The sequence below is a fragment of the Arachis hypogaea genome, chromosome 15 (genome assembly GCF_003086295.3).
Source record: "Arachis hypogaea cultivar Tifrunner chromosome 15, arahy.Tifrunner.gnm2.J5K5, whole genome shotgun sequence".
Lineage (NCBI taxonomy): Eukaryota > Viridiplantae > Streptophyta > Magnoliopsida > Fabales > Fabaceae > Arachis > Arachis hypogaea.
Genome location: NC_092050.1, coordinates 115,219,989 through 115,292,077, shown reverse-complemented (window position 1 = coordinate 115,292,077; position 72,089 = coordinate 115,219,989). Strand labels below are relative to the sequence as shown.

At 36.5% G+C, this 72,089-nt stretch overlaps 1 protein-coding gene across 2 annotated transcripts; it reads left to right on the top strand.

Annotated features, from left to right (window-relative positions):
- Positions 1 to 18,885: 18,885 nt before the first annotated feature.
- LOC112750499 (uncharacterized) lies at positions 18,886 to 53,278 on the top strand. Of its 2 annotated transcripts, none has more exons than XM_025799249.2 (33): positions 18,886 to 19,164; positions 23,040 to 23,101; positions 23,394 to 23,486; positions 23,702 to 23,873; positions 24,266 to 24,381; positions 25,757 to 25,843; positions 25,940 to 26,056; positions 26,146 to 26,209; positions 26,292 to 26,434; positions 27,425 to 27,472; positions 27,577 to 27,645; positions 28,889 to 28,964; positions 39,769 to 39,899; positions 40,442 to 40,501; positions 40,624 to 40,693; positions 40,798 to 40,862; positions 40,939 to 41,000; positions 41,068 to 41,191; positions 41,271 to 41,328; positions 41,504 to 41,616; positions 48,236 to 48,313; positions 48,419 to 48,481; positions 48,607 to 48,702; positions 48,811 to 48,920; positions 49,507 to 49,696; positions 50,035 to 50,149; positions 50,582 to 50,694; positions 50,785 to 50,862; positions 51,791 to 51,856; positions 52,304 to 52,435; positions 52,530 to 52,586; positions 52,677 to 52,757; positions 52,852 to 53,278. In XM_025799249.2, the coding sequence occupies exons 1-33, from the start codon at positions 19,041 to 19,043 to the stop codon at positions 52,900 to 52,902; spliced, it is 3,084 nt and encodes a 1,027-aa protein (XP_025655034.1). In that variant the 5' UTR covers positions 18,886 to 19,040; the 3' UTR covers positions 52,903 to 53,278. The 2 variants fall into 2 exon arrangements, with proteins under 2 accessions (XP_025655034.1, XP_072072721.1); XM_072216620.1 differs by having other exon boundaries at positions 18,908 to 19,222.
- The last annotated feature ends 18,811 nt before the right edge of the window (positions 53,279 to 72,089 follow it).

Genomic DNA, 72,089 nt, shown 5'->3' with positions numbered 1-72,089 from the left:
ACACACTCAAGTCCGATACCAAGTCCAGCCTTATCAAATCATTCACTCCAAACTTAATCCAAAGTTTGAACGGCTGAACCATGAAAAAAAAAGAAAAACACATTGGCCTAATATCCATAACAAGCTCAATGAGTGGTCCAACATCCAAATTCATTCACCTCATTATCTTGGCATCATCACATGAAATTCATTTCAATTGAATTCTTTCTCACATCCACCGAACCAGCAATCCTCTCTTCTCTTTCTTCTCTTTAACATCACATCATCTCTGAAGCAAGAAGAAAGAAAAGAAAATTTCTGGAGCTAGGGCACGGTCAAGAATAAAAAGGTTGTTTCCATTCTCAAGCAAGAAAAGAAAAAAAAAGGGCTAAAATAAGGGGGAAGATCTCAACTAAACAGAGAATCACAAAAAGGAGATTTCTCCATTTGTGCTTCATTAAAAAACGTTGAAGAAAATAATTGAGCTACAAGCACCAAACTAAAAACTATGAAGAAATTGAAATCAATGGTGCTCTGCTGTGAATCTACAGTCAAAAAACAAACTTAGGGCCAAAGCAAAAATCAATGGCTTAGAGTCAAGAAGCTTGAAGAAAAAGGATGAAAGAGAAAGGTAAGCTTGCATATATCTGCTTTGGCTTTTTCCTACCTCTAAGAATGCCGCTGCAATTTTGATTGTTGGAGAAGAAGACAAACCATGTGTTGAAGATGCCTCAAGCTGTGGAAGCTTCATTCCTCTATAATAGGTGTGAATGGTCAAGGATTAAAGCAAGAGAGAAAGAGCACTGGTTTCAGTTCTCATAGCTCCCTGAACTGTTCTTGTTCTTCTCCTTCATGGTTTTCATTTTGTAGTTCTTTTTCTCAGTTTAGTTTGTCTGAGCCCCATTAGAAAAAGACAAACATGGTGAGGTTTGTAAGAAAAAGCCTATGAGTGGAAAAAGGTAGAGAGCTAGACTTGGAGAAAAAGCCTAAGTTATTTTAGAAATCCTTTGATAGTATTTCTATTTTGTGACATGATCCTGAGGAGATTCCCTTGCAAGTTGGGTTAGCACTTTGTAGTTGAAAGCTAAGGTAAGTCCTAGTCAAGTTCAGATTAGGTTAGAATCTGGACTTGTTCCAAATAGGATTGGGTAGATAATAAGGAGAATTAGTATTTGTAATCTATTGAAAAGATAGTGAAATTCTATCATTATTGTGATGGAGACTGGATGTAAGCTACATTGCACTGAGTAGCTGAACCAGGATACTTTTATGTGTCACTCTCTACTCTCTTCTCTGTTACTGATTCTGCTACATTGGAGACAAAAATAAAGTATATCCTGGTTTCTCTACTCAACAATGTTTTACTATTACTATTCTCTCAAGAAACTCTATTCTGGCTCCTACCGTGTCAGGAGACAAAATCAAAGTATCTCCTGTATTCCCTTAACAGAAAGCAAAATTACAAGAAAAGTTAAAAGGAGGCCAAGATTCAACTCCCTCTTCTCTTAACCACTGATTACCATCAATTGGTATCAGAGCTTGGTCTCACAGAGATCAAGTTTTGTAACTTGGAAAAAAGATCCTGATGGCTAGCAACGGTGGTTCAAACCTAGCAACAGACCTTCATTCTTCAATAAAAAAAACTAGAACTACTGAAAAGAAAGAATGAAGAACTTTGTTCAGTTAGTGGACTACAACCTGTGAAAGATAATCATGAATGGTCCCCAAATTTCCACCAAAAATGGCACTGATGGAGTTGTCTCTCCCAAAACCGAAGCCGAATGGAATGAAGATGACAAGAAGAAGGTGGAACTCAATATCAAGGTTGTCAACATGCTAAACTGTGCGATGAGCTTCGAGGAATACTGAAAAGTTTTAAGATGCAAAATAGCAAAGGAGATCTGGGATAACCTCCAAGTCACACACAAAGAAACCATTCAAGTCAAGCAAACCAAGATCGACATGTTGTGTAAAGAATACGAGATGTTTTCTATGAAGGAAGAAGAATCCATTGATGACGTGTTTGAAATATTCTCCATCATCATCAATGGCTTAGATGCTCTGGGAATTACATACTTATGTGCTAGTGAGAAAGGTCCTAAGAAGTCTAACAAAAGAGTGAGAAATTAAGGCGATTGTCATATATGAGAGCAGTACCATTAGTCAAATGATTTATGATGAGCTGAGAGAAAAACTACTTGCTTATGAAATCACTCACTTAAAAAATGACACAAAAAAGAAAGGAGTTGCTCTCAAATCATGTGCTAAGTCATTGGATGATGAATCCAGTGATAGTTTTTCAGATGACGAGTTTGTGTTTTTTGCTAGAAAACTCAAAAAAATGATGAAACTAAGAGGAAGAAGTAAGGGAAGCAGCACAAATGGACCAAAGAAGCACTTAAGAAAGGTCATTTGTCATAACTGTAAGGAAGCGGGACACTACAAGTACGACTGTCCAAAGTGGAAGAAAGAAGACAAGTCCCGAAAAGACAAAAAGAAAGGACTTATGGCCTCTTGGAAAGATCTGGAGAATGATTCAGATGAAGATGAAAATTTAGACAACGGCTCTCATGCCTACCTTATGGCCGACCACAGCCAACCTGATGAGTTTTACCTAGCATCCAAGAAGAAGGATGACATCTGATACTTGGACAGTGGATGCTCTAGGCATATGACCAAAAAGAGAACTATGATTAAGGAAGTGAAATTTGAACTTCAACCAAATGAGTATCCGAAAATCCAGTTTCAAATTCAGAAGCGAGGGTGGCAATTTCTGTGCAATCTGCACACTGAAGTGGATCAATTGATGATTCAGGAATTTTATGTCAACCTTTGGGTCACCTACAAGGATATCACTGGAGTCAATGAGAAGAACCACCAAAGCTTTGTGAGAGGAGGTAGAGGTAGAGGGCATCATTACACAGCAAATCTATAGCATTGCCTCCAACCCATCTTCACATGCTAGGCTAAGTTTTCCACATCTCATCTACCGCCTCTATAAAGCTGCTAGGGTGAAGGTGGATAATGATTTCTTTATTCCATTTGAGAGGCCTATCACTAAGAAGACTATGAAATATGTTAGGAAATACCAGAGGATCCACAGAGGAGATAAAGTTGAAGAGGAGGCTTAGTAGGAGCCTCCCTTGCCTCAAGGACACTATTTCCCACTTCAGGAGTACTGGCAGCAGCTCACATCCTCTCTTGAGTAGATGAGGATGACACAAGATAGTTGTTGGGAGCAGCTTGCTTCCACCCTCGATCAGATGAGGGCAGTACAGGACAGTCAGAGCACTCTTCTCCATCAGTCCGATCCATGAACACCCCTAATTTTGGTGAGCTCTTTGTCAATATGGCTTGTGTTTGAATTCATCCCTGAATTTTCACCAATGTTTGGACTATCAATTGATAGAATTTCCAATCAAGTGTACCAAACCTTGATGAAGTTCCATACAAGTCAGGAGCTCCAAAAATTGATCCTCGTCTTGTAATCCGGGATCCCAAACTTTGTTTTCACACCCATCTTCTGGTTGATTCTTGTGATTCCACTCGGGTGAGCTCACTTCAGAATTCTCATATAGACACTAAAGTACCCTCCTAGACCCAATCAATTGAGCACTACGCCAACGTTTGCACGTAAACCTTGAAGTTTCAACCTTAATAAGCCTAGAATTATGTTTTCAACCACTACACAACTCTCTCTTACTCTTTAATCCACAAAGGGTCCGAAGTTGACCATCTGTCTCTAACAAACCATATTCAAGTGGGATAATAGAGTTTAGGGACAAGAGTTTTACCCACTCAAATGTTAAGATGGATGATGGTAACTTAGGAAGAGAGGTCTCTAATAACTTTAATAATGTGATCTTCACTCTCTTTTGTTCCTCTTGAATAACCTCCATCTCTTGACAAACTTCCTTAATTTTCACTTGTTTGTCAAATTCTTCCAACTCTTCCTCATTGCTTAAGTCATGTCTTGCAAGTTATGCACGGTCCTCCTCGGCATCAATATCAAACCAAATGGTAGAAGGCTCAACAAGATCACCAACGTCACTAGTTGGTGCGGAATCATCCTCAATGATGGGGCTTGCTTCTTTTTCAACTTCTCCAATTCTTCAACCACTTCTTTAATTTCAATGCATTCAACCTTCTCCACTTGTTGCAACTCATGCTTCAACTCATCTTCTTTCTCTTGAGGCTCCAAGCTTTCCTCCATACCACGTTGTTCACTTGAAGTGGATTCTTCGCATTTCATTTATGGAAGTTCTTGAATTGTTGCAAGAGCTTATGGAGGTCAAGTGGTTTAAAGCATCAGCTAGGGTAGCCATGATGGTTTCTTACCTCTTTTGAGATTTCTCTTGCTTTTTGAGAAGCATGATTGTGGTGAGCCGGTCCATCGCTTCTTTGAGACGATCCCTTGGCTCTTATCCCTCATAACTAACATAATTAGGATCGTTTTGCTCTTGGATCGATGGGTGTGGATATTCTTCCATGAAGGGTTTTGGTGTAAAAGATGGTTGATAGTGTTGGGGGTAGCCATCATATATGAGAGGTGGTTCATTTTGGTAAAAATATTAAGGTGGTGTATATGAAGGTAATGGTTCAAGAGGGTTGTAGGAGTAATGATGTTGGAGTGGTGGAGGTTCAATGAGTGCTCGTTCATAATGGTCACAAGGGTATTCGTAAGGAGGATATGGATTTGGATTCTAAGAAAGTGTTTAGTGGTGGTGGAGTGTGGATTGAGAGTATGGTGGTTAAGAAAATTGTTGAGGATGGAGGTCTTGGGGATATAGTGGTTGAGGTTTATAATCATAGCAAGGACCACTATATCTATTGGATGGGTATGCACCATAAGGAGGATTATGATCATAGTGGGGGGAGGAGAGATGAGGAGTCTAACACCCTCACTATCAGACGTTTCCGACTGCGCCACTCTAATAACTCGGACATTACGACGATGCTTAACATATTTAATACTAAGATAGGAGCCTGGCTAAAACTTAAAACCGCATAACCTTTCAAAAACACTTTTTCATGAAAACATATATATATATAGAGAGAGAGAGAGAGACCAAATACAATACTTTAGAATTATATATATACATAACAATAACTTACAAATATACATATCACAAATCCCTATCCCTCTTACAAGATTGTTAAAGAATAAGGCGAGGAAAAAATATAATATCTAAAACAATACAATACACCATATAAATAGAAACGAAATAAACTCTTCGTGACTTCCTAGAAGGTCAGCAACTTTTGTGTTTTCTGACCAGCACTTAACCATCAAAAGAAAAATGAGTGATTTCTCACCATTGGATGTAATCTCACACCATTAAAAATATCATTGATGGCCAGTTGATGGTTATAAAATACCAAAATTGCTGACCCCCTAACATTCCTCTTACATAATTGCTATAATAAGATATGTAAAATAAAACTATTTTCAGAGTAAGTGATTGTTGTTTGCCTTATGTATCTTTTCAAAAACCAAAGGTTTACATTCAAAAATCCAAAATCCAATTTAAAAAAATCCGTTTATTCTTCAAAATCCAAAACCTTTTGTATTAAATATTTAAAAACCAAAAATAGAAACCAATCACGGCTCTCGGCCCATCACATAAAAGCTCCCCCTGAACGAAATCCTTAAGTCCAACTAAAAATATAAGCCCTTTTCATATGTAAAATCGATATTAGAACACAATACCTTTCTTCAGTGATTTAAAATTCGGAAAGTAATTCTTTTCAAAATAAATCAAACTCAAGACATATGGTTTTCTTAAATAAATTAAACTCAAAAACATAACTATTTTATTAATAAATTAAATAATACAATTTGCCAAATGCAAACCTTTTTAAATAACTTTTCAAATAAAGTCTCACATTTTTATAGAAATTTCGACAGCACCTCCCCTAAAACTTGGACTTTGCCACCCTTTTCGGGTCCCAACCAAACCATTGCACAATCCTTTTCAACGGTCCAAAACCAAAATCAGTTCAGAAGCAAACTAAATCCAACCATTCATTACATTTTCATGTCTCAAGGAAACCGTTCCAAGATCAAATCATTATCAACTGATCAAACTCATTTCCAAAACTTTAAAGAAGCAATTTAGCAACAGTCCATTTATCAAAACCAAACAATAATCCAAATCAAACATATAATCATATCCATCCAAAACAGCCAGACAATATATAAGACTTATACAATCACTAAAAAGTGTATTTCTCATATCGATATCTATTTATAACAATTCTAATTATAAAATTGAGTTTTTAGAAAAAACCCCTACCTCGACTCGTCAAAACCATAACCCAAACGCGACAACGGAACTTTTTTTCTGAGTCTGAAATCACTGGCAGCTTCAACCGCAGCTTCGCTCACTTCCGCAGCAGCAGGAACAACCCTTACTCACAACATGCGGCCCCGATAACTTAATCCTAAAAACATTAACGTCCAGAAAACCTTAATAATACATAACTGAATACTAACGCGAGAGATCCGAGACAGAGATACTTACTGTAATAAGAAAACGAAACAGCGACGGTCTCTGAACCGGCTTGGCGGCAGCCCCGGCAGCCAACCAAGCGACAGCGGCGACCAGAACTTCGACGACAAGGGCTGTAACAATGCGCAATGACAATAAAGTTCCAAGAAACTCAAAAGAACATAAACAAAACTCAAAACCCTTACAGGCGGTGGACTTCAGCGGTGGTCGTGGCGTTCCCGACAGCAGAGGCTCGGCCAGAAGCTTCGACAGTGGCGGATCTGGCGGCGGTTCGGATGAAGGCAATGCCGGTGACAGATCTGGCAGTGTGAAACGAAGGCACGAACGGCGGCGATGGTGGCTGGGTTTGACGGCGACGACCCTTCCCACGGCGGCTTTGGGCAAAACGGCGCGTCTTCCCTCTGTTCGTGAACCTCCATAGACGGCGACAATGAAGACCTCGACGCTGACGACGACAACGTGGGCTCCACAAGACGGCGACGCCTCCTTCTCCTCGCGTTGCTCTGTCTCCCTCGGTTCTGGCCTTCCTCGTGATGGCGACGAGTGGCGCGGTGGTGGCATAAGCCAGACGATGGCAGCACCGGCTAAACGGTGGCGGCGCGGGCTGGACGGTGGTGGCGCAGACAAGCCCCCCTCTTCTCTTCTCCCTCACTCCCTCGGCACTCCCTCTCTTCTCCCTTTCCCTGATTCTGTTTCCCCCTTCTTTCTTCTTTCTTCCTTCTTCTTTCTTCTTTCTTTTTTCTTTTTTCTTGCAGCAGCTGCTGCTGTGTGAGTGTGCCATGTGTGTGTGGGTTGTGTGTGTTGTATGTGTTGGTTGAGGTAGCTAGAATTAGGATTAGGTCAAAAAAATTAGGGTTTTGATTTGGAGATTTTGGGTTTAATTAAAGTAAGGTAATTTTAATAAAATTAGGGTATAGTAGGGTATAAATTTAAAATTTAATTAAATACTTAAAATTACTTTAAAAATATTATTTGTTGTATCAAAATACTAATTAATTTAAAATCAAATACTTTAATTGAAATTATAAGATAATAAGATTAATTTCCTTTATTTCTAAAATTTAAAGTATTGAATTATAAAAATATCAACTATTTAAATTTAATCATATAAAATACTTATTATTTTATAACTACTAACGTTATAATTTAAATATAAAAAATAACTCAATAATTATAAAATTGAATAAGGATATTAATTTATTTCAAGTTCAATTAATCAAACCATGCTTTAATTATCTTTAATAAAGAAAATTTTGAAATTAAAGCTACATAAATAATTGAATTTGAAATTAGTTTATAATAAACTTTTTCAAAAGTTCTTAGTCTTACAAGGAGACTGCCATAAAGATTGTCTATATGCATGTGGCTCCTCTCTCAAGTGATAATTCCTTCTTTGGTGAAAATCGTCATTGAAATTATCATTTTCTACAACATTTCCACAACCATACACAAAGCCAATAGGATGAGAATTCATAAGGAAGAGAGAAATCAAAACAAAGAATATCAAAAAGCAAAAAAAAAAAATCCTAACTACTAGCAAAAACTAAGAAATAACTAAAAAGGAAGTTATTCACAATATTCACAATAGCCAATAATATAACACCATTGCAATTCTCTAGTAACAGTACCAAAAACTTGACGAAGAGCTAGATGTCGGTTTAGAATTTTCACAAAAGAATTGCATTGCAAGTATAGTCCATACTAACAAATAACTCTCAATCAAAGTTTAAAAGGTTGTCATTATACAAATAAAAATAATCGGAAGTAGAATATTGGGTCATTCTCCTAAAAAATTGCACAATCAAGTGCTTAATTATTGGCTATGAGAAAAATTGGAGGGTTTGGATTGTAATTAACAAGAATTTAAATGACAAAAAATTAGAGAATCAAGTAATAACTAAATATCGAAACAATTAAACTAAGACATTTAAGAAAATTAGCTAAGAAAGATCTTGGCAAGGGTTGATGGTTAAGGATCACTATCCTTGTCATTAACCACAACATGATAATTATAAAGAGCAATCCTACTTCGTCATCCCCAACATCGAAGGAAAGTCAAATGGGCTTAATTAATCCTAATTCATAAGTCATAATCAAGTTACTAATTAAATTAGTAAAAGATTAGCGTCAATGGAAACAAGATTAATTAAAATATCCAAATTATCAATCAACTTAGACATTAGTGACTCAAGGTTACCCAAGTTATTAACCCAAGCCAAGAATCCAAAAAACTACTCTAAAACTAATCTAAATATTTTATCAAACACCTAAAGTGTATAAACATAAAGTATCATAAATTGCAAGAATTAATAAAATTTGTGGTTACCAAATGCAAGAAACTAATAATAATAACTCAAACAAGTATGAAGAAAAGATAAGACATCAAATTGCATTAAAAGGATATTGAATTTAACAAGAGTGTTCATAAACTAAAAGTAGTAAAAACGAGAAATTAACAAGAGTAGGAAAATTAAGACACCAGAATAAAAAATATAAAGAAAACTACACTAGAACAAGATCAAAATCTAAAATTAAAGAGAAAACTAAGTTAAGAACCCAAATTCTAGAGAGAAGTTAAAACAACACTACTTGGCCTAAAATAAAATGTAAAATTAAAACAACACTACTTGGTTCATTCTCCTCCAATTCGTGGTTCAATAGCATTAGAAATGAATTAGATTGGGCCCAATCGCGAGTCACATACTTCTCTAATGAAGTACGTTTTTTGTGTCCCGCGTACGCGGACGGCTTAACTCAACGTCTACTATAGACATATGCATATCATTTTGAAACCCTGGATGTTAACTTTCTAATGTCACTGGAACTGCCTCATTCGGAACTCTTTTGCTCAAGTTATGATCACTTTAGTATAAAGAGGTCAAGATTGACAACTTTACAAATCCTTCACTCCTTTATGAATTCTCCACTTTTGCATGTTTTTTTTTTCATCCTTCCAAACCATCCTTGCCTTCTAAAATTTAAATAATTTAAACAAACGTATCAAGGTATCAAATGGAATAAAGATGGATTAAATTTGACAATTTAAAAGCATAAAAAGTGTGTTTTTCACAATCAAGCACAATTAAGAGAAATTCACAAAAGTATACTATTTCAATGAATAAATGTAAGATAAGTTGATAAATTCCACTTTTTCCAACCAAAATTTATTATAAAATATGGGTTTATCACTATGCCATCACACTATTAACAAAAAATGAGTCAGACCTAAACGTAATGTACTTTCAACAAACATGTAATTGGTGCCATTGAAATTTCAATAACGATTTTGGTGGATAAAGTGGCTTAACTTTAAGGAACTGATTCATTTGTGAAAATATTTTTTATTTTTGTTTTCTATTTTTAATTTTTAAAAATAATTTTTATTTTTAACATTTCACATATAAGGAAACACGATTAGATGGTTCATTTTTAAAAGTTAAAAATAATAAAAATATATTTGGTTGATTTATTTTTAAAATGTACTTTTCAATGTTTTAGAGGATAAAATTATATTTTTATTAAATATACGATTTTAGTTATTTAATTTTTTATTAATTTAACAATTTATTTTTATACAATATCAAATATTAAATAAATTACTATCTTAAAATAATGTGTAAAGTATCATTTTTATCCCCAACGTTTGGGATAAGTCCTATGTGTGTCCCTAACGTTTAAATCATTCTATTTGTATCTTTAACGTTTGTAAAAGTGGTTCAATGTTATCCTGTCGTCAATTACACATCATGAGCTTTAGTTGGAGTTCTGAAAAATCTCTTCTTGAAGTTAGAATACAAATGTCTGGGACAGAATCAATGATCCACTCCGAATAATAGCTCATCAAAAATTGAAACTAATCCCTACAACATTACATAATTCAACTTTTTATGGATATAATTGAACTTGAACACAAATAGTGGGTATAATATTAAAATCGAACATATTCAAATGAGACATAATTCAGAATGAATACATTCAAGTGAGAAAAATTAAAAAATACAATCTGATTTGTTAGTATAATTGATGGTAGAATAACATTAAATTATTTTTATAAATATTAGAGATACAAATAGGACGATTTAAATGTTAAGTATATAAATAGGATTTACCCCAAACGTTAAAAAAAATGACACTTTAATCTAAAATAATTAATTGCATTCTCTCTCTCTCTCATATATACTATTAAAATTAAGACTAACAAAAAACTAGTAGTTAATCTGTTATTTACTGTAATTCTTTTGATTCAATTAGTACGTATTCAGTACTAAACAAAAGAATTTAATAAATACACTTAGTCAATCATAAATTTTAGAACTAATTAAATTGATCATATTTGTATTTGTTTTTTCTTTATAGTTCCTAACACTATTAGCTGTATTTTGTTGTAAAACAACTAAATAAATAAATAAGGAAGATATAATATAAAATAAAGAAGTGTTGATAGAAGACTCTAGCATTAATATAATTAGCTCAATAAAGATTATTCATATATTTATATGTAGTAACGAAAAGAGAGAGAGAGAAACTATGTATAAAGAGAGAATGATATTTTATTGCTTTTGTGTATGTGCGTAATATACTTGAGATTGCTCCTCTATTTATAAGCGTATGAAATTTGCTTTTCAACTTCATTCAGTATTGGAAATAAAAACAACCGCCCATATTAATGGGCATCTTTGATCTTATCACAATACTCCCCCTTAGATGCCCATTTAGGATTATGCCTCATTAAAATCTTACTAAAGAAAAATTCAATGGGAAAAAAACTTTAGTGAAGGAAAAAGAGTACAATATCCTCTAATGGGGACTGCCTCATTAAAAATCTTGTCAAGAAAAATCCAATGGGAAAAAAACCTGACAAAGGAAAAAAGAGTACAGCCTCCCCCTCTTGTCGACATCATTTAATGTCTTGAAATCGGCGCATCCCAATCTCATGTACCAATTTTTCAAAGGAGGATTTTGGAAGTGACTTTGTAAATAAATCTGTCAGATTGTCACTTGAGCGGATCTGTTGGATATCAATTGTTTCTTGATTTTGAAGATCATGAGTGAAGAAGAATTTGGGAGAAATATGCTTTGTTCTATCACCTTTGATGTATCCGCCTTTAAGTTGAGCAATGCATGTTGTATTATCTTCAAACAGGACAATTGGAGCTATCTTATGATCAATCAGTCCACATGATGACAGAATATATTGGATCAAACTCCGGAGCCAAAAACACTCGCGTAAACAGGTATCCTATTTGAGATCTCCCTTTATGTGGATCAGGCAAGTAGCCAGCATCTGCATAGCCAACTAGTTGTGACTTGGATTCATAGGAATAAAACAATCCCATATCAACCGTTCCATGAAGATATCGAAAGATTTGCTTGATTCCGCTCCAATGTCTTCTGGTTGGAGAGGAACTATATCTTGCTAGTAAGTTCACAGCAAATGATATATCAGGTCGTGTATTATTAGCAAGATACATTAGCGCTCCAATGGCACTAAGATATGGTACTTCTGGACCAAGGATATCTTCATTTTCTTCTTTAGGACGGAATTGATCCTTCTCCACATCCAAAGATCTTACGATAATTGGGGTACTCAAGGGATGTGACTTGTCCATATAAAATCTTTTCAAGATCTTTTCTGTGTATGTTGTTTGATGAATAAAGATCCCATTTTTTTATATGCTCGATCTGCAAGCCGAGACAAAATTTAGTCTTTCCAAGATCTTTCATCTCAAACTCTTCTTTTAGAGTTTTTATAATTGTTGGAATCTCTTCAGGAGTTTCAATGATATTTAAATCATCAACATACACAGCAATTATAATGAATCCAGATACAATTTTCTTTATGAAAACACATGGGCAGATATCATCATTCTTGAATCCGATTTTTGTCAGATACTCAATAAGACGATTATACCACATTCGTCCAGATTGTTTCAGACCATATAAAGATCTTTGTAATTTGACTGAGTATAACTCTTGCGCATATTCATTGGATGGTTTAGATATCTTTAGTCCTTCAGGGACTTTCATATAGATATCTCGATCTAATGAGCTGTATAAATAGGCTGTTACCACATCCATTAAATGCATATGCAGTTTATGATATACAGATAAACTGACCAAATAACACAATGTTATCGCATCCACTACTGGGGAATACGTTTCTTCATAATCTATACCGAGCCTTTGTGAAAAACCTTGTGCCACAAGTCGGGCTTTGTAGCGCACAACTTCATTTTTCTCATTTCGTTTTCTCACAAATACCCATCGGTATCCAACAGGTTTTACATCTTCAGGTGTACAGACTACAGGTCCAAAGACTTCACGTTTTGCAAGTGAGTCTAATTCAGCCTTCATGGCTTCTTTCCATTTTGGCCAATCATTCCTTTGTCGACATTCTTCGACTGATCTTGGCTCAAGATCCTTACTTTTATGCATGATATTTAATACCACATTATATGCAAATATTTCATTGACAATTGTCTTATTTCGGTCCCATTTCTTTCCTGTAAAGACATAATTTATCGAGATCTCGTTATTTTCACAATTTTCAAGTACCTGAACGTCTTCTGGCGTTAAAATTATATCAGAATTTTGGACAACTGTAGGTGTCTTTACAATGTCTTTTTCAACAGGAATCGTATTTACCTCTTTTCTCTTTCGAGGATTTTTATCTTTGGAACCGACAGGCCTGCCACGCTTTTGGCGTGTATTTGCTTCAGTGGCTATTTGTCCTACTGGGACATCAATTCGAATTGGGGTATTTTCCGCCCTACCACGCTTCTGGCGTGAATTTGCTTCAGTGGCTACTTGTCCTACTGGGACATCAATTCGAATTGGGGCATTTTTTGCTGGTATATAAGATTTGGTTATCCTCTTTGTATCGGAAAATGCATCAGGCAATTCATTTGCTATTCTTTGCAAATGTATAATCTTTTAAACTTCTAGTTCGCATTGCCCTGATCGAGGATCTAAATGCATCAACGATGATGCATTCCAATTAAGTTCCTTTTCAGGAAGCTTATTCTCTCCCCCTAATGTTGAAAATTTTGATTCATCAAAATGACAGTCCGCAAACCGGGCTTTAAATACATCTCCCGTTTGTATCTCAAGATACCTCACTATAGAGGGAGAATCATATCCAACATATATTTCCAATTTTCTTTGGGGTCCCATTTTGGTGCGATTAGGTGGTGCAATGGAAACATATATCGCACACCCAAATATTCTTAAATGGGAGACATTTGGCTGCTGGCCAAAAGCTAATTGCATAGGAGATAACTAATGGTAACTCGTTGGCCTCAAACGAATAAGTGATGTGCCATGTAAAATAGCATGCCCCCTAACCGAGGTTGGGAGATTTGTTCTCATAAACAAGGGTCTAGCAATCAATTGGAGGCGTTTAATAAGTGATTCTGCTAACCCATTTTGTGTGTGAACATAAGCTACTGGATGTTCAACACTTATTCCATTAGCCATACAATAAGCATCAAAAGCTTGGGAAGTAAATTCACCAGCATTATCAAGGTAAATTGCATTGATTTGATTTTCTGGAAATTGTGCTTTTAATCGAATAATTTGAGCCAGTAATCTCGCAAACGCCAGGTTGCGAGAAGACAATAAGCACACATGTGACCATCTCGAAGATGCGTCTATTAGGACCATAAAATATCTAAAAGATCCACATGGTGGATGAATAGGTCCACTTATATCACCTTGAATCCTTTCTAGGAATTCAGGGGACTCAAATCCAATCTTTACTGGTGATGGCCTTAAAATTAACTTCCCTTGAGAACATGCAGCACAACAAAATTCACTAGTTTTAAGAATCTTCTGGTTCTTTAGTGAATGTCCATGGGAGTTTTCAATAATTCTCCTCACCATGGTTGTTCCCGGATGACCCAATCTATCATGCCAAGTTATGAATTCATTTGAGCTAGTAAACTTCTGGTTTACAATGGCATGTGATTCAATTGCACTAATCTTGGTATAATACAACTCAGATGGAAGTGAGGGTAATTTTTCTAATATAACTTTCTTATTTGAATCATGAGTTGTGATAAATAAGTACTCATGATTTCCCTCATTCATAGTCTCAATATGATATCCATTTCGGCGAATATCTTTAAAACTCAACAAGTTTCTTCGAGACTTGGTAGACAATAGTGCATTATTTATTATGAATTTTGTTCCTCCAGAAAACAAAATTATAGCTCTTCCAGAGCCTTCTATTACATTGCCCGAGCCAATAATAGTATTAACATATTCTTCTTTTGGCACAAGATGGGTAAAATATATATCACTTTTAAGAATAGTGTGCGAACTTGCACTATCCGCAAGGCAAATATCTTCAGAATATGTCCTTGCAATTTTTCTTCAAAAACAAATAATAATAATAATAAAATGAGTAAAAGTATATGCACGGTAAAATTATTTACATGAATACTTAACAAACACACATATTAAATTATTCCATCATTGATCAAATAGCCAATATCTCCTTTAGAATCCTTAAAAAAATTAGATACATCATAATGAGTGGTGGAATTTTCATAATTTGAAACAAAATTTGTTTCCTTTTCTTTGTCATCCTTTTTCAAGAATGCTTGATAAAGATCAACTAGGTGCCTTGGGGTACGACAGGTACGTGACTAATGGTCCTTTTCACCACAACGGAAGCATTTATCCTCAATTGATATACTTTGCCCATTGTTTCTTTCTTTATCCCACTTCTGGTGAGATCTTTTCTTGTGAGCATAATTTTTTTTCCTTCCATAATTTTTCTTATTATCAAAATCTTGCCATTTACCTCTTCTAGGGTTATAATTTGCCGCATTTGCTTCAGGAAATGGGGCGGCGCCATCTGGGCGCGCTTCATGATTTCTTAAGAGCAACTCATTGTTGCGTTTAGCAACAAGAAAGCAAGAAATTAACTCAAAATATTTTTAAATCATTTTTCTCGATACTGCTGCTGCAGGAGCACTTTCGAAACATGGAATGTCGAGAAAATTTCCTCTAACATATCAGGTTTGAGGAAGTATCACCGTCTTTTGATGATTGTACCTTTCTTCAAGGCCTTTCCACAGATCTGCAGGATCTTTTAATGTGGGATATTCATTTTTCAGTCATACGTCAACATAACGACGAAGAAAAATCATGGCTTTGGCTTTATCCTTTTGGGATGCATTATTTTCAGCCTTAATGGTATCTTCAAGATCCATTAAATCAAGATGGATTTTAACATCATGATAAATAATTATTTCTAGATATATCAAGAGCATTAAATTCACATAATAAAAATTTGTTACCTGGAGTCTTCCTAAAATTTCGTTAGAGTTTCGTGCTGATAACGTGTTGTAAAACAACTAAATAAATAAATAAGGAAGATATAATATAAAATAAAGAAGTGTTGATAGAAGACTCTAGCATTAATATAATTAGCTCAATAAAGATGATTCATATATTTATATGTAGTAACGAAGAGAGAGAGAGAGAAACTATGTATAAAGAGAGAATGATATTTTATTGCTTCTGTGTATGTGTGTAATATACTTGAGATTACTCCTATTTATAAGTGTATGAAATTTGCTTTTCAACTTCATTCAGTATTGGAAATAAAATCCAACTGCCCATATTAATGGACATCTAATTTGATCTTATCACAATATATTTGGCTATTTTAGTTGAACTTAGAAGATCCCATCTTATTTTATACCTATATTAGAAAATTATGTTATTTTTTATTGAAATTAATTAATAAAATTTGATTTAAAAAATTGACCATATTAAAAATGTTATCTTCACATTTTTAAAAGGATATTTATGTAAGTTGGTTAAAAAGTAAAAGACCTAACAACAATATTTGATGACAAAGAACGGAAGAATTGGCATACCAAAAAATTAATGATAGACAAAGAAGGAAAAAAACAGAATCAGCGGATGAAATTAATAATAAAAAGAGAAGGAAAAAAAAATCAATGCATAAACAAAAAATCAAAGAAATTCAAATGTTAAACTTAAAACTAAAAATTCTGTATTTTAAAATAAAAATATTTTTAAAGATAATAACTAAAAATTCCAAAAATAAAAAACATATTTTCAACTTTGTTTTACTTTTTTAAAAAATATTTTTAATTAAAATATTTTTAAAATACTCAAGTAATTATGTGTACACTAAAATCAGTCACCAAAGTCAATCATCAATATAAAATATATGTTGAAATATAAATACACAGTGACAGATCCAGAAAATTTTGATAGTGGGGCGAAATATATATAACATGATAATAATTTTTATAATAAAAATATTATGTTTACATAAAAAATTAACTATCAAATTATTTACTATAAATTTGTGTATAAATACATATATTATTTAACTTATTTTTAATGTATATTTTGTATTTTAAAATTTACATTTTAAAATTTATTCTATATAAATGATTATTTTATATATACATAGCATAATTGTTGTTATAATTATTTTTTATTATTGTAAAATATGATTAAGTGTCAAAATATCTAATTACAAATTAAAATACTAAAATAATAATTTAAATAATAACATATAATTTTAAATTTAATTTTTTATATTTTATACTTTGAAACCTTGACAATATAATCAAAATGTCTTTTTTTTTGTATATGTGGTTAAAAAATTATTTAAAATTCAACTTTCATACAATTAGCTTTTGATGATATTCATAGTTGAAAAAGTTCATTCAATTAGTATAGTTATTATGAAAAAAAACTAAAGTTAATTTCAAAAGAAGAAACACAAATGGATAGATAATATTCTTTCGAGTCGATTTTTAAAAAAGAACACCAATCTTATTTAAAGTTGAAAATTGATCATTATGATGGACATTTAATATGAAGTTCTCAAATTGACTATTAAGTATCGAAAGTTGAATAAAAAATTATTGTGGGGTCAAATTTAATAATTTAGTGGGGGCAAATAAATATTATTATTATATATTACTCAATAAAATTTTAAAGAGAAAGTATGGGGAGACAATGATATTAGTGTACAATGTGTACAATAGGGATAAAAAAAAATGTAATTCAAATAATAATTAAGTTAATTAATTTTTAATCATTTTCAATTTTAAATTCAAAAAAATAAAGATTTGCAACTGCGGCAGTTGCATATACTGCAAATTCCCTCTCCGCATATGACGTGATTTCTTCAGGTACTTTCTTCTCCTCCCGTCTCTTCCTTTCTCACCGGTAAAAGCTCCGCTAGCAACATCAACCACCGCCGCCTAGAGGACTGACCGACATCGCACTGCGTCCCGCAAACGTACGACTCGCGCACTGTGCGTCATTCGCAGAGCCTCCCAACATGTAGGTGTGCGGCCTTCTCCCGCAAATCCATCCGCAGCCACACCCATAATTTCCAAACAAGGAAAATCAGCGTAGAATCCAAATCCTCGTTGGTATTATGTAGTGTCAAGTGTTAAAACTATATCAAGAGTAAACTTAAAACTTCATCATTCATGGTCAATTAACTAATTCATCTGCAAATTTTAACCCAAGTTCAACAAAAAATTATTCACTATTCTTTTTTCCTTTTCTACTTCCTTTCCTTAGTTGTTTCGTGCCTTGATTTCACTCTACTTCTTCTCAAGTTTTCACCACCCCAACAATAATTTTGACATTTTAATTCTAAAAAATGTCAAATATGTTGGATGGTCAATTTACTGTATATGCAGATGATTATTTTATTCGATTCGGTTTAAATATATACAATTAACAAATAATGGATGATCATTTCATTAGGTAGTCGGATAATTATTTTAATAACTATGTAGATAGGTGTTTGATGGCCGGTGAGAGAGCTTCTAACACGTGGGATGATTGATGAGAGTGGAGGTTGCAGACGGTTGGGGGAGGGTTTCTTTTGGTAAATTAGCGTGAGATAGTTAACTTTTTGAAATAATTGTGTTGGGTTTCTTTTTTCCTTGTATTGAACCAAATTTAAAGTCTATTGTACATATGGTCAAGATTTCTCATTATCTCCCTAGCGAAATTCAATTTCAAATTGTAATGGGGCACTTGCGCCCCCACACCCCCACCCATAGCCATAGGAATAGATCCGTCCCGCAAATATATATTAAAAATAAATTAAACCACACATGTATTATATACAAATACATGAATAACTGATTTTAGTGTACAAATAACATTTTTCTTATTTTTAATATAAAAATACTTAAACCAATCTACATACACCTAATTTGTCAATGAGTTATCGCTGAAATATTATAGTCTTCCTATATTTATCTAAGAGATCACGGGTTAAAGTCTCCTAGTTTTGGTAAACAAAAAAAAATCCACACCTGATTTTGTGTCTGTCCCGTTGTGGCGTTGTCCCATGCTTATAAACAAATAAAGGCTTAAACCTCCATTCACCATTTGAACGCCGCACTCAAGACTACCTTCTAACTTGGAAGTTCTAGTTCTTACTCCTCTCGAACAAGAGTGACAAAAAGCAAGAAAAAAAATAGGTCACGCAGCAGTGAAAGAAGGAACTCTCTTTCTGTTTGGTGAATGGCTAACGTTGTGGATCACGATCAGCAGTGGCTGCTCAACTGCTTGTCCGCCACACTCGACCCCAACCACGAGGTCCGCACTTTTGCCGAAGCTTCCCTCAATCAAGCCTCTCTCCAGCCAGGTTTTCCTCTCTTTCCTCTGCGCATTCAACTTGTTCATCTGAAAAGCTATCTTTAAAGGTGCGTAAATTGTGTTCAACTCTGGTGCATACTGCACATTGCCAGAAAGATTTCACCTCTTTCCTGCTCCCAAAACCAAAAAACCTAGTCAATAGAACAATGCAAGGGCAAATGTAAGACTGTTTCTGAGCTTTCCCTACACATCACACCCATGTCATTGGACATAGCTTTATGTGGTTATTGAACCTGCAAGTTATCATTAGCGTTAATTCTTTTAAGCCCCAAGTATCTAAGTAAAGGATTTGACTTTAGAGGGAGCTTCCAACTTCTGGATGGGTTTATCCAGGTAGAAAGAGGTTGTGTATAAGGAGTGAGTTAGAATCTGGAAATAAAGTCTACAACTAAACATGCCAATATCTCAATTCTGAAGTGACTATAAACTTTTATTAGGGGTAGAAGACAGAGGATATTCATAATTAAGCAGACCTGAAGGAGTGACTAACTCAGAGGATCGTGAGTTTATTGTTTGAATTTACCAAAGTTTCTACTCACTATGTTCAAAAGTTTTTGGACACATGTAGAAGAAGCAAAGATTGTGTGGCTGTTCACAGTTTTTGCAGTGCTATGGTGTATTTGGTTGGAAATACTATGTTTAGGGTTTTTGGTTTATTATTATTATTATGATGATGACGATGCTTGCTTTCTTTTGGTGCTCAGTACATGGTCTGTTAGTTAATGGTGATCTGAGTGTTGAGTACAAGTGGGGTTGGCAAAATGCCTCTAGTACTGGAATCATCAGGCATGTTAACAACAATAAGATTTATATTAGTGAAAGAGTGAAAAAATTTGAGAGAGAAGCAAACATGATCTATTTCACTTGTGTTCACTACCCAGGCACCAGAACTTTTTCTTGTTAATTGAGAGGGATACAGCAAGGAGAGAACCTTGTGTGGTTTTTAGATTTTTGAGCTTGATGGAGTGGAGATCTGATTGATTGTTGGATTGGTTGGGTGGACTGTTGTAGGAGTGACATCAGTGCATTCCTTTAGTCATTGGTTAGGCTACAATATAGACTCTCACTGTCTTTAACACTAGCATTGGGTGAGTCGTTGGATTCATCATTCTCGTTAGTGAACATTGTTGATAGTCCTAGTCTCTGTCTTTTGCACGTGGAGGAAGGCCATGTTTCTTGTAACATGTGTCTACTATGTGCCCCGTTCTTCTACAACAGGAACAATGTTTGGTGCTATGGTCTCGTACTTGGCCTCTACCTCTACCTACCATGTCCCATCTTCCCCTGCTTCTGCCCCTAATGCTATTTGTTCCTTGAGTTGCGACATATAAAATCTTGGGTCTATCAGTTAAGGGATTGATTTGGCGTTCTTGCTGGGTGAGTATAGCAAATATTGTATCAATTTCAGGGAGGGGTTTTAGTCACCAAATTGATCATTGAGGCCTTGAAGGAATCTTGTTGTATAGTCTTCATTTCTATAGGTTCTCATCAATCCTAATCCACAATTGCATATGTTGGAGCAACTAGTTCACAGGCAATTGGTCTGAAATTATGAATTTCTTCCCAAAGTCCCTTCACCTTTGTGAAATAGGATGTTATACTGAGGTCACCCTGTCTTGCATTGTACAACTTTTCATACAATTCTGAAACATGATAAAGATCTCCCTGATAATAGTATAATACCTCCTCAAATCACTCCATAAATTTGATGCATCATTCCTTGAAATTACCCTTTGTGATGTCTTAAGAAAGGGACAAGTTAATCCATAACATATATTTTGCAGCGATCCCAGGCATTAAACAGTGGGTCGGATATGTCAGGTTTGGGGAGGGAGCCATCAATGAAAGGAATATTGTTTTTAGACTTCAAGACTAACCAAATTGAATCAGGCCAGGTGGTATAATTATGAGAATTGAAACAAAACAATATCAGAGGATTACCGGGACTTTTGACTAAATGTAGAAAATAGGAACTATTTGGTTCAGTAGTGGGATGCACTGTGATTTGATTCCGTTGAGTTTGGAGATGAGGAAATTGAAGAAGCAATTGAGAGAGAGTGTTGAGATCCACATTTTGAGTACCAATGTTACCAAAATCAGTTTGCTGCACATCCATTGAAGATCAGAATAGAGCACAAACCTCAATTGAGATAGGAATCAAGAATCATGAGCTAAATCTTGAAAGGTTGGATCAATGAATCTTAGGATAGAGTAGATTAAGAACTTCTTTAGAATTCGCTGATTGGAACTGTTACCCGAACCAGATTTGAAATTCTGTAGGATAAAGTAGTTCTCATCAGACTCTTTTGTGTGAGTTTAAGAGAAGAGGAAGAAGCAGGAGATGAGGGGAAGGGACGCCATTGCAATTGGTCATGAATCAAACCTAGCGATGATACCATGTGAAGAGTGGAAGAGAGGAGATATGAGGTGAGAGGAAAAGGGAGAGAGCTTGCAACTAATGGAGAAAGAGAAAGAAGTGAATTGGTGTAAATGGCAAGAAAACTGAATCTATTAGCAAACCTGCTATTTATGGCAAACTATTACAGAATATCTTAACCAACTAACGATCAGCTAAAAATATCTTAACCACTAACTGTCCACCATCTATACATAAACTAACCACTAACTATCTATTTACTTTACACCTCAATTTAGAAGGAAGTAGACTAGAAGATTCAGGTAAGAGTTCGTATTTGGCGGAGACTTTTTGTTGCGAGAGCATCTTCCACCGACAGAAAATGAGTTGGATGCACAGCTGTTTGGTAAACAAGGTTGTAGAGCCTGTTGCTCTTGATGGTGGCGAGTTCTTGATGGCACCGGAGGAGGAAGTTTCGGTCGTGTTGCCTCAAGGACAGTGTAGGTAGCATTCTCGGTGGCGCTTCAGAGATAGGAAGTGGCAGAGCTGATTGCTCCGAGTAGGAATGCATCAGAGTTTCCGTTGAAGTTATGCAATGGAAGCCCTTGATACCATAACAGAAGCTGGAAAGAAGAGAGAATAGAGAGAAAAGGGAGAGAAGATATTTTCTGAATTTGTTGCTTTGAGTTACTAAATTTCAGTTAGCTTATATAGTATTGTAGAGGAGGCTTGTTGAACAAGCTCATCAAGGGTATATTAGGTATTTAACCTGTAAGTTAGATATCCTAATCTACCTAGGAGTTCTGGCTGGTAGAGTCAGTTTCTTAAGTCCTGTCTCTTCTAATGTAATTCGAGAGTTTTCTAGCTTACTCTATTATGTGAGGATGTCTAACCTTGTTGTGCACATTGTCTTATCTTTCAATAAATTTCTTTTCTATTAAAAGAACATGATGCTGGGGATAGATATTAGATTATTAGTAAGGTTTCTGTCTTAATAAGTGGGAATGGATAATAAATTTGGGCGAATACTCTTTTATACATTGAGGACCTGTGGTCCACTGTGCTGTTTGTACCTTGATCATAATATTTCTTCTTTAATTAAATTGAATTACTGTGTTATCTCTTAATTGGGTTGGAAGAATATGGATCAATATTGTATGTAAAATGAGGGAGCTTTATAAATGAGGAATGGTTTATTTTCTGCTCAAAGTCATTTATTCTCTTTTAACTGCTAGTGATGTTTTTCTTATAATTCATATAACTTTTGGCATGTTTTCAAGTTCTTCATGGGCTGATAGTGATAGGAGCAATGCCCGTGGTCATACTAACTTTCATGCTAAGTGCACATAATTTTCTCATTAGTTTTAGGGCAATGAGAATTGGTTCAGTTCTTCTTATATTTCAACTTCTAGCTTGGATATTGCTGTATTTTAATGGTAAATTGCTATGTTGTCTCAATATGGTGTGTGTTGCATTAATTGAAATTGTCAATCTGAATGGCCTTGTAGGATTTGGCAGTGCATTAACAAAAGTTGCTGCAAATAAGGAATTTGCCGTGGGATTGCGTCAGATATCCTTCTTCCTAGTTATCCCGTAATTTTTATTTTCAATTTTCATTTGGAGTTGAAATATTTTCCTGAATCTTTTCTTGTTTTGTGATAAGTTTTTATATCAACTGCTGAAAGTAACATTCATTATGCTACTTTTCATCATTGGTGGCCGTTTTCCTTGTTTTGAAAATTTGAATCTTTCCAATGATTTAAGTAATCAGGACATTCTTTCCTCATGTCAGTTAAATAGTCAACTGTTTCAAAAGAAAGGAAAACAATCTTATGAAATTTGATTACTTAACATTCCTATACTTAGCTGCAGTCCTTCTTAAGCAGTTTGTTAAAAAGCATTGGTATGAGGGTGAGGACTCTTTTGAACCTCCTGTTGTTCCTGACGATGAGAAGGTAAATATATTCTCATTTCCAAAATTATTAAGCTTACTATAAATGGTTGTATGTACTGATATTGTTTCCACTTAGTGGAAAAGACTTGGTTGTTGTTTTCTAAAGATTTTTTGGAATTAAGATTTAGGGTTTATTCATCTGTTGAAGGCCATTTAATGAAATTTTCTACAACTATGCTTGCTTCTCATGCTAGCTACATCATGTTTCATCATCAGGAAATTGTACGCAGAATACTTCTGTTAGCATTGGATGACGGTCATAGGAAAATCTGCACAGCTATTGGTATGGCTGTGGCATCCATTGCAGTGTATGACTGGCCAGAATCATGGCCAGACTTGTTACCAGTTCTGTTAAATTTGATTAACAATCAAACCAACTTAAATGGAGGTATGCATTTTTGTATAACTTGGTGATTGTGGCATTTTATGTGTGTGAACAACTTTTGCGTCAGATGAAACGGGCTCTATTTTCTTGTAGAGACAACATTGGATTAAAAGATCACTTTTTTGTTTTGCCCTTTGGTTTTCTTAGCATGTTGTTACTATGCTTGGATCATTGGCCACCCAGTTCATATACCAATGAAATATGGCATGATGCAGCTTACTAGTTGATTTTCTTTCAATTTCACTTTTTTCTTGTACTGTAAATAAATTTGTGATACCTGTTTGTTTTTTCTTTTGTTATTTTGGGGGGTTTGTTGTTGATTTTGGTGTTACTATGTTTGTGGAATCACTATGTTAATACACTTGCTTTTATCTCCTCACGTAATTTTACTTTAGTGCATGGAGCTATGAGATGCTTGGCTCTTCTTTGTGCGGACTTGGATGATAAAATGGTTCCAACACTAATACCTGCCATGTTCCCAAGTTTGATGACAGTTGTCTCCTCTCCCCAGGTGATTTTCTTAAGTTGCTCTTTGGTGGATTGTTCATTTCAAAATTGATACATGTGACTAATGTTTTGTGCCATACTCTTAAGATGATACTGGGTACGATGGAAATTTCAAACTGAAAATAATAGAGGATGTGGCATCAAAATAATAGAGGATGTCTTTTTTTTTTTTCTTTGCATGGTGTATAGTGTTGATCAATGTCTATCCTCAAGAGAGCAAGAATTGAACCTAAGGATTGAAGCCACATATACTTGTTTCACCTTCACTTCTAATTTATTATTATTTTTCCACCAATTCAATATGATATCAAATGGAACTATCCTCCATGATGTTTACCAACTCATTGCTATTTTCTTTAGGGAAAAAAGGAATTCCTTGTTGAGTATGCTTTGAAAAATTTTCATGCCATCAAAGATCACGAGCTTTACACGAAATAGAGGTCTAATTTCTAATCCTATCCCATAAAACTTGCTTATTTGAAAATCTTTCAGTGAGGGTGGGTAACCTTCAACCAAATACTCCAACTGCTGACATGGATTCCACTAAATCTTTCCTACACCTACAACTAGTAAACCTAATCAAGTTGAAATTGACATAAGTTTGTAGGGCAGATCAAACACTCACCAAAGATGACAAATAAAGTATTACATAAAGAGTCAGCCATAAGCCACTGCAAGGAAAATTTATTCTAAGTTTTCCCTGCACATAACACACACAAAAGAAAATAGCTTTTTGTGGCCTTGCAAAATTTCATTGATATTATTTTGTTGTGCATAGTTGTTCGAATAAGGGATCTGGTCATGGCAGATATTGCTTCTAATGCTGTCTTTCATGAGAGGACTAAACATATTGGTGTATATGATCTATATACTCAAGCTTGATGGGGAGTGTTGAAAGTCAGCATGTAGTTGGTTGTTAGTAGCTTAGCATTTATTAATGTAGTTGGTTGATAGTAGTTTAGCATTTGTGATAGTAGTGATAGATATCTTTATATATACATCTCTTTGGACGAAATGAAAATGCAATGAGTTCTTTCTTCTATTTTCTCTACATTAACAGTAACTTCTAATCTAGGAAAAGAGGGGAGCATATTGGAATGAAATTGACAGGTCTGGTTATAGATAATGGTCCTTTCTGCCTACTGGTATCTTGCATTATTGCATATTAGCTTTGTCAGCTGTAAAAAAATTCATTTTTATTTTATTAGTGCGATTTCCTTTAACCAATGTTGAAATATTTTTACTAATCTAATCTTGTTGATAATTCATTTTCATACTTACCCATGATCAATGAATTCTTGACAAAATAAAATAATATAGAATGGAAATGAGCATTTTTCTGTACGCTGAGCATATTGTATATCTGATTTTGCATTTAGATATATGACATGTACATAAGAAGCAAGGCTCTTTCAATTGTGTATTCTTGCACCTCCGTGTTGGGGACAATGGCTGGTGTATATAAGGTATTTCTTTCAGCTAAGTGACTGAATGATTCTTGTGCATTGTTGGATTAGTGTATTTTTCTTTTAATTATTAATATATCAAGATGTTCTGCTCAGACAGAAACAAGTTCTCTGATTCTTCCTATGATTAAACCATGGATGCAACAATTCTCTTCTATTCTAGAAATTCCAGTCCAACCTGAAAATCCAGACGATTGGAGTGTCAGAATGGAGGTTTGTCTGGTTCTTTCAAAAGTCCTGTTCGTAATTTTTCTTTTTAGTTTTGTAATTAATAATGTGATAAGGAATTTCCCTTGTTCAAGGTTGTGAAATGCTTGAATCAGTTTGTCCAATATTTTTCGAGCCTCATCAAAAGCGAATTTGAGGGTATGTTCTTCTGCTTATTAGTATGCCGAGCCTTTTATTGGTGGTCCTGTAATATTTGTTCTACATCATGCTGGTCTTGTAGTTGTACTGGGACCGTTGTGGAATACATTTATCTCCACTTTGAGAGTATATGAGCAGGCATCGATTGAAGGAGCAGAAGATTCATATGACGGAAGATATGATTCTGACGGCTCAGAGAAAAGCCTTGATTCTTTTGTTATCCAGGTGATAATAAAACAGATAGTTGTTATGTTTATTGTATGATTTTATGATATCAGAATGGACATTCCACTATTGGAGATATTTTTCATGTCAGTCAACTAACTAATTGATTTCCCCTATTATAGGTGGTTTCTTCAATTTCCTTTCCAGTTACTTTATTTTTATGTGTGTCTCTTATTATTGAGTAAATGGGGAACTAGAACCCTATTAAAGATATCCTTGGTTAATCAATCCAAATTTCAGATATCTATTGGTCAGCACCATTTTTGAATTTCTTAATGGCGAAACAATGTGTTTGGATATTTTCTAAAGAGAATTTCAAAATTCAAGGGATTTTATCGAGGGGTTTTGGCTATTAAAAATGAGGAATTTTAATTCCCCCAAAAGAGGAGTTTCTCTCTCTACCTCACTTCAAAATGCATTTATATGCATTAATTAACACTTAAACTGATAAATGATAAAATCAACTATATATTTTATTAATGAAGATAATCTAACTATCTTTTCCAAAACAAAGCATTTTAAAAATACAACTAATATAATTACTTCAACCAAACAAAAAATTTTAAAATTGAAGGGAGTTTAATTACAGAATTTAAATTCCTTTATATTTGAAATACAATGAAATTTAAGAATATTCTATCCAAACGCACCCTAAATTTAATTATCAAAGTTACTCAACAGATTCTGCAGAAGATATTGAAGTTCCTGAAATGACAATGATATTGTTCCCTGTTATTAAATGTAGTGGTTTGATCAACTTATTAGCAGAGAGGGCCGCCTATAGTTTTTGATTTTTATCTTTCCTTAGTTCTTGTAAATGTTTTGCTGAATAATTTGAAAGGATTAAATGTTGTAGTGCTTGGATGTCAAGTAATCAACTGGTTTATTTGAACTGGTTCAGTCAGGTCTACATAGTTTTATATGCTTTTGTTTCCTTGATTTCTCATCATAACTTTTTAACTATATTTTTGGTTCTTAACTTCTATACAGCTGTTTGAACTTCTATTGACCATTGTGGGTAATTCAAGACTAAGCCAGGTTTGGTTTGCAACATTATAAAATGTTATTTTCTGATAATTTTCTCTATTGTGAAGGGTTTTATTTAGTTTTGTTTTTGTTAAATGTGTTTTTCTTTTCTGTAGCTGGTTCTAGAGAATGCCAAAGAATTGGTTTTCCACACTATTGCTTTTCTTCAGATGACTGAACAACAGGTATTACATTTTGAGTCTTTGCATTACTCCTAGTTCATATGCTTTTCTTCCGCTATCTTGCTGGTTGATCCCATGCAATGCCAATGACTTTTTAGTACCTATTTCACTGTATTAGGATGGATGGAAGTCTAATATTTTTGTCTTTTTTTTACCACATGTGCAAGTTGCAACTGCATACATCTTATGGTTTGCATATTTATGCATTTTTGTGTCATATATATGAAAGGGAAAGATCGATGAGAATCTTGTAGTTAGTTTTATCATGCTCATCGTGTGTTGCACCAAGGGGTATTGGATTTATATTTTATATGTTGGAACTGATGAACTGTTGAGTGTTAGAGAAGGGGAGAAAAGACATGAGAATTCTGTGTGTTGAGGTACACAGGGGAGCAAAGTTTATATAGCTTGAAAAAGGGATTCTGTACATAATTACAGGATATACATAATTAACTACCGTGAGATTGGATTAGAAGTGATGTGCAAAGCCCCCTGGTTGTCACATGTAAGTGTCATTGGTTTGATTGTCCCAAATTGGATTTCTGCAAGTTGTTTCAGCCACATAAGCTCGCAGGAGGTTAATGCCATGGGCCAATATTCTTCTTCAGCACTAGATCTTGCACCCACAACATTCTGGTATATGAAAAATGGGTCGCTCGGTGCATGAGGTCCTATGGTTATGAACTCTAGTCTCTAAAGAAGGATAAGATATATGCATCCTTACTTGCCACTAAATCACCGGTGGAGTGTTTCCTCAATTAGGAAGAGTGTTCATTTTGCTACAAAGCAGGACCTATATTTGCGCACTACAACAACAACAAAGTTTTATCCCACTAGATGGGGTTAGCTATATGGATTCAGCGACACCATAGTGGTCTGTTATAAAGCATATGTGTCTAGCCCATTTATACTTGAGTTTCTTTTAATGACTCCTTCGATCTCTCTACCTCTAGCTACAAGGCTATCGAACAAGCCTCATATTTCCTCCTAAAACTTGACCGAGTTATCAATAAATTTCTCTCAACTGATATTGATTGAATGAAATAATAAGAATACGCTGGAGCAATTGTGGATTGTTGGTTTGAGATAGGACATATATTTGGTTTAATTCCTTGACAGATTAAAAATTATGGGTGTATAGTGGCACCATTGGTTCAACCTGTCTTTTCCAAGTTTTCTGGATTTGCATCTTGACTAATAAAAATTAAAAATAATGACACTTAGGATTTGTTCTATCACTTTCTAGGTTCATACATGGACAACAGATGCCAACCAGTTCATTGCTGATGAAGAGGATGCTACTTACAGCTGTCGTATCTCTGGTCAGGAACTCCTTAAAACTTTGTTATTTTATGTTCTTTGAATCTGGTTTTATATTTCAATGATTGACCCCATATGTTTGATCAGTTATGTTCATCGTACTTAGTGATTGATGCATAGGAACACCGGGGTGGGGAGAATTTTATGCAAGTCCCAATAGTTATTAAATGAGGGAAATTGAAAGGTGTGCGAGCTCTTAATGTGCCTAACAAACTGATGAGATGGCAGAGAGGGAATAGAGAGTGGCAATCCTGTGTGATTTTGTAAGGAGATATTATTTTCAAGGGAGTAGGATGGAGGGGGGATATACAAGAATTTGGAATTGGAACTTGTTAGGACCATTAATTAGTTAGGAGTTATTGACTCTAAATAAACAGAAACAATGATTCGTAGGAGACCAGGAGTGGCTGATAATTTGTAACATATTACTTGGCGATTGTTGGAGCTCTTGCACTTCCACAAATTAGTGTTATCCCCCATGGGTTTGGGGTTACCATTGATCCTACAGCAACATTACAATTACTTTCATTTCCTGGTACCTGTTCTAACAAGGCTTAGGAGAAAATCAAGCCTCTTTTTGTCTGTTTTTAAATTCCTCCTGTATTCACTGATATTTCTTAATACGATTCTGCATTCAGAAATACAAGGTCGTTCTCCTTCATATTTTCTATGTGGATACCAGGATCCTATCAATATGATTAGAGAGTATTCAATAGCTTATTCGTCAACTCATTTCTGGATTATTTCTATTAACTGTTTCTATTATTCTGAATCTGATTCACATTTTATCCAATAAAGAATTGAGTGAACAGTAATTTCTTTACATTCTCTCCTTTTTCTCAAAATCACCGAGCCACTCTTCTTAGTGGAGTACCTGAACTTCTCTCTTACCACTATGGACAGAGCAACCATAGGCTGACCTCTGGAGGGTGAGATGCATTGGCCGTCGGTCCGGTTGCCCGAGCCACGTCTCCCCAAATTTCATCACGGGCCTCCACGTGCAGTGTTGTCTTCTGGACCTTTTTTTGACGGTTTAGATCTATCCCACATCCATCAAGGAAAGACAACTCTCCTAGGAAGACCTTTTGAGGATATTAGATGTATTGATTAGTAGCATAAGTTAAAGTTAGTTAGAAATTAAATTAGCTGTACCAGTTAGTTAGAATTAGGGCTCAATTAGTCACAGGCTTGATCAACTTCATTATAGTGCATGTATATAAACCTTCAATTGAGAAGTTCAATAACAGATTCCATTTTTCCCTTCTCTCTGTTCAATATGGTATCAGAAGCAAAGCCTTCTTGAAGCTTCCGTAACCGTCCACTCTCTCTCTCTCTTCCTCTCCCTCTCCTCTCTGCCATTTCTGCATCTTCTTTCCTCGATCTCTTTCTTTCTTCCTCTCTTCTTGGCTCACACGATAGAGATTGATGAGATCTTGCTTGTTTCATCCCTGTTCTTGAATCGAAACAGCAATTTCTGATCAACGAGCCTCGAAGAGAAGACATTCATCGTGCGTGTTCATGGATCCTTCCGTTTCACTGTCTTCGACTGCTTCTTCAGCTTCATCCATGACGATCGATCCATACAATCTCTTTTCGGCTGATCAACCAGGTTTGATCTTAGTCACTCAACAACTCAGTGAGGACAACTACCATTCCTGGAGCCGCGTTATATGAAAAGCCCTCAATGGCAAGAGAAAGCTTGGTTTTATCACAGGTTCTGTTCCTCAACCTGATCCTACCACTAAACCAGAGAAATTTGAAAACTGGCAGTGTGTCAATGATGTAGTGAGCACTTGGATTCTGAACTCTGTTTCAAAAGAGATAGCCACTTCACTGGTGTATACAAATTCGGCTGCTGAACTTTGGAATGATTTGAAAGACCGATTTCAGCATGGCAATGTCCCTCGTGTTTTCGAGTTAAAATGTGATTTGATGAATCTCCGCTAAGGCACGATGACCATCTCACAATACTTTACCAAGATCAAAGTTCTTTGGGAGGAATTGAACTCCTACAGACCCGTACAATGCAACTGTGGTGATGCTCAAGCTATGCAAGAATTTCTTCAAGCAGAATACGTCCATTGCTTCTTGATGGGACTAGACGAGTCTTACTCTCAAATTCGGGGCCAAATCCTACTCATGGAACCTCTGCCTGCGATTAACAAGTTGCTATCTTTGGTGACTCAAGAAGAGAAACATCGAGCATTAGGAGCTTCCTTGAATTCACTGCCACAACCTCAGGTCGCTTTCCTCGCCCGCAATCCTCATGCCACTCAGCCTCAAGGTCGTGGCCGAGGCACACTCAAGAAAGATCGTCCTCTCTGCTCTCATTGTGGCCTTCTTGGGCACACAATCGATAAGTGCTATAAGCTCCACGAGTTCCCACCAAATTTTGGCAAAGGGAGAGGCACGAGGCCATCCGTGCACAATGTGTCTGTCAATTTGGAACCGTCAACACCTGCCACTCCCAACCTGACTTCTGCTCTAGTTCAACAACTCTTGTCCTTACTCAACCATCACCAAATTCAGGAAATTCCAACTCCTGAATCCACAGGCGTCGCAACCCCAGTAGGTATTGTTCTCAACACATCCATGTTAAGGTCAAATTTACCCAATAATGCTTGGATCTTGGATAGTGGAGCCACTATACATATTGCTTGTGATTTATCACTTTTTGAGTCCATTCATACCTCTAAGAATTTTTCAGTTTCTTTACCAAATGGTGACATTTTTTCTGCGAATTTCATAGGGTCAGTTTTCATCAATAACAATATTACACTCCACAATGTGCTTTATGTGCCTGAATTGGAGTCAATTTACTATCAGTGTCCGCCTTACTTTCCAATTCTTCACTCACTGTGACTATTGGATACACTCTGTTATTCAGGACAACAAGTGTTCGAAGAAGATTGGGAAGGGTAGCCTGCAGCAGGGACTTTATATCCTGAAAGCCGACACCCCAACCAAGTCATCATCATATGGTTCCTCAGATCCTTATGTTCTACTCAGTCTAATCCGGCCTTTCATACTAGTTTTAATCAAATAAATTTGTGCAAATCCCAATTATGGCATGCACGTTTAGGACATGCTCCTTCTAGTGTTTTACAACATTTAGATAACATCTTGCAATCACCAAATAAGTCAGCCCATCACACTTGTGAAGTTTGTCTCTTAGCGAAATTCAAAAGACTTCCTTTTGAATCACATAATAACATGTCCTCCAATGCTTTTGACCTTATACATTGCGATGTTTGGGGACCTTACCATATCCCAACTTATAATGGAAAACGTTTCTTCTTGACAATTGTTGATGATGCATCTCGTTTTTGCTGGATTTATATGCTAACTCACAAGTCTAAGGCTACAGACTGCTTAAAGAATTTTTTTGCCTTGATTGAAACTTAATTTGGCCAAAGAATTAAGTGTTTCAGGTCGGATAATGCCAAAGAACTTGCTCTCGATGCATTCCTGCAGCAACGGGGAGTCTTGCAGCAACTCTCATGTCCTTATCGTCCGCAACAGAAAGCCGTTGTGGAACGCAAGCATCAACACCTTTTGAATGTTGCAAGAGCATTACTTTTCCAATCCAAAGTGCCCATTTCCTTTTGGGGTGAATGCATCATCACTGCTGCCTTCATTATCAACCGAACTCCCAGCAAACTTCTACATTTCAAGTCACCATTTGAACTCCTTTTTGGCAAGACACCCAACTATGATTCCTTGAGAAGTTTTGGATGACTTACCTATGCAGCAACTACTCCCAATTCTAGGACTAAATTTTGCCCAAGAGCTGACCTATTGGCTATAAAGGATATAAACTTTACATTCTGCGCACCAAACAGTTCTTCATATCTAGAGACATTGTATTTCATGAAAACATCATGCCCTTTAGTCAATCCCCTCATCTTCAATCCAACACAGTTTCATGACTTTGCACTACCTAAGCCTATTCTAGATCCTATTCCATCACATTTACCACCTTCGCCTCACACCAATTCCACATCCGCACCCCATTCTCCAAGCTTTTCTTCCATTGTCCCCAACACTCGGCCTCAGCCACCACCATTACGCCAATCTACCCGACACACTCAGCCACCATCATATCTAAATGACTATGTGTACCATACCTCAACACGATATCCTCTCACTAACCATCTGAGTACTCACAAGCTCAGCTCTAAATATCACAACTCCATTGCTCAGTTGGACATCATTCCTGAACCTCAGTTCTATCACCAAGCTGTCAAGTTCAAAGAGTGGCGGCAGGCCATGCAAGAAGAGCTAGACGCCCTCGAAGCCAATAACACTTGGGTCTTGGTCGAATTACCCAAAGCCAAACGTGCAATCGGGTGCCGGTGGGTGTACAAAGCCAAATTAAAGGCTGATGGTACACTGGAGCGCTATGAGGCACGCCTCGTCGCCAAAGGCTACACTCAACAAGCCGGGATTGACTTTCGGGATACCTTTAGCCCGGTCGCAAAAATCACCACAGTAAGGACTCTCCTCACCATTGCTACTGTCAAGAATTGGAGTCTTCTCCAATTAGATATCAACAATGTGTTTCTCAACGGCGAATTAGATGAAGAAGTTTACACGGAGTTACCCTTGGGCCATCCTCAACGGAAAGGGGGATTAGTTTGCAAGCTCACAAGGTCCTTGTATGGTCTAAGGCAAGCTTCACGGCAATGGTTTACCAAATTCTGCAACACTCTCCTCAGCCACGGGTTCCCACAATGCAAACAGGATTACACTCTATTTGCTTTGGGAGAAGGCGATGCGACTACTTTCCTCATTGTTTATGTGGATGATATCATCATTGCTGCCCCCAAGCAAGAGATGGTTGACAACGTTAAGCTGAAACACCAATCAATTTTCAAGCTCAAAATCTTGGGTGACCTCAAGTTTTTTCTGGGTTTGGAACTTGCACACTCTAAAGCTAGCATCGTGCTTACTCAAAGAAAGTATGTGTTGTCGTTATTGGAAGAGACAGGTTACTGAGGATATAAGCCTGCCACCACGCCTATGGATGCAAATCTGAAACTTCGAGCTGGTAAAGGCGTTCTCGTACCTGACCCGTCCAACTATAGAAGACTGATTGGCCGCCTCATGTATTTAACAATTTCCAGGCCAGACATTACCTTCGCAGTAGTGAAATTGGCCCGGTTTATGTCCGATCCGCGCCCCTTCCCCATTGAATGCCACTCATCAGGTCCACGTTACTTGAAAGCTGCACCGGGACAAGGGCTCCTTTTCTCCTCTAAGTCCAAATTCAATCTCGCAATGTACACTGATGCGGACTGGGGGGGCTGTTTAGATACGAGGCGATCCACCACTGGGTATTGCACTTTTTTGGGTGATTCTCTGATATCGTGGAAGAGTAAGAAACAAGATGTAGTTTCCAGAAGCTCGATCGAGGTTGAATATCGGCCGTTGGCAAATGCTGCTTGTGAGGTCCTTTCGCTTGTTGCTTTGCTAAAATTCATGCACGATGAGGTCCATTCAACCATGGTTTTTTGCGACAACATATCGGCTATTCAGATGTCTACCAATCTGTTATATGAAAGGTCCAAACATATTGAAATCGGCTGCCACTTTACTCGAGAGAAAGTCGCTTCTGGAATTATCAAGCTGGTGCACATTCCAAGCAAGCATCAACTTGCAGATATTCTCACCAAAGCACTCTTTGCACCTTAGTTTCAGTTTCTCATGGCCAAGTTAGGAACATACAACATGTATGCTCCAACTTGAGAGGGGATATTAGATGTATTGATTAGTAGCATAAGTTAAAGTTATTTAGAAATTAAATTAGCTGTACCAGTTAGTTAGAATTAGTGCTCAATTAGTCACAGGCTTGATCAACTTCATTATAGTGCATGTATGTAAACCTTCAATTGAGAAGTTCAATAATAGATTCCATTTTTCCCTTCTCTCTGTTCAATAGAGGAAGATGAAATTAGCTAGTTATTTGGTGTATGGACAAAGACAAGCCACTTGGTTCAGATGGTTTAACTGCAACATTTTTTTACGGCGGCTGGGGTATCTTTAAAGATCTTCTCAAGGTGTTTGATGAACTTCATAGGAATGGAAAGATTGGTGTTAACATTACTTCTACTTTCATCACTCTGATTCCTAAGATAGACAAGTCAATTAGAGTCAAAGATTCTAGAACTATAACGCTAGTCACTGGTTTGTATAAGATCATCACAAAGGTCCTTTCAATCCTCGTGTGAAGTTTGTGGGACAACCATTTCGAAAAGTCAACGTGCTTTTGTAGCAGGTAGATTTTGGATGTAGCTTTGATTGCTAACGAGGTGGTCTCTGGTATGAAAAAGTGAGCGAGAGTGTTTAGTGTTTAAATTAGATTTTGAGAAGCTTATGATAGGGTCAAATGGGGTTTCTGGATAAGGTGTTAAGGGAAAAGGATTTGGTTTTAAATGGAGAAACTGGATTTTAGCCTACCTTGCTACAAGTACCTTCTCAGCTCAGTCATGGTTAATGATGAGCCAAAGTCATGGTTCGATGGTGAGAGGAGTTTGAGGCAAGGTGACTATCTATTTTCCTTCTTATTCAATTTAGCGGTTAACTTTACCTATGCTACACCTGCGGTATATAGCCGGTTCCAAGTTTGGATAAAGGAGGAGGAGGGTTGTGTTAGGCCTTCGACAGCCAACATAAAAACTTAGTCAAATCTTCATGATATGGATCAAAAATATTATTACGCTAAAGTTAGGTTGTTGCCCAGAAGCAACGTGCTGTATGGCTCGCGTATCGCGTACAGTGTCAAATGAGAAAAACTCGCTGCATCGGTGTCCTGGTGTAGTGTTAAATGAGTAAGGGTTCCTGTGTTTTCGTGAACGGATGAGGGTAAATAAGTTAGTTTACAAAGAAAAAGATTAAGGTAAAGGTCGGAGCGAGAGAAGGTTGAGATTTGGGACATGGAATATAGATACTCTAACAGGAAAATCCATGGAGGTAGTGGATACCATGACAAGGAAAAAGATAAACATCCTGTGCCTACAAGAAACAAAATGGGTCAGCCCGAAGACAAGAGAGTTCTTCGAGTTCAAAATTTGGTATACAGGAACGGTGAAGAATAGGAATCAGGTAGGTATTATCGCGGATAAGCAGTGGAAGAAGGACGTAGTGGATATTAAGAGGGTGTGTAATTGGATAATCTCTATCAAATTTGTGGTGGAAGGATGTACTTTTCATGTGATTAGCGATTAGGCACTGCACGTGGATTTGGACAAGCAACACAAGATGATGTTTTGGGAGGATCTAGAGATTTTCTTAGGAGGAGATTTAAATGGCCATGTTGTTGGAAGAGAAGTAATTGGGTATGGAAGTATTCGCGGAAGCCATGGTTTCGGGGTGGCCAATATCGAGGGTAAGACTATGTTGGACTTTTCCTCAACCTTTGACCTTCTCATCGCAAATACATGTTTTAAAAAGAGAGACGAATATCGTATAACCTATAGGAATAGCATGACAAGCTCTCAAATCGACTTCTTGTTGAGGAGAGTCGACCGAAAATTTTGCATTAATTGTAAAATTATTATGGGAGAGAGTTTAACACAACATAGGATGCTCGTCATGGATTTTCGCGTTGAGCAAAAGTTGAGGAAAAGACAATACGAAGAACTCAAGGACGAGGTGGTGGTGGATGAAATGTGAGAAACAAAGAAGCTTTCTAAGATGGGTAGAAGAAGAGGCAAAGTGGGAAGGGAATGGAAACGCAGAGAAGATGTGGAGGGAGATGGTAGAAGTTATTAGAAGAATAGTAAAAGAAAATTTTGGTGAAGTTAGAGGGATATGACCAAGAGACAAGAAGTCCTGGTGGTGGAATGCGTGTATAAAGGAAAAGATAAATGCAAAAAGCAGTGCTTTAAAGAATGGTCTTTGTGCCGTAATGCAGATAATTGAAAAATATATAAGGCGGCTAAGAAAGAGACAAGTGGCTGTAAGTGAAGTAAGAACTAGAGCATATGAGAGTCTCTACTAGTATTTAGGCACGAAGGAAGGAGAAAAATGTATATATAGAATCGCAAAGAGTCGTGAAAGAAGAACGAGAGATTTGGATCAAGTTAAGTGCATAAAGGATAAAGACGGAGAGGTTTTGGCTCAAGATGAAAAGATTAGTGAAAGGTAGAAGAACTACTTCTACAAGTTATTTAATAAAGGACAGAAGACTCTTTCGAGCATTGGTCGGTTATACACGAGGGAAGAAGATTAAAACTTCGACTATTATTAAAGGATTCGAGAATTCGAGGCAAAAGAGGCTCTAACGCAAATGAAAAATGGCAGGTAGTAAGACCCGATAATATTTCGATTGAAGTTTGGAAGGGGCTAGGAGAGAAAGGTATCAGTTAGTTAACCAAGCTTTTTAATGAGATTTTAAGGTAAAAAAAGATATCAGATGAGTGGAGAAAGAGCACATTAGTATCTATCTACAAGAGTAAGGAAGATATACAGAGTTGCGAAAATTATAGAAAGATCAAACTCATGAGTCATACCATGAAGTTATGAGGAAAGGTGATAGAACGGAGGCTGAGCTAAGAAACACAATTAACAGAGAACCAATTTGACTTAATGCCAGGCAGATCCACCCCTGAAGCTACATACCTGTTAAGAAGGATGATGTAGAGGTATCAGTAATAAAAGGGATCTACATATGATATTTATTGATTTGGAAAAAGCGTACGATAGGGTGCTAAGGGAGGTCTTATGGAAGGTTTTGGAAAGGAAGAGAGCAAGGATCACATATTCGTGCAATTAAAGACATGTATGATGGGGCTACAACTAGTGTGAAGACTCAAGGTGGTGTGATAGAAGAATTTTCTATTGGTATAGGATTACACCAGGGATCATCTTTAAGTCTATATCTTTTCACATTAGTCTTAATAGTACGCATAGAGCATATCCAAGAGCTTGTGCCATGATGCATGTTTTTTGTCGATATTGTTTTTATGGGAGAGTCAGAGAAGCTCTAGAAGTGTATGGTCTGCACATGAGTTGTAGTAAGACAAAATATACGGAATGTAAGTTCGGCCGCTGAAGGGAAAACTCTAATATAGAGGTGAAGATTGGAGAAAACATCGTACGGAAAGTTAAAAGTATCTTGGGTGCATCATATAGGATAATGGAGAGATTGAACAAGGATCCAAGCAGGTTGGTCAAAATGGCAGAGTGCGTCTGGTTTTATGTGACAAAAAAATACCTCTAAAATTTAAAGGTAAATTCTATCGCCCTACGATAGACCGGCTATGCTTTATGATATAGAGTGTTAGGCGGTCAAAGAAGAGCACGAATATAAGTTAAGTGTGATAGAGATGAAGATGTTGAGATGGATGAGTGGTTCTACGTGATTGGTTAGAATAAGGAACGAAGAGATAAGAGAGAGTTAGAGTAGCACCTATTGTAGAAAAAATGGTAGAATCGTGTCTCAAGTGGTTTGAACGTGAGAAGAAGACCGACAGAGCACCCAGTCAAGAGGATGGATGAGATGGAAGATGGACAAGGGGTGAAAGGCAGAAGAAAACCTAGGAAGACCATCCATGAGGTAGTCAAACAAGATCTACGTGTAAACGGTCTTTCTGTAGACATGATACATGATAAAGTTCAATGACGTCTTTAAATCCATGTAACCGACCCTACCTAGTGGGACAAGGCTTTGTTGTTGTTGTTGTATTCAGTTTAGTGGTTGATGTATATAATTAGTTGATCATTAGAGCAGGGAGGAGGGGGCTTGTTAAGAGTAGGATCCATAGGGAGTGCAATTTCTCATTTTCAGTTTGCGGATGATACCATTGTTTTCTTGGAAAAATGATAAGGAGAGCTTCTCTAATGCGCTCTCCATCTTTAATGTTTTCCAGCTATCCTCTGGTTTAACAATCGATATGGTTAAAAATGGCTTAGTGGGGATTAATATTGACCCAACTTATCTCTTTGACATAGCATCTTTGGCTGGATGTCAAATTCTAAAATGGCCTCTTGTTTATTTGGGTGTTCCTTTAGGTGGGAGTCTTACTTGAACCTCTTTCTGGGATCCTATTGTGAAGAAGATTTCTAAGTATCAAGTTTGGAAAAGGAGCATATTTCTTACTAGGAGGAAGGATCACTTCTATTCGGTTCTGCTTATCAAGTATCTCTCTTTATTTCCTATCTTTGTTTTGTATACCGAAGGAAGTGCCTAAAACCATTGAGAAAATAATGAGGAACTTCTTTTGATCTGGTGCTATGGATTTCACATTGGATCATCTGGTGAGTTGGGAGATTTTCTGTCTACCAAATAAACAAGGAGGACTGGGTTTTTGATAATATTGTATTAAAAAGAAAAAATTAGCTTGGCAACAAAATGGTAATGATTTTTTCCTGTAGAACCACATTCTCTTTGGCATAAAGTTATTAGAAACAAGTATGGCTTGAACAGAAATTGATGGGATTCAAATCTTGCTTCACATGCTGCTCGCTCTAGCCCTTGGAAATTTATTTCTAGTGGTTATGTTACTTTCATACTTTTGCTTTCCTCAAAAATAGGGGATGGATCTCGCTTTCTTTTAGGGGAAGATCATTGGCTAGGTGATGCTCCTTTTAACTTGTCTTTTCCATTTTACATAACGTTCCTATTAGGGATTTCTATTCAATACAGGGTCTTCCTATTCTTGGAATTTTCACTTTTTTAGAGATCTTAGTGATAGAGAGTCCATGGAGTTGGGAAATCTTTTAGGTCTGCTTGAAAATGCCCCTTTTAGGAAATCATTTATCTTCCTTGTTTCAGGAGATTTATTTGAATGTTGGTTCTTTCAGGTGTGCTTTTATTGGATGAGATAATAAGTTCTTTTGGTGCTGAAGGATATCTGGCCATCGAAGATGCTGCAAAACGGTGGTTCACTGAGTCGCAAACAAGAAAAATGTCTGGGACTGCAAGCTGGTGGAGGGTATAGATAAAATTTTGGTTTCCTTTGTTCTTTGAATAATCTCTAGCATGTCTGAGAGAGAATATAGTTGTGAAATTTGAATAACCTACAGTATTTAGAATATTCCGAGTCTCAAACAAGAAAAATGTCTGGCATTGCAAGCTGGTGAGGGGTATAGATAAAAATTTGGTTTTCCTGGGTCTTTGAATAATCTATTATGTTTGATAGAGAATATAATTTGTGAAATTTGATTTGTCTTCTGACGTTTGTTACTTTAGAATATTGCTAGCTCTGAATTCTTTTTTTATTCTTTGATTTTCAGTCTGCAACTCTTTCCTTGCTTTGAGTTCTATTCATCTCGTTGAAAGCTTGAAAGATCTATTCTGTTATTCTTAGCCATTTTATGCATGCTCGTGGTTATTGAAAAGGCTGAGCCATTTGCAATGTTTATGATATGGCATACTGATTTGGCTTATTTGTTAATGATATTCAGGTTGTTACTTCTCACTTTTGATTATAATTTCTAAATCCTAACCATGTCACAACAAATTTTCTTTTGGCAGTTAAGAGAAGCTACGCTTTTTGCCTTATCATCTCTTTCAGAACAACTGCTTGAGACAGAGGTCTTGGAATTTTGAATTCAATTGTTAATTCTTTTTCCAGTGACATTATTTTGCTTTGCAATTTGATGTTTTTTTTTTTTTTTTTTTTTTTCCTTTTTTGCTTTTACATGTGTTTCTTTCAGGAGACAGGGTTTGAATCAGCAAGCTTGAAACACCTCATTGAACAGCTTGTCAGTGATGACTCTCAAGCAGGTCACATCTCAACTGTTCCCGCACCTCTTTAATGCTTCCATTTTGTTTCAGTTACTGCCATGGGTTCAATTATTAATGTCTTATTTGTCCATCATTTCTTACAGGTCCTCTTGAATACCCTTTCCTGTATGCTCGCATTTTTACTGCAGTTGCTAAATTTTCCCCTGTGGTAACCTATTCTGTCATTATCTCTATCTAGCTCCTCTCTTTCTGTCATATTTCTGATTGTACTTGTCATTTTACAGCTAAGCAGTGGTACACTAGAGCACTTTCTTTACATGGCAATGAAGGCGCTTTCAATGGATTTGTGAGCACAGTCAACTTGTGTTAGTTTGTATTTGTCATATACTTTCTTCTAACATTGTGTTTGACAGGCCTCCACCTGTAAAAGTAGGTGCTTGCCGAGCACTTTCCCAGCTCCTCCCTGAAGCAAATAAAGAAACTATTCAACCTCAGTTGTTGGACTTATTTTCGTCCCTCACCGATCTTCTTATTCAAGTACTATACAATATAAATCATTTTGCCTTTTATTTTGTATTATTTTTGCTTGCAATAGTTATGTTCATATGATTTCCAGGCATCAGATGAAACCTTGCATATGGTACTTGAAACATTACTTGCAGTAGTTAAGACAGGTTAGTGGATATTGCTTTTTGATATTTTAATAATAAATATCCAGTCCTCCTTCTGGACTGGTTTCTCCTTTTGTACCCGCATCTGTGAGTGGAACGCATATCTGACATCTTTGTGTGTGCTGTTCATCTTGGCGTTTCAATTCATTTATATTTATGCTGATATTTTTACTTATAGCTCATGAATCTCCGGAACTGGTTGAAAGCATTATTTCTCCTGTGATCCTCAATGTTTGGGCGTTGCATGTTTCGGATCCTTTTATCAGTATTGATGCCCTTGAAGTTATTGAGGTAATAATTTGTCTTTCCCCCAAATTTTGTTTCTGAAAAATACTCTCTGTTTAGTGTTTAGTTCTTTTGTTGTTTAAATTAATCTTTTTTAACTCACTACCTGGAATTCTAAGAGAGACAAAACCCCCTTAGCCTTACTTGAAATAAACGAATGGAGTGAGACAAGGATTGTGTTTTGGATGAATTCACTTGAGAGAATCATCTCTCAGTGTCAATATATATATACATAGGTACAGAAATAAAATCCCTTAATACTAGGAGATATGATAGAATCAGAGATCCCTTAATACTAGGAGATAGAATCAGATCCCTTAATACTAGGAGATCCAATCAGAATCAGATATCTAAAGATGGAAACTATATCAAAACAGATTTAATCTAATATTCAACACTCCCCCTCAAGCTGGAGCATATAAATCATATGCACCAAGCTTGTTACATATGTATTGTATCCGAGGACCCCGGAGAGCTTTGGTGAAAATATCTGCAAGTTGATCGTTGGAGTTGACAAAGGCTGTTACTATTTCCCCACTTTGCAACTTCTCCCTTATGAAATGGCAATCAATCTCTATGTGCTTGGTCCGTTCATGAAACACAGGGTTGGAAGCAATATGTAAGGCAGCTTGATTATCGCACACCAGTTCCATCTTACTCGGCTCACAAAACTTAAGTTCCTTAACTAATTGCTTCAACCATATAAGTTCACATGTGGCAAGTGCCATAGCTCTATATTCAGCTTCCGCACTAGATCTTGCTACAACATTTTGCTTCTTACTCTTCCAAGATATCAAGTTTCCACCAATAAAAACACAATAACCAGATGTAGAACGTCTATCAGATGGAGATCCTGCCCAATCTGCATCAGTATACCCAACAATCTGGTTATGTCCTTTATCTTCATACAACAAACCTTTTCCTGGAGCACCTTTGATATATCTAAGGACTCTAACAGCGGCGTCCCAATGACTATCGCATGGGGAGTCAAGAAACTGACTTAGGATACTTGTGGCAAATGAAATATCTGGCCGAGTGACTGTCAGATAATTCAATCGGCCAATTAATCTGCGATATCTACCAGGATCTGCAAGAGGTTCTCCTTGATTTGGACTAAGTTTTGTGTTGGGATCCATTGGTGTATCTACAGGTCTAGAATCCAACATTCCAGTTTCTTCAAGAATATCCAGAGCATATTTTCTTTGTGAGATACAGATCCCAGCATTAGATTGTGCCACTTCAATTCCTAGGAAATATTTTAACTTCCCCATATCCTTAGTCTAAAAGTGATCAAACAAGTGCTGTTTTAACTGAGTGATTCCCTCATGATCATCTCCAGTAATGACAATATCATCCACATAAACAACCAGATATATGGAGGTCATGGAGGAAGAATGACGGAAGAAAACTGAATGATCTGCTTCACTCTGAATCATGCCAAATTTAGAAATAACAGCACTAAAGCGACCAAACTAAGCTCGAGGGGATTGTTTCAAGCCATATAAAGATCGGCGTAAATGACATACTAAGCCGGAAGACTCCCCCTGAGCAACAAACCTGGGAGGTTGCTCCATGTATACTTCCTCCTCGAGATCACCATGTAAGAAAGCATTTTTAATATCAAGTTGATGAAGAGGCCAATGGCGAATGGCAGCCATAGAAAGAAAAAGACGAACAGAGGCCATCTTCGCAACAGGAGAGAAGGTATCACCATAGTCCAAACCAAAGATTTGAGTGTAGCCCTTAGCCACAAGGCGGGCCTTTAATCGATCAATGGTTCCATCTGAGCCGACCTTAATAGTATAGATCCAACGACAACCCACAGTAGATTTGCCCGGTGGCAATGGAACAAGATCCCAAGTACCAGTAGAATGTAAGGCAGACATCTCCTCAATCATAGCCTGGCGCCACCCTGGATGTGAAAGAGCTTCTGCTGTTGTTTTGGGTACAGAAACAGAAGACAAGGAGGAGGTAAAAGCATAGTGCGAAGATGATAAACGATGGTAACTAAGAAAATTATAAATAGGATTAGGATTACGGGTGGAACGAGTACCTTGTCTGAGAGCAATAGGAGGACTACTGCTAACTCCGGAAGAAGGATCCAAGGACGGTTCAACCACGGGTTCAGGAGATGAGTTATCTTGGACTGCAGGCCGTGGGCGGCGATGATAAACTTGGAGAGGCTTTGTGGGAATAGGAGGCCCATCTAAGTAAGGAACAGGAAGCACCTCCGTAATGGAAGGTGAAGTGATGTCGGGTGCAGAGAAAAAAGGGGTATTCTCAAGAAAAGTGACATCGGCAGACACGAAGAAACGATTAAGAGCTGGAGAATAGCAACGATAACCCTTTTGAAATCGAGTGTACCCTAAGAAAACACATTTGATAGAGCAAGCAGTTAACTTGTCTTTGCCTGGGGTAAGATCATGGATGAAACAAGTACAACCAAAGACTCGTAGTGGAAGAGAAAAAATGTGCTCATGAGGAAATAAAATGGAATGAGGAACTTGATTTTGCAAAACAGAAGAAGGCATACGATTAATTAAATAACATGCAGTCAGAACAGCCTCACCCCAAAATTTAAGGGGAACATGAGTATGGAGAAGAAGAGTGCGAGCAGTTTCAATCAAGTGACGATGTTTACGCTCAGCCACACCATTCTGTTGAGGGGTATGAGGACAAGATGACTGATGTAGAATGCCTTGGGAGGACAAGTAAGACGAAAAGGGTGCTGAAAAATACTCACGAGCATTATCACTTCGTAAAATTTTAATTGAAGTTTTGAATTGGTTTTGAATTTCAGAACAGAAAGACTTGAAATGTACAAATAATTCAGATCTGTCCTTCATTAAATATAGCCAAGTGCAACGAGAAAAGTCATCAATGAAGGTGACAAAATAACGAAAACCAGAATGAGAAGTAACCCGACTAGGTCCCCATACATCAGAATGAATAATAGAAAAAGGAGACGCAGCCCGTGTATTGACACGACTTGAAAAAGAACTACGAACATGTTTACCTAAATGACAAGTTTGACACTCTAAGGTAGTAAGACGAGATAAACTCGGGACCATAGCTTGTAACTTCGAGAGGCTGGGATGTCCCAGGCGACAATGGACCACGTCCGGAGACTCAACAGTAGCAACAGAAGACACACTAGTAGTGGGTAAGGCAAGCCGATACAGTCCTTGAGACTCACATCCTGTACCAATCGTCTGTCCCGTCCCTCGATCCTGCACAATGACGGAGTCAGCAAAAAAGGTAACAGAACAATTGAGAGAACGAGTAAGTTAGCTAATAGAAATCAAATTGAAAGGACAATTGGGCATGTAAAGAACAGATTTCAAAGGTAATGTAGGAAGAGGAGTTGCTTGACCTATTCCCCTAGCACCAATTTTAGAACCATCAGCCAAAGTGATAGAAGGAAGAAATGCAGGGTGTTCAAGTTTAGAGAGGACAGAAGAAGTACCAGAAATGTGATCAGAAGCACCTGAGTCAAGGACCCATGGTCCAAGAGAAGAGGAATGAGAGATACAAGCAACAGAATTACCAGAGTGGGCCACCGAAGCAATGGGAGTAGATGCCTGCTTTGAAGCTTGGTACTTGAGAAACTCATCATAATCATTGCCAGAGACAAATATCCCTTGTGGTTGTGCGGCGGAAGACATGATGCAGACACTCAGAAACGGCCGGAAAACACCTGCAGAAGGGAAACGAGGGCCGGAAAAAGCCTGGGCAGCGGAGAAATTTTGGGGACAGGCCGAACTTGGCTTTCCGGTTCTGATTCTGGGGTTGCTTCGGAGTGGGTCTGATGTTTGACAAGGTTTTGGCCGAAAAAACAGTTTCTGACGAAGAGACACAGCTGATAGTGTCAGCTGGTGGGAAAAGGGAACACGGCTGAGAGATTGCAGCCGGAAAAGAAGAAAAACAAATAGAAACCAGAGCCGGGTCGGAACCTGCTCTGATACCAACTTGAAATAAACGAATGGAGTGAGACAAGGATTGTGTTTTGGATGAATTCACTTGAGAGAATCATCTCTCAGTGTCAATATATATATACATAGGTACAGAAATAAAATCCCTTAATACTAGGAGATATGATAGAATCAGATCCCTTAATACTAGGAGATAGAATCAGATCCCTTAATACTAGGAGATCCAATCAGAATCAGATATCTAAAGATGGAAACTATATCAAAACAGATCTAATCTAATATTCAACAGCCTTTTTGACTTATATTGATTGAATGCTGCATGATCCAATCCCATATTGATATGGGTTATAAGAATTGGCAACAGCTAAATAATCTATTTGCAATTCCAGTTACAGAAGTATGGATGGGTATCATCCTAAAGCAAGTGACATGTTAACAATATCAACTAACATCTGAAGACTTACCCTCAATTTAGTGCATAAGCATTCGTCAAGCTTAGTATATATATATAATCCAAGGGCCCTAAAGAGAAATGATTAGGGAGCTTTGCTTTATTCATAGTTTCTTCTGCTGTTTGATTGGTCAGAGAATTGAGAAACTTGTGTGTTTTGGAGAAAAAAAAAAGGGGGGGGGGGTTGGCATCCAAGAATATGACATTTGCAGCTAAGTGACATTGTAAAATTTTCTCTTACAATCTACTTCATGATGGTTTGCATCCACGTGGTTGGCAAATACAGTTTCTACGCTAGTAGTCTTTGGGTATTCAATTTTGCATAATGCTTGATTTTCAACGATTATGCTTGATCAAGATGTTAATAAAATTGAGTCTTCTACTCCTTTGCTTGATTCTGTTCATCTCTGTCTTTTTCAATGATGTTCGTAGAACTCACAAAACTCAAAACAGAACATATATATAGTACTTGTTTGGGCGCCATTAAATCGATAAAAAAAATATTTTTCCAATGAAAAAAGATCTTTTTTTTTATTTTTTAGTGTATTTGGCAAATTTCTAATATTAAAAGTAAAAGTACTAGAAAAATAAAAAAACATCTTTTTTGAGAAGCTACAATTTACATCTTTTTTTAAAAGATATTTTTTTCTTAAAAAAAATAGGCGTTTTTCACATAATAAATGAACAAAAAAATACTTTTATCTTATTTTACCCAAACATAATTGATAGATAAGATCTTTTTACATGAGATATCCAAACATAAAATCACTTTTACTTTTGTAAAAGATCTTTTAAAAAAATATCATTTAAAAAAAGATCTTTTTCGAGAATGGCACCCAAACACGCCCATAATATAAACATGTAGTATTAACTATTAAGCACATCGGAAAATGATAGAGTAAAATCAGCTCAGGAAAGAGAGAACTATGAAAATTAACAAAACAAGGAGTCACTTGAGCACTATAGCAGCTAGGTTTCGCTTAGGCCTATTAAAATCCATAACTAACCACGAAAGTAATAAGGCAAATAATAGCAACTCGGGCAAGTGAGAGAAAGAATATATTACTCTTAGGTGATTTGTCTTACATGAGAGGAATACTAGCATCTATTTATAACAACAGTAAATCCTTGATACTACTAAGGAAATAATGATAAATGCAATGCTAATCCTAAGAGATCATATTTGATACTCTTTGATATGATACGATCGTATCCTGATTTCTGACAAGGCCTGACTTACTTCAATCCTATTTCCCCCTTTATATCCAGTACTTCACACACCTTGATTCTATTACCATAGCTAGTGTTTGGTTTACAGAGGAACGGAGACAGACAAACAGGCAGAGACAGTAGAGGCAGACACAAAACATTTGTCAATGTTATCTTGTGTTATGTACTCCATATATGGTTTCAGGTAAATAAGTAGAAAGTAAAGTCTTGAAACTAACTCTGTCAGCTTGGCACAGTAGTGAGGTATGGCCATTTTCTTAGAGGAAAGAGAGAGAGAGTTGCACCAATATTATCCTTGTCAGACAGCCACTTGATAAGTTGTTCGCGGCAGCAGTTTGGCAACCAGCTTTGATGCTCTGATAGGGCAATGAGGTGAATAATTTTTTGTCCCTATGACACACTCTCTCTGTCCCTGTCTCTCATTTTCTCACTCCAAAAGTCCAAACATTTCAAAGCTTTTGACCGTGTTTCTATGTGCCTGTCCCTCTAAAAAACTCGGACTCCTCTTCCAAATCACTCACTTCTGACGTCTCTTACTAATATTCAGGAATAAATGTAGGCCAATAATGCTTGGCTCAGTCCCTTTTGTTCTGATCACATGTGCTTCAAAAAATGGTAGGCCTTTTACCGCTGTCGTCAAATGTGTATTACCTGTGGTTTAGATTTTGATTGTTGGCTCATCGAATTTGGGATTGCCTATAGTGAGATCACTTTGGTATATGCATTTGGTGCTTTAAATAACTATGGGTTCGCTTAGTAGATTTATTTAATTTTCTCCTTAGATCTCGTAAAGATGCAAAGATCTTGTGGCTGTGCTTAGATTATGCTGGGACTTGGAAGAAGGTTACTAAAACATAACTTTTGTTTTTTCCACTTACGACCATTAAAAGATATTTGAATATAAATGTTTTGCTTGATCTGAGATCTGAAATTATTAATCATTTGGTTCATTATGCTCCATCGATGGTTTAGCTGCTAGATTTCTATCTGCACACTTCATTTTTTTTTCCAGGCAGTCAAGGGTGTTCCTGGATGTATACATCCTTTGGTTTCCAGAATTTTGCCGTATATTGGACCAATTTTGAATAAAGTATGACTACTTAAATTTATTTTTGATTTCTATAGACAGTTATTTCTGATGCACTTTTTTGAACTTTCTGATGGCCCTGATGCACCTCTTAAAATTTTCTGGTAGCCCCAAGAGCAGGCTGATGGGTTGGTAGCTGGGTCATTAGATCTGCTAACAATGCTGTTGAAGGCAAGTCAACTTGCACTGTAGCCAATTTCTTTTACTTCTGTTAAATTCATTAAATAACTTAGATGTTTAAGCTTGTATTTTGTTTTTCTCTTTTTCTAATGTCAGCTTGTCATAGCTTTGTGCAGAATGCACCCAATGATGTTGTCAAAGCAATATATGATGTCTGTTTTAGTGCCATTATCAGAATAATCCTTCAAAGTGATGACCACAGTGAAATTCAGGTCAACTTTTTCAGATACACATAAATATCCAACAATTTCATTACTGTATTTGAAATTACTTTCAATTGTAACACAGAATTGAATGTTTGCATTTACTGACGTGTGCAGAATGCTACGGAATGTTTGTCTGCTTTTATATCTGGGGGAAGAGAACAAGTTCTTGTTTGGGGATTGGATTTTGGATCAACTATGAGAAGTTTACTTGATATAGCTTCAAGGTAGTCATGGTTATTTTAAATGTCTTGGTAGATAAAAATCTACAATTAGTGTGCATTGCATTCTGAGGACTAGAATACATTTTCTAGTCCCCCACAAAATTTTTCATGGAGTTCAAGGAAAAATTCACGATCAGATTAATTGACGGAAACTTGTTATAATAATTAAAATTTCTTTGTGCTGTTCAGTTTTCATGTCAAACCTTGCTGCAGGACATGAAAAAAAGCAAATTGGTGACTTCTAGCTCTACATATATTTATTCAGTTATTCCAGTTATGTTGTTATCGATTTTTATTTTATGAAATTATCCCCGTTACATTTTGAGGCTGGAAATAAGTGGAAGCTTCAACTTTTGTGGTGATTGCTGATGGTTGTAGTAACCAAAACGCAAGACAGCATACGTTCTTTCTATTTTTTATTTTTGATTTATTTATTTATTTTTCATGTTGAATCGTCATGATAACTACAAGTTGTAAATTTGTTATTTTCTTTGTTTTTCTGTTTTGTGCATGGTCTATTTGTTTGTTTCTGTGTGTTTACATTTAATGTTTCAGATTTTTCACTCTATTTCTTGTAAATTTGTAACAGACTACTGGATCCCAATTTGGAAAGCTCGGGATCTCTTTTTGTTGGAAGTTACATTCTTCAACTTATATTGCATTTACCGTCACATATGGCAGCACATATACGAGATTTGGTTGCTGCTATTGTTAGACGTATGCAATCTGCCCAAATTTCCAGCTTGAGAAGCTCACTGCTAGTAGTTTTTGCAAGATTGGTAATATATGCAAACTTATATATTAAGTTTGATTAATTCTTTTGTTGGTGTTTTACCTGGGAGGGATATCTGGTTAGTAGCATATAGAAGTGGAAACACTAAGAACTTGAATGCCTTGATTTCTTATATTCCATCATTTTTAATAATATCTTTAGTAGATTCCTCTCGTGTATGGCTGCATTAAAATATTAAAATATGGATGGAAAGAAATACAAGCTGTGACAAATTTGACCTAACCTACTTGTGGGTTAAGTTTGAAATTTGTAAGTCTATAATATTTGGTAGCTAATTAAACTCTTTTAGTATTTAGTTAAATATTCAGTTTTAATAATATGCAGGTTCATATGAGTGTTCCTAATGTCGGACAATTTATTGATTTGCTGATCTCTATTCCTGCTGAAGGTCATGATAACTCCTTTGCTTACGTAATGTCAGAATGGACTAAGCAGCAAGGTGAACATCCTTATGCCCTTCATATTGTGAAATCCTTCTGTCGTTACTTTTTGGAAACAAAAGTATTTTACAGTCGGAAGGGAAGTCCTGCAAATTTTCTGGGAATTGTTTTAGGCGTAGAAATAGAAATATAGTATATACCTTGTCTCACTCAGAGTCATTGTGCAGACTTCCACTTACCCTTTTTCTGATTACAGCAGCCCGAAAATTGTTTGTTGATGGATAATAGAATTACATAGAATACCAAGTTAAAATACATACCATATGCATTGGCACAGATACATCTGAATGTTGGAAATTTTAGATCTTTTCTCGAGAGAGTCAATGGGGGGTTTTTAATAGAGACTCAAACATTAGAATGACTAACAGCAAATGGTTAACATGCATATAGACAAGATCTAACAAATTTAACTGTATGGCATGTGATGGCAGGTGAGATACAAGGGGCCTATCAAATAAAAATTACTACAACTGCCCTGGCCTTGTTGATAGCCAGTAGGCACAATGAATTGGCAAGAGTACACGTACAAGGCCATCTAATTAAGGTATTACAATATTATATTGATTCAATATATTCGTTTAAACATTCTTTTCGAAGTGGCTGCTGAGTAGTTGTGCTTATTTGCTTTACAAAGTCTGATGTGGGAATAACGACAAGATCAAAAGCTAAATCAGCTCCAGATCAATGGGTAATGTTGCCACTTCCTACAAAGGTAACTCCATTTTATTATATATAGAACCTTAAATTGCATATGATATTATTTCATCACAAAGGCTACTTGTTGTAGCATGCTGTGTACTGGCAAATGGGTAAACCATGTGAACTCGTCGCACTGTAAGAAACACCGAACATAGGGACTAGAGGAAGTAGTATGATTGTATTATTCGCACAGATGAGTCTAGGTCTTAGCTCACAATTGAAGAGAACATAGAACAACAGACGCAATGAGCAAGAGAAACAGGACACTATAGCAGCCCTACTCTCACATGCCAACTCCCAAATTTTTCCTCCTCCCTCTTTACTCTATCCTTTATATCCCTCTTTCTGCGAACACCCATGTGCTAGCATGGCATTTCCTTTGTTCTCAGTTTCTGCCCAAGTTAGTTAGAAATTGAGGATTCACTCAATTTTCCAACTCTCTGGTTCTGCTTAAATCCAAAACTATCCCTGAAGCTTTTGTGCCTATATACCTGCATCCCTTTGGGGTATTTATCCTTAAAGGTAACACACTGTCAAGTGGTCTCATTTTTGTTGTTTATCATTGCGACACTCGTGGCTGTTTCATCCAGAGACATCAACTGACAATGATTTCATATCAAATCACTATGGAGAATATTATTGAAGTAAAAAATCATATTCAAAACTTTGTTTTTCATGGACAAAGCACACTTCACTCTATCATATGTATTGATGATTAATTTGTTTTACTTACGTATTTATTTACATATTTAAGTGTTCAAATATCAAATTTATTGAACCTATATTTAAATACATTAAAAGATTTATGCATTATAATTATATGAAACATCAGTGTATACAAACCCATGATCCAATTTTTGTCAATCAAAAGCTTTGAAGCTCTCTTAACTAAGTTAATGTTGTAATGGACTCTATCTGATTTTTCTTCCACCAATTTGCAGATAGTAGGTTTATTGGCAGATGCATTAAGTGAAATACAAGAACAAACTTTGGCCGGAGATGAAGAGGTAAAATTTCCACATGGATGTGTATTAAGTTTGTCAGTGTATCTTATGATGCATACTAATTAAAACTTTTCATTTCTCATATGAGAAACAAGGAATAGAACTGTTAATTCCCGAAAGCCACTAAAATGAGGCAGTTTAATGCAAATTGCTGTTTGCAATTTATACACTGATTATTGGAACACTGCAGATTTATACGAAATTCTTTTGTAGCTTGTAGTCAGGTTGATATGCACAAATTACTTTTAACTGTTTAGAAACTGAAGGACCGATTGGGAAATCCTATTGCATTATTTCTATAGAGAGATTACTCTTGATAAAGTACTTGATGTCTTATTGCTTACATTAAACCCTTAACTCTAAATCATCTAATGCAAGATTTCTACCTCCATATTTAAAAAGGGCAATGGAAACTTGTTTCTTCATCTCTCTTTATAAATGTTTATTCAGGATAGCGACTGGGAAGAAGTTCAAGCTGATACCAATGAAAAGGATAGAGAGTTTCTTCAATCAGTCTCTATATCTGCATCCGGAAGACACAATGATGAACATCTTGAAGCAATGGCAAAAGTGTTTAATGAGGTTTGTTGAGCTATGGTTTATGCTACTATCAAGGTCAATTTTTTGATCATATATTTATTACTATTATATTCTGAACTTCCTTCAAAATGTTAAGGATCAAGAGGACCAATATGAAGATGACCTATTAAGCATCACCGATCCGCTTAACCAGGTCTGTGCTGGGAGTTCATACGTTTCATTTCAATGTAATGCACAAAAAATTACTTATTGAATTTTCAATAATATTACTTGTTATTGACAGATAAATCTGGCAAATTACCTTGTGGATTTCTTTGTCAACTTTTCTCAGTCAGACAGACAGCTCTTAGATCACATTTGCAAGGTTATCTGCCATTTGAAATTATTTTCTACTGATTGAACTTTCTTGTATATGGATGAATATAACTTAACCTTTATTTATCTTATTTGCTCCACAGAGCTTGAATCAGTCTCAACGAAATGCAATTCAAATGGTACTGCAAAGATGAGCACATTTGGGATGAAGTACAATTAGGATTACTCTAAATGATGGTGAGAAATCGAAAAGGCATTTTTCTTTTTCTTTTGTTTTTGGCAAGGGTTGGGGAATCTGTTTGGGGTTTCTACGGATGATTTCTTCTTCTGTTCCCCTTTGTGTCCCCCTTGTATCGTTTCATTCAATGTGTTGTATGTTATGGGTTTCAGTTTTGGGATTGACTCCACCTTCATTGTTACTTGAAAATTTATGCGTATCAATACGGTAACGTTTGTGTGCAATCTATTAACGAGGGAAATAGAAGAAACAAGTGGTGTATAACAGTATAAGAATGTAGCACGGACATTCTCTTTTTAGACAAAATTGACCAAATTTTATTTTTAGAAAAATGTAAGACTTGCAAAGGGTTTATACATTTCAACTAACTTTATTTTGGAAATATTTAAACCGTTATCTAAAAGATGAATGAAAAAAGTTGTAACAAACTACAATCTTTAATTTTTTTTTATTTGAGTAGAAATAAAATTGCCAAAAACTTTCCTTGTCAAAAATCACATACTGATACGGATAAAATTATTTTATTTTGTATTTGTACATGCAAAAACAAATTATGTTAAGATCTTATTTCGTCTTTTTAAGAATTTAATCAATTTATCTCATATTTATTCATTTTTGCTAAACTGGTATGTTTTGAAAATATTTTTATCATTTTTTTTAAATGTTTAGTTGAGACCACAAACGAAAAATAAAGTTCAAAGACTCACAAAACCAAAATGAGACAACAAAATAACAACAAACAGTATCCAACCTCATCAGAGGCATTCGAACCTCAATAATGACACACTCAAACTCGAACAGAACAGCACCCTACCTAACCAAACAAAACAAAAACCATAAGACCAAAATAGAAGCAAAAAAATCACAAACAAATCTTGATACTGCGAGTAGCTATTGAGTACCATTCGATTCGTGGGCTGTAACTGGATATTTGCTTGAATCGTCCTGTTCCATTTTACACTGGAGAACATTCCGGTTTGGCAGAAAAAGATTTAATCAGTTGGGATTCCAATATCATGAACCAATATCAGTGTCTTGATAGGCCTCTAGTTCTTTTGGGGATTTTTTTCTGAAAAAAAAAAAAACATTATTTCCAAAACCAAGTTATTTCAACTTTAATTTACAGAATGCATTTTTTTTAGGATGAGTTCGCCGCACTCGGTCGAACATCACCTAAATTCTCCCTAAAACCTAGCTGAGGATGAAATTCAAATTTCTAAACTATTATCATCGTCTCCAAAAGTACATAGTACATAAAAGTACATAGACAACTAGCATGATTTTTTTAACATCGTCGGTGGCAATGATAACTATTATCATCGTCTCCAGAATTCGAAGTCAGCCTGTAATTTATGAGAATTCAAAGTGAAGTTCGCTGGGAGATGCAGCGAACTTTATAATTTATATGAAGTTTGTTGGGGGTGAGACGAACCCTTAATATTATGGAATTCGCCGGGAATGTAGTGAACTTGCCTAAAATTCCAAAAAAAAAAAACCTCCTTTTGGAAATAATGTTTTTATCTATTTATTTATTTAAAAAAAAATCCTTCTTTTGGATATAACTTCAGCATCATTGGACTTCAAGGTCAACATGTCACGATATATATAGCATTTACTCGTCAAGTGGGTATCTGTCTTCAGGATCTTATATATGGACCTTCCCAATGAAAAAAATTTGGAAAATTCTGTGGTGCTACATGGGATATCTTTCTATAGGTAATGAAGATGGCGTGTCATGAGACGGTGCCAGACACGTGTCAAGGGACCTGACAAATGCAGGATAATGTTTGACTGTGATCAACTCAATAAAGTTGTAATTTGGTTAATATAAATGTCTAATGATGAATTTGAAAAATGAATTTAATAATATGTTATGATTTTTTAACCCATACATACTGGACATGTTTTATAGTGGAGTAGAACCTTTTAGTGGATAGAAGTATTGGACCTTTCCGAAAATTTTTTAATTATAGTTGATATCGGTTGGGTTAGTTCAATGTTTAGGGGGAAAATATATAGAAAAATTCTACATCCATATAATTTTTTCATTCAAACTATTCAAGTAACTTCAATCAGACGCGCCTCCCCAACTCTTTTACGCGTTTGTTATACACACGTCTCATATAATGTAAACCTTCTGCTACATGATAAACTTTTTTTAATGTAAACATTTCTCAACGTAAACCTTGTTCATTGATCTGCGTTGAATTCAACGTAATAAGCTCCGTCGTTATTCTTCTTCTTCGTTTTCTTCTTTGATATACGATTAGGTTTATTCTTCTGAAATGAATCATGCTGATTAGGTTTGGATTGTTCAATTTTGAATCGAATTGAATGGAATACGATTGTTAATTTTATTTGAATTGAATTCAATGAACGTAGGTGTTTTTGACTATGAATTGAATGGAATTGAATTGATAATATCTAAATTGTAGACAGAGTTGTTTCGAATTTGGTTTTATATAATGAATTATGTTTCGTTAACTAAGTACTATACAATTCTTTCACTGTAAGTTACTATTCGGTTCGGTAAGCAGAAAGAAGTTTGAATTTATTTTCATACACTGGATTATGTTTCGTTTACTCAGTATTGTAGAGTTATTTCACCATGAGTATGTGTTCGGTTCGGTATGCTGAAAGGAGTTTGTAAAAACAATTAGAGGAATATATTCTGTTTTGTTCACTGAGTACTATATAATTGTTTCACCATAATGACGCTTTCGGTTCACCATGCAGACCAGCTGTGTTGTGGATGAAAAATTTGTCCCAAAGGTGGGGATGATTTTCAAGACACTAGAAGAAGATGGAAAGTTCTACAAATATTATTCCAAACTTGCCAGTTTTTCTACCAAAATAAGGAACACGACTCGGGACGGAGACAAGATTAAGAATCAACTAATCGTATGCACGAGAGACGGGAGGTGAAAATCCAAGATATCTACAACTTTGAAGACAAACCCTTCAGCTGGGTTAAATTGTCCGGCCAGGATTTACGTACACATAATGAAGGACGTTGGTCTTTGGACAGTTTCTAAAGTAGTTCTGAATCACTCACATCCTCACTGTCCAGATCGGGCAGAGATGTTCAAACAACACAGGGAGCTTAACATGTTTGTGCGTCGCACCATTAAAACCAATGAGGAAGCCGAAATCAGACAAGCAAAACTTACCAGTCACATATATTTTCGTGTTTAGTGCATGTACATCTTTCGGTTCACTACGGTCTGGGTGTGCTTATTTATGCAGGTATAATTTGGTTTTAGGTTCTTTTGTGGGCGTGAATCATCACGGCCAGTCGGCACTTCTCGGATGCGCGCTAATGAAAAATGAGGACATCCAATCATTCAAATGGCTATTTGAGTGTTGGCTAAATTGCATGGGAGGAAAGGCACCAAAAGGCATTCTTACCGACCAATGCACATTGATTCAAAGGGCAATTGAGCCGTGCATGCCAACAACAATTCACCGGTGGTGCATCTAGCACATCATGAAGAAGATCCCACACAAACTAAACGGCTACAAGCGACACGACAAAATTGAACGAGAGATGAGCCATGTTGTTTGGAACTCGTACACAAAAGATGCATTTGACAGAAACTGGAACGATTTCCTCACAAAGTACGGCCTTGGAGGGAACAAGTGGCTTTCAGGTAATTGAGGTTTCAATTCGAATTATTTTCATGCCCATACCTGTTTTTTCAAAACATGCATTATTTTCGGTTCACCATACTTTATGGTTTCGGTTTTTTATGCAGAGCTTTACGAAGATCGGCATATATGGATTCCAGTTTCTGGGCTAGGATGAGAAGCACACAAAGGAGCGAGAGCATGCATTCATTTTTCAACAAGTTCATCACACGGAACAGCTCCCTGAGACAATTCGTGAAGCAATACGACAATTGCCTAGCAAGCAGAGAGCTAAGAGAGAGAAAATTTGATGCTGCAGATTTTTACACCGTGATACCATGTGCAACAAAATTAGCAATAGAGGCACAGTTTCAGCATGTGTATACCCACGAGAAGTTCAGGGAAGTTCAAGATCAATTAAGAGGTAAAGTGAATTGTATCACAAGATCAATGCATTCCACCCTAGCTTTCACAACATACAAAGTCGTAGAGCAGGTTTCCAACTCCACATTCAACAAGTTTGTCGTCACCTATGATACAGTATCACGAGAGGTAAAGTACCAGTGCTTGCTGTTCGATTCAAGGGGCATATTGTGCCGCCATTCCCTAAGCGTCCTAATCTTTGAGCGAGTGGATAACGTGGCACCGAAATACATACTGGAATGTTGGAGCAAGAACATAAAGAGGAGGCACACACATATCAAGATCAGCCAAGATGAGTTTCTATTGGAGCTGAGAAGTAAGAGATTCGACGAATTGGTGTTTCGGTCGCACAATACATGCGAATTTGTATCCGAGTCCGAGGAGTTGACCGGAATTCTGCACCGAGCGTTTGATAAGGTCAAGGTGGAGATGCAAGAATATCAAGAGAGAAGCAAAGGAAAAAGTTTGTTATCCCACGAAGAAGCGACGTTGAGCGATGTGAACGACCTTCAAAGCCTGCCACGCGTCAAAACAAGAGGCTGGCCCAAGAACAGACTTGAATCAAACCTGGAAAAAAAGATCTCAAATGCGATGAAGAAAAAGAAAAAGACAGCTTCAAGCGAGGTAAAATTGACTTGCTTTGGATTAGGTAAAAATTTAGTTGTGCATTTTGCTAATATACAATTAATTGTGTCTTTTGTAGTTGAACCTTTTAGACATTGGATCATCGATTCAGTCAAGCTCCACTCTTTACAATGCACCAGATATGAATTATCCAAGAGAGGATTATACGAGTTTTAGTTTTTATTAATATAAATTGCTATTCACTCATGAGCAAATTTCGGTTCACCAAGGTTATAGGAGGGTTAATTTTTGACTGTTGTTAGTCTTTAATGAATAGTCATTTTTTTGTGAAATTCTTTATTCCAAAAGTCAATTTTTTCTTTATTAAATAGTCAATTTATTTTACTATATCAGAGAGTTTAGTTGTTTCTGAAACTGAATACAGATAGAAACATTTTTTTATAATTAGTTCTTTGAATTTCTGTACAGTGTGTTTGCAACTTTTGATTCGACCACTGTATTAATTTTGGTTCACTGTGTTTTTTGGTGTTCTTCATGTATTGGTAAATACAGTGATTGCAATCACTGGAGAACCTGAAACAAAACAGTAGTTAGACAGTTCTAACAGATATATAAATTAACATCTCAGACCTACAGGACAAGGAGTAATCCATCTTGAATCATATATAGATATATACATTAACATTTACATTACTATTGATGTATATACATTTGAAAGAAGCATTGTTTTTTTTTTAAACAAGTTAAACAAAATATTTTTAATTACAACCAGTCAATCATAGTATATCCTATTTACTATCTAAATCCGCAGATGAAAATTTACAATAAGGGCTGGAGAGGGCAGCAGATGGCTTCGGGAGTCTTATTGCTTCAGATGCCCGAATCACTTGGTCTCTAATTTTGTTCATTTCGTGCAACAGAATATGCGGACCATATTTATACCTGAAGCCATCAATCTCTTCCTACATTTCAATTGAAAGGAATTAGTTACAAAAGAAATGAACCCAACTGAAATAAGAAAAGAAAGAACTTTATTATTTTAGAAAGTACTTACTTGTGTCCAAACTTTATATTTATATCTCTTCCCACTTTTGATCTTTTATGGATCAATTATTTCGAGCCATTTCATGACATATATTCCACAATCATAGCTAAGCAAGAATTGAGTATAATACGATTAATAGTATACAAAATAAAATACATTAAATATAGTACTATAGAAGACAAAGATTTTTACTTTGTACATTGACCATTTAGTGGGATATACTTTGCTTCTTCTCCCAGTCTGTCCTCCATTAAGGGTTCTGCCCCAGCGTAAACCCTCATATGAGATATTATTAATCCCTGAAAGGGATACAAAAATTGAAAAACAAAAAGCAACAGTGAATCGATCTCATTTCATATACTAAATAATTTGAATAATTTACAAGAAAATAACTTACAACAAATTTGTTTAGTTTCACTTTCAATTCAGGTATATCTTTTTTCGGCTTATTCACAGGGTCAAGAAAATAAAATGCCTTTTTCTTGAAATCGGCAATCCACAACCACCAATGCCCGCCGTTACAAATTGACATAAATAGATGAAGTTTGGGAAAATGATAGAATATTTCAGTCGAAACAATAGGAAACGAGAGAATTATCGAAGAATTTTTAGAAATTACAACTTACAAATGGATGTGATGCAAGTTTTCTTTTGTCAAGAAACTGTCGGTGGTGGGCATACTGCTCAATATTGAACCGGTAGGCCTTGTTTGTCCTTTTATCAGTGTAGTCCACGCCATGGGTTGCCAACATAAAATTCTGCAAAACGAACATTAGTTAATCACATTTCCACCGAACCGAACACAATTCATATGCTGAATAAAACGTGAAAAACATTCAATAATCAAGAGAAAAGTTTTCTTCATGCAAAAGAACTCAACAGAACACATAACAATCAGGTGAATCAATATGAACATTCCCACTGAACCGAACAACAATCAGCAGGGAATAAGAAATTTAGCTTACCACAATATCAAGTGACACAATGTATATTTGTTCTTGATACCGGCGAACTTTTATTTGGTTGAGAATCATGCTATGTATACTGACCACCTACAGGAAGAAAATTTATGAGATATACTGTATAAGAGTGTTTAGAAAAATCATTAACGTTAACGCAATTGGCAAAGAATTTACCGTGGCATGCACTTGTTCTTTGGGCATTAGAGACATGAAATATTCTCTTAACCCCTCGTAAAGTGCCTCATGTTTCAAGAAGAATGTTGTATCATATTTGTTGCTACTATCTTTTGTCTTTTTCACATGTGTCATCCAATGATAACACTTTTCGATCAAATCCTTTGAGATTTTTATCTTTTTCTCTGGAGTTTTGAAAACTTCAGCAGCTGGTAAGGTTGGCTCGGAAGTTGTTGCTTTAGCAAACTTTAATGCTACTGTCACTGCAGCATCTATCATCACCTCTTCCAGAATTTCAAGCTGTGAAACACTCGGCTCAGAGGGCTGAGTTGGTTGAGATGCTGGTGGACTTATTTCAAGGCTAAAGGAAGGCATATCATCTTTCCTTTGCCTAGGTTAAGCAGCACTGCAAGATGATAGATATTTAACAATGATATTAAACAAAAATGATATTAAACAATATAGTGAACCAAAATTAAAAATTACAAAAAGAATTTTATGCTTACGTACACATTAACAAGTGCTTCTTGTTCTGATTGCCGTTCTACCTGAGGTTCTTGGCATGGTTGCTATTGTTCTTTGGCAGGACTGCTACATTAAATAGAAAATAGTTCAATAACAGCCCAGAATTATTATCATATACCATTAAAATTAATAAAAAAATTTTTTATGTGCAACTTACTCATTATCAAAAACTTCATAGATATAATCATCATTTATTAACTCTTCAATAAGAGAACTCGTAACAGACACCGTAACAGTATCTCTAAGGAATGTAAACAAGGAAGAAGTTAATGTTTAATAATTAGAATAGGTTCTGAGAAATTGAAATCTGCACATTGAAAAAATGATATTAATTAAAACTTACACATTCAACGTAGGTTCTGGCTCCGTTTTTCTCGGTGAATAAGATTCCTCGACAGCCTGCTTTTCGGGTTCCGAAGGGCAGCTGTAAGAAACAAAAGAGATTCAAAGACAAGAACACATTGAATTCATTTCTGGATTCAATTGAACCATAATTAAAGCATGTAGTGAACGAAATTATTGGGATTTGTATAAGCAGTAAAACTTACACATCAACAGGTACTTCTTCTTCTGATTGCTGCGCTGTTGCTTCTTTGCTGGGCTGCTGTTGCGCTTCCAGAGGGCTGCTGCATTAAATAGTAAATATTTCAATAATTATCCCAAATTATTATCATATTCCATTAAAAATAATAAAAAGTATTTTATGAGCCCACCGAACCGAATCCCATTGATGCATTGAATAAAACATGATAAATAATGAAACAGCTAGAAAAGCATTGCTGCAGGCAATCAGAATAAGCCTAAACCCTGAACACACTAGCAATCAAGTGATTTAAAATTACAAAGTCCACTGAAACGAAATGATACAATGTGGTGAACAATGGTAAAACTTACAATTCAGGCTGTACTTCTTCTTCTAATTGTGGTGCCATTGGAGCTTCTTGTTGCTGTTGTTCTTTGGGAGGGCTGCTGCATTAAACAGAAAAGATTTCAGTTATGATACAAATTTTTCTAATAAAAAGAATTCTGATTACCAGCTAGACCAGAAGATTATAAAAAATGATATTAATTAAAACTTACACATTCATTGGAGGTTCTGGCTCCGCATTCCTTGGTGAAGATTCCTCAAGGGCTGCTGCATTAAATAGGAAGCAGTTCAATAATGATCCCAAACTATTATCATATTCTATTAAAATAATAAAAAGTATTTTATGAGCCACCGAACCGAACGGAACCACATTGATGCACTGAATAAAATATTGTAAATAATGAAACAGCTAGAAAAGCATTGCTGCATGCAATCAGAATAACCCTGAACTCTGAACACACTAGCTATCAAGTGATTTAAAATCACCACGCCCGCTGAACCGAACAAGATTCATGTGGTGAATAAATATTTATAAACTTACTCATTATCAGAAGTTTGTTGTGTTTGACTTTCTAGAGGGACAAAGATAAAGTCATCTTTGATCAACTCTTCCTGAAGAGAACTTGGAAGAGACAATGCAAGAGGATTTCTAAGGAATGTAAACAAGGGAGAAGTTAATGTTAAATAATTAGAATTTGTTCTGAGAAACGGGAATATGCACATTGAAAAACTCACATTTCCAAAGGTTCAGAACGTGTTTCTTGTCGAACCTCAATGATTTGTAGCTCAGAATCAGTTGTAGCACTAGTGACATTTAAACACATTTTCCGTGTGATTAATTAAACAAAAATTAATTACCTAAATCTAAAAGAGTAACATAAATATTTTTAACTTACACTGGTGGACCTTTAAAAATCTTTCTTGGATGGATTTTATTTTTTCTAAAATATTTTACCGAGGTTTCCGGAGTATTTTTCCTAAAAAAAATAACAAATTAAAATTAGAAACCAAGATTAAAAGTAGATTAAAAGTAGAGGTCTAGAAATAGATGAAATTTATTTTTGAAAACCACCGAACCAAAAGTAAAGAGTGCAATGAACCAATTTACCTGGTATTGTCTGAGGCATTTACAGACGGTGTGGAGCTTCCCTGAGTATGCAAGAGAGGTTTGCTTCTGAGATTTATAGTAGGCAGTCTAAGCAAGATAAATAAATATTAGTAATTGAATCCAGAGGAATTAGAAAAGGTTCTAGAAATAGTTAGCAAAGAAAGAAAAATAACTCGGTATAAGAAGCCGAATCTTACGTCTCAGACAAATCATTTTGTGGCTCCGTCGAGTCAAACTGATCCGGAGCATCGTCTGCTGCTTGAGCTCCATTATTTCTTCTCTTTGATCTCTTTTCTCTTATTGTCTCCAACGCTTTTCTTCTTCTTTTTGCAGCACTATCTTTTACTTATTCAAATATGAAAGTTCATAAAATAAGCATCAAGGAACGTAAAACGAAAGCATCAATAAAAGAAAATATGATTCGAGAAACTTACTCCTTGTCAGATTGGTTTTGTTTTTTTGCCACCCTTTGCGGTAGTTTTCTTTTTATTATGTGTGTTTTCTCGATTTCTTTTTCTCTGCAAGACAGATAAACACATCGAATTTATACGGGAGAAAAATATAAGCAAAACAAGACACTAACAATCGCCCCCAGTGTTTTCTGTTAATTCTGCAGATTGCGCAGGTCACACGTATGCGTCGTCCATACGTTCGCGTCATTCAGCGATTTTCCTTATCACGCGTACGCATCATCCACGTGTTCACATCACTCGTGCAGACTCCAACCCATGCGTACGCGTCAGGCACGCGCTCGTGTCATTGTGATATTCTCAATTCCACGCGCTCGAGTGAGCCATGCGCGCGCGTCGGTGTTCACTGGTCATCTCCTTAGTTTCTTGTGTTCCTTCCATTTTTGCAAGCTTCCTCTTCATTCTCTAAGCCATTCCTGCCCTATGAAGCCTGAAACACTTAACACACGGATTATGGCATCGAATGGTATAAAGGAGAATTAAAATATACTAATTAAAGATCTTTAGGAAGCAAGTTTTCAATCATAAAATAATATTAGGAAGGAGTTATAAAATCATGCAATTAGTATGAATAAGTGGGTGAAGACTTGATGAAACCATTCAATTAAACACAAGATAAACCATAAAATAGTGGTTTATCAACCTCCCACACTTAAACATTATCATGTCCTCATGCTTAGCTTAAGGAGATAAAATAAATGAGTAGGGAAAGGTGAGACTCATGCAATGCAATGCAACCTATGTATATGAATGCAACTATATGATTCTGTCTACTTGGTTAAAATAAATAAGTTCTTCAAGACAAAAATAACTCAAACTCCACTAATTCAAACTTTACAGTAAAGACAAGTACAAACTTGTAAGAAGACAGCTCATGAAAGCAGGAACATAGAATTAAGCATTGAACCCTCACTGGTGGTGTATATGCACTCTAGTCTCTCTAGTGTATAGGGTAATCACTCTACTCTTCTCTAATCATACTTTCTAAACCTTGTTCTTCACCTAATCAATCAACAAATATTTAATGTACCAATGCAAACATCATGAGGTCTTTTCAAGGTTGTAATGGGGCCAAGGTAAAGGTGAGGGTATATATATGGCTAAGTGAGCTATAAATTGAATCCTTGATTAACCTAAGCTCTTACCTATATACACATTCTATATACTTTAAGTTCATGCCTAGCTACCCAAAATTCTCACTTTTGCATTACATACTCATGCATCAACTTTTCCTTTAATTTTTATCACATATGCATTGGTCTTTTCATTAACTTAACTTAGCATTGGGGTAATTTTGTCCCCTTATTTAATTACTTAATTACTTGAGTATTTTTGAATTTTTTTTGAGCATAAAAATAAACATAACATTATCAATGCACATGGATTTTTTATTTTTCTAGTTTCACATGAGTAGGTACCCAAATTCCCATTATTTTATCATGACACATTCCCTTATTAACCCATATTCCCACAATCTTCCCATACTTAATTGACATACAATTTCTATCTTAAGCTAACCAAATATTCAATTGGGATATTTAATTGTTTTTCCGCTTAAGGCTAGTAATATGGTAAAATATAGAACAAATGGGATTTAAAAGGCTCAAAGTGGCTAATCAAAGGTAAAAGGAAGGGTAGGCTATTTTGGGATAAGTGAGCTAAAACAATTAATAGCCTCAATCATATGCATGCATATAACACATTAAACATTGGACATATAAGATGGAACAAAATAAAGATTACAATCATAGAGAAGTAAACACACAAGAATAATATTTATGGTTAAATAATGTAACCATGTAATTAGGCTCAAATTTCACAGGTTGTGTGTTCTTAGCTTTTTAGACTATGTTCCAAATACAACTTCTAACAATTTTAACAAAAAAAATTTGATTTAAATTAGTAAAAATTTTCAAAAATAGGGTCTTAAAAAGAAACTTATTAATTTTTCAACCAAATAAAACATGCATGCAATTAACCTATTACTATGCAATTTATCCTATCCTAACAAAAGAAGAAAAAATAAATTAAATATCCTATTTTATTGGTGTTAAGGAAGAGAAATTACCTCCGAAAGTCAGGTACTGACCGACCTCCCCACACTTAAAGCTTTGCACCGTCCTCGGTGCCATCTGTCAAGAACAAAGGGGGCTGGTAGCAGCATCTCCACCATCGGACCGTCATGGCTCCCTGTGCTGGTAAATGAAGTGGAGTCCGGGGTATCTGGGTCTTCTTTAGGTGGGTGGTGACCAACAAGCAGCTCCTTGAGGTATGTGAATCGACGCTTGTTACGGCGCTCCCTTTGCTTTCCTTTCCGGTCAAGCCGGTCTAATCTCTCAAGTATCTGATGGAGTAGTTGGTTTGTTGAAGGTGCTTGTGATGTGGTAGGAGAAGGGATATCTTCCGCTGGTTTTATGCTCCGGTTGATAGTGGCTGCTGGGGGTCTGATATATTTTCTGTTAGGAACGTATTGATCATCCCGTGTAATCATGGCTTTGGTGTCTCCAGCTCTGTAGGAGATTCCGGCTGCTGAGACTAGATCTGAAACTAATGCGGGAAAAGGTAGGTTATCCGCAATTTTACGTCTCCCATAGCATGCCGAATGTGTCTTGGTAAATTGAGGTGCTGGTCTGTAAGGATACACCAGAGTAGAACAGCCATGTCTGTGATGAAAGAGGACTCATGAGTGCTCGAAAGGATGTAATGGGACATGATCTGTGCCCATACTCGAGCCTCCAAGGTGAGTGCTGAAGCCAATATGCCCTTAGGTCGAGATCAATGATATCCATAGATCCATCTACTGCCAGGTTGTGTGATAACTCTGAGAACGGCGTCCGAGTCAAATTGGTATGTCTGGCGCTTGAGTGAGGCTTCTTAGAATGCGTCCAATCCTTCTGGAGCAGGGGAAAGATCTAAAGCTCGCTGAATGGCCTCTTCATTTATGGGGACTTGCTTCTGAAGGACATAGACAGACTGCAGGGTTGGCATGTGAAAATTGAAGTAGAATTCAACTACCCATGATAGATTAACCTGCCGTGGCTGTCTCTGTAGGAACCCCATTGTCTACGCTCAATGCGGGGCTCAACAAATTCAGCAATATTGGTCGGGAGGATAAGAAGGTGCTCATTGTTATAATTCCTCCCAGCCAGGATGGGGAACATCTGCTCACAGTAGCGGTTAGTGAACCGCGCAGTGTCTTTTGCTGGAAAAGCTTTTTTTTTCATCGACCTTGATGATCCTCTTGATTCATTTTGTTGAGGGTTTCACCGCTGTTGAAGATGGCTCTGCCGTTAGTGCTCTTTTTGTTCCTTTCCTTGCTGGTGGTTTGGGAGTAGCTTTCTCTTTACCCTTCTTAGTGGCCTCCTGAAAGGGAAAAAGTAAGTACTTTTTAAAACTTCAAGGGTTAGAGCAAGGAAGAGGATAGTATAGGTGATAATCAATGCACGATAAAGGAGGATGTCTTTAACACATGGTCATGACTACATGTGAAAAGTTCATCACTGGAAATATAGCAAGTGCAGGTGATGACAATTAAATACAAGATGTTTATTGGCATGCTGGCAAAAGCATGAGTAGCATAGATCAAGCATTAAATGTCCAAGTTAGATTATCAACTCTTTCAAACTAACAACCTATTTGTATTGACAATTATATTTAATCAATAAAATATAAAAGGGGTTTTGTGAAAAACAGGCATTAGAGTAGTAAAATAGAGTAATATAAAAATAATGCACAATGCCATACGGGCTTTTTCACAAACACATAGCATGCATGGTGAATATGTTATTGAAAGTATTAAATTGAATATGCAAGCAACCCTTTAAGAAGTAATACTAATTGTCAAACAATTTCACAATAATCCACAAGCAAAATGTAAAAGAAAATAATCACCCAAATAAATTTCGAACACCAATTAAAGGAATAAAAAAAATAGATAATGAAAGTAAAAAGAAAAAGAAGAAGAAAACATTAATAAAAATAATAAAGGAAAAGTAAAAAGTAAGGAAAGAAAAGAACCTTGATAATGGATGTGAAAAATAATAAGGAAGGGAGAAAGTAAAGAGTGAGAAAGAATAAAGAAGGAAGAAGAAAGAAGAAAGAAATAAGAAGGAAAAGAAAAGATTTGGATTTGGGGAAGAAAAGATAGGATATTAGGTGCTGTTCTGGATAAGTTGTGCATCGCGTGTGACACGGACGCGTGGGTCACGCGATCGCGTGGCCTGATTTGTGCTACTGGCACGAGTGCGGCTTTGCGTACGCACAACTCTCTGTTTTATACGCATTTTGCCAAAAATCTGGGTGACGCATTCGCGTGGGTGACGCGATCGCGTGAATGGCCATATTTTGAAAATGACGCAGACGCGTAGGGCACACGTTCGCATGATAGGGCTTGTGCTTCCAGCATGAGTTCAGCCCAGCTCCATCATAACTCTCTGCCATACACTTCTTTACGTCGATTTTATAGGGCCACGCGGTCGCGTGGGTGACGTGGTCGCGTGGGAAGGCTATTTTTCAACATGATGCGGACGCGTCAGCGACGTCGACGCGGTCGTGTAGGCATATTTGTGCCTAAGGCACGCCTCCAGCCATGCTCTCGCGTGACTTTCTGTTCAATTCTCTTTTCTTCCGAATGCACCTATGATGCTTACGCGTCGCGTGCATTTTTTTTATATGCAGTATGCAAATGCAAATGCAGGCTATATGCAGAGATTATCAGAAGAGTCATTAACAAAAATAAAAATAGAATAAAGTAAAATAAAACTAAGACTAAAACTAAACGATCATACCATGGTGGGTTGTCTCCCACCTAGCACTTTGCTTTTACGTCCTTAAGTTGGACGCTCTTCAGACTCATTCTGCTTCTGTTGGTGGATCTTCCAAGAGGAAAACCTCTAGTTCTTTGTGATCCTTAATCTTTTCTCCATGGTAAAGCTTCAGGCGATGTCCATTGACCTTGATGAATTTAGAGCTAGAATGATGACGCAGGTGAAAAACTCTGTATGGCTCTGCCTTTTCTACTCTATAGGGACCTTCCCATCTTGATCTCAGTTTACCTGGCATGAGCATCAGCCTGGAGTTATATAGAAGAACTAACTTTCCTGGTCTGAATTCTCTCCTTTTTATGTGCTTGTCATGGACAGCCTTCATCTTTTCTTTGTATCGCCTGGAATTGTCATATGCTTCTAGGCGAAGATTCTCCAATTCTGTTAGTTGTAGCTTCCTTTCAGTACCAGCTTCTTTAAAATTCATATTGCACTCCCCCACAGCCTAGAAAGCCTTGTGTTCCATTTCCACTGGAAGGTGGCAAGCTTTTCCGTATACCAAGCAGAAGGGGCTCATCCCAATGGGTGTCTTGTACGCTGTTCTATATGCCCAGAGTGCATCTTGTAGCCTGGCACTCCAGTCCTTCCTATGAGATTTTATTATCTTCTCCAGAATGCATTTAATCTCCCTGTTAGACACTTCTTCTTGTCCATTGGTTTGGGGGGTGATAAGCTGTTGCTACTTTATGAACAATCCCATGCTTTTTCAGTAATCCTGTCAGTCTCCTGTTACAAAAATGAGTGCCTTGATCACTCACGATTGCTTGTGGTGACCCAAAGCGACAAATAATATGGTTTTTAACAAAGGAAACAATAGTGTTAGCATCATCAGTACGGGTAGGAATTGCTTCCACCAATTTAGAAATGTAATCTACAGCTAACAATATATAAAGGTAACCATTAGAGTTTGGAAAGGGTCCCATGAAGTCAATGCCCCAAACATAAAAAATTTCATAGAAAAGCATAATCTGTTGAGGCATCCATCCCTCTTGGATATATTACCAAACCTTTGGCATGGGGAACAAGATTTACAAAATTCAGTAGCATCTTTAAAAAGAGTAGGCCACCAGAATCCACAGTCTAGAATTTTTCTAGCTGTTCTTTGAGGGCCAAAATGTCCTCCACTCTCAGAAGAGTGGCATGCCTCTAAAATGGACTGGAATTCTGATTGTGGTACACATCTTCTAATTACCTGGTCAGCACCACACCTCCACAAATATGGATCATCCCATATAAAATATTTAGACTCACTTTTCAGCTTGTCCCTTTGATGCTTAGTAAAATTGGGAGGGAAAGTATGGCTAACTAGATAATTAGCTACAGGTGCATACCAAGGAACTACTTCAGATACTGCTTGCAAACTATCAAATAGAAAAGTATCATTGATAGGGGTGGAGTCATGCTTAATGTGCTCAAGGCGACTCAAGTGGTCTGCCACTAAATTCTGGTTACCACTCTTATCCTTAATTTCTAAATCAAATTCTTGCAGCAACAGTATCCAACGTGTTAGCCTTGGTTTGGACTCTTTTTTAGCTAATAAATATTTTAGAGCTGCATGGTCTGAGTACACTACCACCTTAGTACCAAGTAAATAGGCTTGGAATTTATCCAGAGCAAAAACAATAGCTAGAAGTTCTTTTTCAGTAGTAGTGTAATTAGACTGAGCAGCGTCTAAAGTCTTAGACGCATAAGCAATTACAAAAGGGTCTTTACCTTCGCACTGAGCCAGTGCCGCTCCTACTGCGTGGTTGGAGGCATCACATATAATTTCAAATGGCTGCCTCCAATCTGGTCCTCTCACAATTGGAGCTTGAGTCAGGGCGATCTTCAGCTTATCAAATGCTTTCATGCAATCTTCACTGAATTCGAACTCAATATCTTTCTGTAGCAATCTGGATAAAGGAAATGCTACCTTACTGAAGTCCTTAATGAATCTCCTGTAAAAACCTGTGTGGCCAAGGAATGAACAGACTTCACTCACAGAGGAGGGGTAAGGTAAACTATAAATGACATCTACCTTTGCTGGATCTACAGAAATACCAGTATTAGACACAACATGTCCTAGTACAAATTTCTTGTTTTACCATAAAGTGACATTTTTCAAAATTCAATACAAGGTTTGTACTAACACACCTGTCTAATACTCTAGATAAACTATCCAAGAAAAGGCTAAATGAATCACCATATACGCTAAAATCATCCATAAAAACTTCCATACAATTCTTAATAAGATTTGAAAAGATGCTCATCATGCATCTTTGGTAGGTAGCCGGTGCATTACACAAGCCAAAAGGCATCCTTTTATAAGCATACGTTCCAAAGGGACATGTAAAAGTAGTCTTCTCCTGATCTTCTAGAGATATATGAATTTGAAAGTAGCCTGTATAACCATCTAAAAAGCAATAATGGGATTTACCTGACAGGCGATCAAGCATCTGATCAATGAATGGCAAGGGGTAGTGATCCTTGCGAGTAACTTGGTTGAGACGCCTATAGTCAATGCAAACTCTCCATGAATTATGCACTCTAGTTGTCAGGAGCTCTCCATGCTCATTCTTTATTGTTGTGACTCCAGACTTTTTGGGCACCACTTGTACTGGACTGAATCATTCACTGTTTGAGATGGGGTAAATGATATCTGCTTCAAGTAGTTTGGTTACTTCTTTTTTGACAACTTCTAAGATGGTTGGATTCAATCTTTTTTGAGGCTGACGGACAAGCTTTGCTTCCTCTTCTAAGAATATTCTGTATTCACAAACTTGAGGACTAATGCCTACTATTTCTGCCAAGCTCCATCCAATTGCTTTCTTATGTTTTCTCAGCACACTGAGCAGTTGCTCTTCTTGTTGAGAAGCGAGTTTCCTTGCAATGATAACTGGGAACTTCTGATTATCCTCAAGGTAAGCATACTTGAGGTGTGGAGGGAGGGGCTTTAATTCCAATTTCTGCTCATGGCTAGGCTCTGGATCGTTCAGGGCTAGTGATAATGGCAAAGTGTCCCCACACTTGGACCTTGCTCCATGTGCTTCTCTTCTATTTCTTCTTGGTGAACTTCAGCTATAGCTTCATCAATGATGTCGCACTGGAAGATAGAATGATCTTCTAGAGGGTGCTTCATAGCTTCATTTAAACTAAAACTCATTGCTCTGCCATCTATCTCAAAGGAGTAAGTTCCTGAGAATGCATCCAGCTTGAACTTCGAAGTCTTCAGGAATGGTCTTCCAAGCAGAATTGATGATGGTCTGCCTGAGTCATTAGGGGGCATTTCCAGGATATAGAAGTCAATAGAAAATGTGAGCCCCTTAATGCTCACTAATACATCTTCAGCAATTCCAACTACTGTAATAATGCTCTTATCTACTAACACAAAATGAGCTGTCGACCTTTTTAAGGGAGGGAGCCTCAAGGTATCATATATAGACAATGGCATTATACTAACACACGCTCCTAAGTCACACATGCAATCAGAAAATATTACACCTTTAATGGTACAGTTAACCATGCATGGACCTGGATCACTACATTTTTCAGGTATACCTCCCATTAAAGCAGATATAGAACTACCTAAAAGAATAGTTTCTATCTCATTAATTTTATCTTTATGAATGCATAAATCCTTTAGAAACTTTGCGTATTTAGGTACCTGCTGAATGACATCAAAAAGGGGAACAATTACCTCAACCTTTTTGAATATTTCTACCATTTTGGGATCAAGTTCCATCTGCTTCTTGGATTTCTTTGCAAGGTGTGGAAAAGGGATAGGGATGGCGTCTTGTACAGCTTCAGCATCCTTTGGTTCTCCATTCCTTGGTTGAACTGCTTCTTTTTCAACTATGTCTTGTACGTCCTCTTCCTCTTCAGTATCTTCCACTTCCACTACATTCTCAGTTGGGGCATGTTCTGGTGGGCTTGGCTCCTCATGGTTCCTCTCTTGCAGTGTGGTTCTGGACCTCAATGTGATGGCATTAATGCCACCTTTGGGATTAGGTAGGGGTTGAGAAGAAATTTCATTGGAACTTGAGGGTTGGTTAATGGAATTAGGTAATGAATCTATCATGGAGGCGAGAGCTTGTAAAGTGGCATTCAGACCATTTAAAGTAGAGTTCAACTGTGTCTACATGTCTTGTTGTCCTTGTGCAAGAGAACGAAGCATCTCATCATTTGATGAGGAATTAGGATAGGTGATCTGAGGAACTTGTTGTTGGTTATGCTGGGATCCTTGAGATTGTCTTAGGTGAGGTGTTCTGTAAGGCTGGTTCTGATTCTGCTGTCTGTTGTTGTTATTCCACCTCTAGTTTCCATTGTTATCTCTACCTCCTCTCTTATAGTTGTCCCTCCAGCCATGGATGGAATTATCTCTCCAACCCTAGTTGGAGTTGTCTTGCCATCCTTGGTTATAGTTTCCACCTTGGTTGTAATTGCTGCCTTGTTGATTGTATCCTTGATTCGGGCGATCATAGAAGTTATGAGTAGCTGCCACAGTGTTGTCTTCTTGTTGGAGCTGCGGACATTCATCAGTATAATGACTATAAT

Coding starts and splice junctions, on each gene's coding strand:
- LOC112750499 (XM_025799249.2), top strand. CDS start 19,041: ATGGCTAACGTTGTGGATCACGATCAGCAGTGGCTGCTCAACTGCTTG. Junction 23,874..24,265: donor TCAAACCAACTTAAATGGAG/GTATGCATTTTT, acceptor ATTTTACTTTAG/TGCATGGAGCTATGAGATGC. Junction 28,965..39,768: donor TTACAGCTGTCGTATCTCTG/GTCAGGAACTCC, acceptor TGGTTCTTTCAG/GTGTGCTTTTATTGGATGAG.